The sequence below is a fragment of the Lissotriton vulgaris genome, chromosome 7 (genome assembly GCF_964263255.1).
Source record: "Lissotriton vulgaris chromosome 7, aLisVul1.2, whole genome shotgun sequence".
Classification (NCBI taxonomy): Eukaryota; Metazoa; Chordata; class Amphibia; order Caudata; family Salamandridae; genus Lissotriton; species Lissotriton vulgaris.
The window spans coordinates 458,084,027-458,156,115 of NC_141695.1; positions in this window are offsets into that span (position 1 = coordinate 458,084,027).

Sequence of the window (72,089 nt, forward strand, 5' to 3'; positions counted from 1 at the left end):
GTTGGTGGATCGTATAACATGTGCCTTGAATGTACAATATATGTGGCATTGTGCCAGAGTAGGAGAATCAGAACCTAATAGTAACTGTGTGTGAAGCAGGGGTGCGGGCGGACCGGAATAACAGGCGGGGAGGCCGGATATAGTGTGCTATGATCAGCAAATTTATTGAAAGTCCAGGACAAATGTCTTTCCGGATCGGAGTATGATGAGTGAATTGCGGGTGGATGTGCAGGGCTGGGTAACAGGGATGATGGCCTGGCTCGGCGGGGTCGTCTGGAGGGGCTCTTCTGCTTGGCCGATGTCGTCTGTTTCACAGTAGGGCACTGGTACTCCTCGGAGGTATAGAAGGGAGAGAAGAGTACAGGGCAGTTAGTCCTGGGCAAAAGGATCTCTGAGTACTTCCACCTACACCGGCGAGTGAGGGAATCGAAAACCGACCGTGAGGAGGGGACGGTGGAGTGGGTTGGGAATAGACAGGTAAGCAGGATTGGGAAGAGGGTGTTGCGTGTGTCGGGGCAACGGTGCTCGGGTCTTCTCTACAGTGCAGGTGATAGAATTCAATATACAGTGGTTTCGTGCTCGTGAGGCTATTTTTACAATATTTACAGTTAACTACAGGGGAACACGGAGAAAGGATAATGAGTACTCACGTGCCCCGCCGCAACTCTCATCCGAGTTGCGGCGGCTCTCCAGCCACCTCCTGAGGACGCCACCAGTCTTCAGTCCAGACATCCTCCTCTTCGTCCTCATCTCGGTTCTTCTGCTCCGCTCCGCTCGCCGTCAATGGTCCTTCGCTTGCCGCTGCCTCCTGCGACGAGCCGCTGCTTGGAATGGCTTTCCTTCCTTGCTGACGGCTTTTCTGTGTTCCGGGCAGGGTTCCGGAAGAGCACTTCCGGGGTCGGCGGCGGTCGAATCCGGTTCCTCAAGGGTCGCCTCACTTCCGGGATTATGGGAGTTTGCTTCCGGTCTTCCGTTTTCGGTTGATGCTGCCGGGTCCTGTAGGGGAAGAGAGAGAGGAGGAGCCTTGGGTGTTAGGGACGCTGCATGACCGGTCCCGGAGGTCCGGGGCCTCATGCTCAGACGCCGCCCCGGGGAGGTAAGGGCCGCTTCATCTTCACACTGTGCATAGGGCATGTGTTAATATCCAAAACTGTCAATCTTGATAATGCACGCCATGTGCTAGTATTCAACGGTGACATCTGGCTTACGCATGGTGCAACACCAACTGGCCCATCACCTCAACTTTACAAATCTAGGAGCAAGCCTGAGCTGGTTACCCCAGGTCCATGCCACGTACGCCTTAACCTAAGGAGCTCTACTAACGGAGAATTCGTCCCAACAGAACTGACTTACTGCATGCCTGATTTGGTGGTCCTCCCTAAAAACCAGACCATGCCACCTCACGGCATGGCAGACGGTCAGGGGCGCCGGTGGTGACAATGGTGACAGTGCTTCCCACCAGGAAACCACGTTAATACACCAACTAGTCAAATATATATCACAGGAGAACTCGCTGCTGAAAAATCAGTGGAGGGCCCTTGCTGCGCCTATGGAAGTCCAGACTTGACTTACTCACCTTGTGGGTATAAACAAGGTACAAAATGACAGCAGCGTTGCCCGTGACTACCTGGACAGTCCCTTTCCCCTGCTGTTTGCAACCCATTGTAAATAAATCGTAAATCATACGTTCTTATAAAGCGCCTTTCACCGTAAGGTCTCAAGGTGCTTGCTATGGGAACCCGTCCTGGCTTTTCCCTGCAAGATAACCCCTACTGGGCATCCCCAAGGTGAAAGCCAGGCATCCCATCGCGGTGGGGCCATAGTGGAGATTAAGCAAGCTATTGCCCAGAGTTGCAGAGTGTGAACCCATGATTCGAGTAGGCACCGTGGCGAGAATTATCAAGTCCGTGGACATTTTGAGCTCAAGATCCTGCCGCGTCAGGGATTGAACCCTGGTCCCGGGTCTGACCTCTGCCTCCGGGTCTGCCTCCTCTAACCGGTGAGCCATACTTATTTATTTATTTAAGGTGTTTGTAAAGAGCGTAGTAACCCGTGAGCATCCCAGCGCTAGAACCTTGAGAATCAGGAGGGAGCAGCAGCGGAAGAGAAGGGAAGTCAGGGAAAAAGGAGGGTTTTTAAGGCTTTTCTAAAATATAGGATGTTTCGTTCAGTTCTTAGTTTGCGAGGGAGACTGTTCCAGTGTTTTGCTGTGTTTACCGAGAAGCGGCGGCCACCCGACCTGGCTTTTTTTACTCTATGGACTGTGATGAAGTTCTCTTGGTTTGACCTGAGGGACCTGGTAGCTGTGTATGGAATGGTAACATTTTTGAGAATTGGTGGGCCTTTGTTATGAAGGAGTTTATGAGCCAGGCAGAGGGCCTTGAAAACCACCCTCTCTCTGACTGGAAGCCAGTGAAGTTGCTTCAAGGCTGGTTTTGCTGAGGATCTTGCTGGGGTGTTAGTTAGAAGCCGGGCGGCAGCCTTCTGGATTCTCTGTAAGGTGTTGAATGTGGATTCCGGGGCTCCCAGGTAGATTGCGTTGCTGTAATCCAGATTGAACAAAATAAGGCCCTGGATCAGCAGTTTCCGGGAGGTAGGGGGTAGCAAGGGGAGCACCTTCCTGCATGCCCTGAGAAGTCCAAAGCATATTCCTGCCGTTTTTTTTTGCCTGGACTCTGAAGGTCAGATCTTTCTCGAGCCATACACCCAGGCTCTTGACCTCGTCTTTGGGAGAGGGGGGATCGCCTAGGCAGGCGGGCCAGATGTTAGGTGGCAGGGAGGGTCCTTTTTGTCCAAGCAACAAGATTTCGGTCTTGGACCCATTGAGCTTGAGTGCGGAGGTGTTCATCCAGCCATGGATTTCCGTAAGACAGCTGTGAAGATTGGAGGGTTCTTGGTTGGGGTGGGAGAGGGTGACCACCAGCTGGGTGTCGTCAGCATAACTGATAATCGTCACTCCAAACGGGGTGACCAGCTCCTCCAACGGGGACATATAAACGTTGAATAACGTTGGGCTTAGTGATGAACCCTGCGGTACTCCACAGCGGAGGGGGACCGCAGGGGAGTGGCTGTCGTTCTCCCAGACTTGGAAGGAACGGCCATCAAGGAAAGAGGCAAGCCACTTCAAGGCCGTGCCCTTCACTCCCGTGTCTCTCAAACGTTGAATTAAGACCTGGTGATTGACAGTGTCGAAGGCCGCACTGAGGTCCAGGAGGATCACTGCCACTGACCCTCCTGAGTCTAAAATGCTTCTGGCCTTCTCCACTGCCTCCAGGAGGGCGGTGTCGGTGCCCTGGCCTGGACGGAAGCCTGTCTGGGAGTTCCGGAGCAGGTTGTTTGTTTCAAGGAATAGAGATAGCTTTTTATTCACAAGTTTCTCTGTGATTTTGCTATTTCCTGGGAGGAGGGAGATTGGCCTGTAGTTGGCTAAATCCTGAGGGTCCAATGAAGGTTTTTTCAGGAGACCTTTGACAACAGCTGCTTTCCAGCTAGGAGGGACCTCTCCCTGCAGTAGAGAGGCATTGATGAGGGCCGTGAGCGGAGGGATAATGGTGGGGGCCACTTTTTTGAGGAAGCGTAGGGGGGCCGGGTCGCAGGGAGAGCCACTTTTGATTGTGGCAAGCGTCACGGCTACCTCTTCTATGGTGACAGGACCGAAGGTGTCAAGAGAGGGTGCTGAGGGGTCGGAGGGCAGACCGTGACAAGGAAGGGGGCTGAGGCAGTCATTGCCTGTGCCACCACTTCTCCACACTTCTTGTGTGTCCCAAATACTGACCTTCAGGTAACTTGTAGAAAGTCCCCTATGCACCCCACAATGAGTACCAGACAAGTCTGCTGCCCATTTACTCATGTGGTTACTCCTCCTGACACCTATGAGCTGAGGCCAGTAGTTGCATAAGGATATTAAGCAACCACTGGGGCTGACGTGTAGGAATGTCACAAGCCGCCACTCTGTACTGATCCTACTGAGCCAAGGCAGTAGTACCTTCAATGGTATTTGCAAATCCGCTACACTTAACCATGCTTCTATTCTCCCCCACAAGAGGTCTAAACCGGGTTGTCTCCATGCCCCCCAATTTTAAACTCTACGTGGGTGGCATGGCCCCCAACACCTATAACAGACAGTGCCCCTCCAAACTCAGCGGATATTTCCTCTCCAAAATTATGAGGAAATCCAATCCAACTAGCGCGGCTTGATTTGGCTTTCTCAAACCTATTCGCTTAAATCTGTCTGGGCCCCGGTAAAACCTTACTACCTGTAAAAAGCCAAACAAAAGCCCCTTGTTGTGCTTCTGCCAACATCCAGAGCAGGCAAGAGCATGGCACACCCAGCTGTCCTGACTTTGCTCCTGCTGTGTTGGGAGTCAATAAATACAGAAGCACCACTGTGTAAAGACCGCATCAGCTAACCCCCCACAGGCAACTGTTAACATCAAAAGAATAGAACAGCGGCTCCCTAGAACATGGACTGCAAATGTACGCGTCCACGACGCAAGCCAACGATTCGCATGACGTAACCAATCTAGCGCTGCAACTGCCCCCATGCCTCCTTTCTTTGACTCGTATCACCAGTCGAAACTGAAGTAGTGATGTACTTGAGACTGACTCCAAGGACATGTCAAACCACTTTGATCTATCTGCTTGAAAACCATATAGTCGACCCTTGAATGATGTTAGTGAATAAGGACGTATCAGGAATAAAATCTAAATTACCACGAATATGAATAATAGGCGCTCCATGGCACCGAAAATGCCAGGCATAAAAACATTTCTAGGCATTTCCACAGGTGAATCGCCTATTGAGCTGTAGCCTGGCCTGCCCGCCTTTCCTCCACGGCCCGTGACCCGCAAACCCTCCGAGGTGGTGGAACCGCGACAGTGAAAATCTGGACACCTCCCCCATGCACAGGGGAGACTGTGAGAGAGAGAGACAGAGAGAGACTTTGTGTTAGAGAGAGAGACTGTGTGAGAGACTGAGAGAGAGACTGAGAGAGAGACTGTGAGAGAGACTGTGAGAGAGACCATGAGAGAGAGAGTGAGAGACTGAGAGCAAGAGAGGCTAAGAGACAGAGAGACTGTGTGAGTGTGAGACTGTGAGAGGGAGACAGGGGGAGACTGTGGGAGAGAGAGACTGTGTGAGACAAACTGTGAGAGAGACTGTGTGTGTGAGAGAGTGAGAGAGAGAGAGACTGTGTGAGAGAGAGACGGTGGGAGAGGGAGACTGAGACTCTGTGAGAGATAGCCTGTGTAAGTGAGACTGTGTGAGAGACTGTGTGAGAGAAACTGTGAGAAAGAGACTGTGGGAGAGAGACTGTGAGAGAGACTATGAGAGAGAGACTATGAGAGAGACATAGAGACTGTGTGAGAGAGATACTGTGTGAGAGAGAGACTGTGAGAGAGAGAGAGACTGTGAGAGAGAGAGAGACTGTGAGAGAGACTGTGTGAGAGAGAGACGGTGTTAGGAGAGACTGTGTGAGAGAGAGACTGTGAGAGAGACAGAGACTGTGAGAGAGACTGTGTGAGAGAGAGAGACTGTGTGAGAGAGACAGCGAGAGAGAGACTGAGAGGTAGACTGTGTGAGAGAGACTGTGAGGGAGACAGAGAGAGAGAGAGACAGAGAGAGACTGAGAGCGACTGTGTGAGAGAGACTGTGAAAGAGACAGAGACTAAGAGTGAGAGGCTGGGAGAGAGACTGTGAGAGAGAGGGAGCGGGTGTGAGAGAGAAAGAGAGTGAGCGAGAGAGAATGAGGGAGACTGTGAGAGTGAGAGAGACTGAGAGAGAGAGAGACAGAGAGAGACTGTGAGAGAGAGTGAGTGAGAGAAATTAAATGAAATGACTGTGACTGTGAGAGAGAATGAGAGAGTGAGAGAGAGCCTAGGAGAGAGAGAGAGAGAGAGAGAGAGAGAGAGAGACTGTGAGAGAAAGAGAGAGAGACTGTGAGAGAGAGACAGACTGACGCCAGTACTTTGTGGAGTCAGTACTTTGTGCCAGAGGGAGGAAACAACAAAAGATTACTGTCGGGGAGAAGCAAGGGAAAGAGCATGAGCTAGAAAAGGCCGAAGCTAAATAAAGAGAGAAATATAGAAAAGTTGTTTGCTGATATCAGCATTTCAAGGAAACAACTCATTCAATCAGGGTAAAGACAAATTCCTCTAGGAGTGGGACCAACACAAGCCCACTCTATGTACTATTGTATGCAATGCTTTGAAAGACTTCTGAAGCCGCCTATAGCAAGCCCACAAAACTGATCAGAACAGCCAGCTACTCTGATAGGCAGTGGCGGCTGGTGACATTTGAAAGTGGTAGGGCGTGAAAGTATTCCTATGCATTGTATATTCACCACACCATAGGAACACCTATTCAGATAAAACAGCAATTGTCTCCACTCTCACGTGCAGATTATCCATCAAACTTGCATTATTTCTTTCTAAAAGAACTAGTTACCACTCTTCTTTAGTCACTGGTGTCAGCGGGCACTGCTACCCCCATCTAAACTGCAAGCCCCGACACGGCCCTCAGGCATCTTCTTGGTCAGTAAAGGTGGCATGCCCCCTTAAACCACCCCCTTCCACTGACGCTGAGCGCCACAGGCAGTTTCCTGCCTGAAGGCCCGGCCCTGCCTCCTGAGTTAAAGATGTCATTTTCCGGAGTTTTATTGGCGCGCCATCTGCTCCTCAAGATGTTTTGGGTTGTAAATATGTAATGTCCCTGCGAGCTGCCTGGCTCCTATATCCGCTTCCTGGGCCGGCTCCCAGAAGCCCGGGTGGGTGCCATAGGAACACCTATTCAGATAAAACAGCAATTGCCTCCACTCTCACGTGCAGATTATCTATCAAACTTGCATTTATTTATTCCTAAAAGAACTCAATGTGTCTCTGTGGCTATCGACTCCCCTGGAGAAAGCTCCTCATTCCAGACCCAAAATGACCATCATTCTCTTTCATAAGATAATCCCTTCAGACCTAGCAATGCTGCTCCATCTCTTCTCTCTGCTCGTGCACCCCTTTCCGTCCAGGACACAGCAGCCTTCGCTGTTCCTCTGTGAGACACCTTATGTCCCCAACGTGCCATACACTGCATTACCCTGAGGCCAAAAGGAGAATAGGGGGGAGGGAACAAACACATGGAACACACTTTGGAAAGAAACAAGAGCTGAGCAGCCAATAATATTTGCATGCGAAGCTGCGAGGCTTCGGACAAAGCCCCACAGTGATTAACTATCAACTAAACCCCCCCATAATCAGAACAACAATCAGACTCGAGTCGATGCCCCCAAACTCATTACAAGGAGAACAACGTGGTCAATTCCGACTGCTGTGGTCTCCTATCAGAACATCACAGGTGCCACTCACCCCATAGTTCCCCGTCACCCCACTGTTCACTGTCACCTCACCCCATGTGCCAGAAGGACATACATTTTAGAAACAGGCCACAAATATATATAAAATAAAAATAAAAACTTACCGTCCGGAGACTCGTCCCGATTCCCGCCGTCCTCGTTTTTAACTGTCTTCAAGAAGTCTTCAACGTCCTGCAGCACGTCATCAGGAAGGCGGCGTGGCAGGCAGCCTCCCTCCCCTCCACTCCACCGCCACGTTTCTGATTGGTGCGGCCGGCTGCCCCAGGCTACGTCATTTTCTCTCTGTATGCCTGCACTGCAGCATACAGAGAGAACAGGGAGAGTGAATGGGTGCATTACTCGAGGGCGGGGGGGGGTGGCTTGGGGGAGTGGCTTTCCCACTGTTGTTAATACTGTCTGTTTGGGCGGCCTCAGGCTGCCCAAACAGCCAGTATTAACAACAGTGGGAAAGCCACTCCCCCAAGCCACTCCCCCTGCCCTCGAGTAACGCACCCACTCACTCTAAACCAGGAAGTGTTCTGCTTTCTCGCCGTGCGAGAAGGCAGAAACAAATCACAAAAGGTAGTTATATTACGGCAATAACTACCATTTGTTTCTGCCTTCTGGCACGACGAGAAATCAGGGGGGCCGGTGCCCAAACGCCCCCATGGAGAAACCGCCACTGCTGATAGGGCCTATGGGTAGTAGATCCAGGGTGTGTGATGGCAATGTGAAAGCGTGGCTATGAAGGTGTACGCTTTGTAGAATGCGACTGCACCGGAACTGCAGCCAACTAAAAAGTCACCGGTCATTTTGATAATTTCCCAAAACCTCAATGAATGCTAACAATTAGTTATTATGTATTTAAAGCTTTTCTTATATGATAGCATATCACAGATGAAGATGCAGTAAGTAACATTAATATTTCACATACAGCATTACTATTGACAAAAGGAAACCCTTACACATATTAGGGAGAAAGGAAGAAGTAAACAGTTAAAGAAGGGATGGTCTTCATCATCGTGGCATTTTGTCATATTTGTATTGCTTCAGCATGGCCAGATCGCCATCCCCCATTCTTCCAGCAATGGCAAGGGCATTTCTTAGAGTCTGCACTATAATAGCGTAAAAAGAGGAAGGCCAGGCAGAAGGGGAAGAACATCTGGGGGGCCCTCTCAGACTGGCCTCAGCAGTCTTAAGAGTTTTCTCCAGGAATAAAAAGTAAATTCTTGAAGTCCTCTTGACTTTCTTCAGTTTTTGGTCCTTGCCTTTCTGACATTCCGTTAGCAAGACATTGCAGGCTATTGCAGGGTTAAGGATGGGCCAAAACTATCCCTGTGATGGAATTGGAGTCAAAGTGTGTATGAAGCTGTGCAATGCCTCTTAGGATTGCTATTGTCTGCCAATAAAAATGTATTATCAAAATGTGCTTTTTGTAGTTACAGCTGCTTTTGAAATACACCATTGTCGCATTGTCTAATGTTTTGACATGGGTTTGATTTTTTTTACTCTAGCTCCGTCCCCCACTGACCCCACCCTTATGGGTGCGGCCCTCCGCCACAAACCACACTGGAATTTTGGCCCCGACAGAAAGTTTGTGGGTACCCCTGTTGTAGAACATTGTAGCTGCAGTGCAGTATGTTGAAAAGTTATAATAAAAAAGTGTTATAAGTATTTTTGTTACCTCATATATTACCAAGAAAACAACAGGAGAGTGGAGGTTGGGAAACAGTATTTGAATCACGAGCAGAGGACGGACACTAGAGGAGAAACAATAGATGCCAGATTCCAAGAGCAGACATTAAGGGTGTGTCTGAGAAGGTGGGAGGGGTGAAGCAGTCGGACAAAAGTCAGGCGCTGGCTGCATAGCATGCCACTGACACCGCCTCAGCCTGATTAGCTTTGGAGAGGCACTGGCTGTCGAGAATCCTCTCCTGTATAATATTTCAAGCGCAGCCTTGCACTTCGCACCATAACTGGTGCGAGTGAATCAAAATGAATGTCCTCAGTTTAATGTAAATTGTAAGGGTGAAAGGCTGTATTTCCAGTGCTGGTACACATGTTACCGAACTTTCTTAGTAGAACTGCACGGCCACGGCTCATGAAAGGACAGAATCCACCATGGTAGAATTTAACAAGAGATGTATTTTGTGGGTCTTAAACCAAATCGAATGTACGAACTGGACAGTATGATTGAGGGCTGTGGAATGTTGGCTTACAGTGTTGCTTATTTATCTTATGCAACTATGTAAGCTAGTAAATAGTTATAAGCTGCTTACATGTGCCGACCGCGCCTGGGTTTCAGGTATGGAGTCAAGGCAAGAAGCTCAGGAAATATTCCAGAGATAAATGGATGGATGAATGAATATGAAGACGTGTGGGCTGGTGGACGGAAGGACGTGTGGATGAATCGATTATGGATTGGTGGATGAATAGTTTAATGAGTAAGTGGACGGATGTCTGGTTAATCTGTGGGTGCTTAGATGACTGGTTGGATGCATGGCTGAATGAATAACTGAACATGTAAAGTTCTGCCCTGTAATATGAATAGTGGCAGAGCACCTGCTGGCTCAAGAGTGGATACACAAAAAACACATATAAAGGTGAGTTTTGACATTTTTCCCACCTGGGATTTAGCTGTGCATAACGTCACTTGTGTCACGACCAGTTCATGAGCCAGTCTATAGAATTCACTTCCAACAGCAGCATGGGCATTTGTGATGACAGGCGAAGGAGGGCACGCGGTTAAACAACTTCTATACCACTATAGGCTGTGCTCTCTATGTCATGTGATACCTTTTTTGCCAGATAACACTAGTGTACACAGTGGGTGAATTCCATTTGCATTTCTGCATCGAAGGCCCAGTGTAGTCAATTCAATCAGTACATATGTTCCCTCCGTTACGTTACATTTTAGGAGGGGGGTGAAGTAGGATGACCCTAAAAGCTCATACAATCCAATGCCTTTTCTAGGTGCCTATAGGGTACGTGTATTTAAAGCACGGCACACATCTACTTGCCGTATCAGTGTAAATGCTGAGGTGCTGAAAAGAGTTATAGATGGAGTCACACCCTCCTTGTGAATGAGAGTTGGCCCAAAGCGCATCACAATAGCCAAGGGCTCTGTATTTCTCCATAGCTGAAGTATCTAAGCGCCCTCCTCATCCCCACACAGTGGAAAATGTAAAATAATGATATCTTATTTTTTTAAAAGCTTCTCAATGGACATATTGTATTACTTCAGTAGGCGCAAGAAAACATTTGCAACAGGACCCAGTGGAAACTATTTGTAACTGGTCAACATGAGTTTCCATTGTGGAAGATAATTTGCCCAAGATCACAAAAAGCGTTAAGGCGGGGAAACCAGGATTAGAATTCTGGTCGCCTCGAGAAAACTCGGGTTGCATAGTGCGCTATAAAGGTGTCCTAACTTCGCACATCCAACACATGACCAGCTTGCTCAGTGGTAATCAAGAAGAAATTTGGGACTCACCATCCTGACCCGAGGTCTTCGAGTATTCCGCCAGGTCACAACGCCCGTTTCTTTTTTCTTGAACTTTAGCCCCTTGTTCTTCATGAGTAAATCCAGAAAGTGGCGCCCCCCAGATCCCCCCCCCCCCCAAAAAAAAACAGCAGGGCCCCGGGGGTCTATTGAGCTTGATTCGAGCCCTGCATACGGAAAATTGGGCCAAGATAATTTTGGATATAGAAAGGAGTTTATCGCAGAAAATCTAAATTGGTAATGGGCTACGGCAGGGGTGCCTACTGGCTCCCCTGCTCTTTTCCTTGTTTATCGCGGACTTGCCCCTAATCTTAGGAAACGCAAGAGGGGAAAGCCCGATACAAGGTGGGAAACATATTTCATGTTTACTTTACGGGGACAACCTGGTAATCATGGACCAGATGGAAATTGGTTGACAAAGAAAATTAAACATGTTTAAAGAATACTGTCTGGTCAAAAGACTAGTGGTTAACATGGAAAAGACTAAGATCTTATGTTTCGGTAGAAGGAAAACAGGGTTTTCTTGGTATTTGGGGACTGAAAAGTTGGAAAAAGTAACAGAATATAGATACTTGGGGATGTGGTTTGAGAGAAGCTTGCAATGGCATACCCATCTTGACGCCCTAAAACTGAGGAGAGAGAACTCAGTGAAGGGTTTAAAAAGATTTAATAGTGTGTATGGTGAAATGTCCGATAGACTGGTTCTAAAAGATTACTCTGCAATGATTCCACCCCAATTTTTGTATGGCGCAGAAGTTCTTTACTTGAGTGGCAAAAATAGGTGGGACTTGGAGGAGGGAAATAGCTTGAAAAATCTATTCTCTCTGCCAAAATCGTCAATGGTACAGGCAGCGAGGCTAGAACTTGGAATCAACTCATGGGGTATAACAGCTTGCATGGCACTTCTACGCTCTTGGCAACGTTTCAGTTCGGGTGATGAACACAAAATCTGACAATGGTGTGGGAATTAAACTGTAAACAGTTAACTAAGTTGGGCAAAAGAGACCAGAGACATTGACAAGAAAGTGTGTAGTATGTTAAAGTTTAAGCTGTGCCCCCAGTCCCTTTGACTCAAGATAGACAAGAGGGAACTTAGGATCCTGAGAAAATAAATATCTTGAGTACAGAACCAAGATAACCTCTTGAGGAAAAGCTCAGTTCTCCATATGGCCACAGCATGGCAAAAGGAACTACACTTCCCCTATATTGACAGGCTACCTAGCTGCCCATTAAGGCGAGAAGTGTTAAGGCTAAGAATTGGAATAAACCTATGTCACGTGAACCAAGTGGTAAAAAGTTCCATGATAAATAATAAAGGGAAATGCACTTGCACTTTAGGAACAACATGTGATATTATACATATTTTAATAGATTATCAGACGTTTTTAGAAATTCGAAGAGAGTTTTTATGTCCGATTTTTAAAAGTATGATATTCAAAATAGGATGCAAGCAGTAAACCTTTTACTGGAAATTATTAACTTAGACATTGCTTGTGCCATGGGAATATATATAAAAAAGTTAAAGAGTTCCTTAAATGCATTGAGAATTGAGATGATCAGGTGTTATATGTACGGGAACTTTGAACCACAAAAGGGTAGACGCTATGTGGATAGAAACACACTACTTTGAGAAGATTAAAATGAATTTTTGTGTTTTAGAAATGTGATTTTAAAATGTTATATATCTCTTTTATTGAATGCTATGTTAATAATTTGTATAGTTTTATGGTTGCAAAAGTCCAAATAAAGTTTCTATTGAACTGAACTGAACTGAACTGCCTCTCGAGCTGTGCCTTCCTTCGTTGACATGGATGTTGGATGCCAAGCAATGGCCTGGGCACAGGAACATGAAACCCTGAAGGGATGCCCTGCCGCTGTGGGAAGAAGCGAGCGCCCGCTGGGGCACTTTGAGTGGGGGACATGTATGTGCTATTTATATAGCACGTAAATCCCATGGTATCAAAGTGCTTGCTTCTTCCAGTTGACTGTGTGAACTAGACAAATGGTGTCACATCCGGGCGGAACAGGGCGGCTTCTAGTTGCTACAATTCTCAGAGATAATTGGGTGAGGTTGTGTCCATCTTCAATGCATAACACACCCCAGAAAGTGTGATAAACAAAATTGGCACAGGTTTTGAAGTTGAAATGCGGAATGTAAAAAAAATAAGCATTTGCAATGCAGTAGGACTAGCATTTACATGAGACCTATTGCGGGAAGGCACGGACTGCGGGTCAGGGGGAGGGATGCATGGGAAGAAAATAGTGCTCACAATCTAAATAAATCATACTGTGCAACACTCAAAGTAAAGGGGCCAGTAGCCATGGAAGGATACAAATGACAACATGGCCGTCATAAGGATGGACTAACAAGCCTAAAACCAATCGGAAGGCAGCATTTAGGAACAACAAAGACACAAGCCAATGAAAAAGATGGGCTGAGAGTGGGCGGAGCTTCAACAGGGCTTCCACTCCATACTGAATACTGCATGCCTCGCACAGCAAGCAGCGCATGCGTGCTGCGGCTGTAGGCTAAACCTAATGAGGTATAGAATTCTGAAGCAGAAGTACGAAACTAAACTTATTCGCAGCCCATCTGGAAGGTTTACAGAAAGAACCAAGATCATCAACCGGTGACACCCTGCAGGGTATAGAATTCAGAGAAGCTGATGAAAATTCACAGCAACAAGATGAAGAGGATCGCCTAGAGCCTTCATCTAGTGATGAAGATCTGTGCTGTCTTCTTAGCCATAGACTGTACAACTCAGAACAGTGTGAATCTGGATGTATGCATGCAAAAACATTCCTTGCATCTCTTGCAAAAATACCCTGATAGTGAGCTTTCCCTGAAATCTCAGCGGTGCTTCTCTCTAGTTGGGATAAATGTAAAGTCTGGTATAATTCTCTTTGTACAGATCCATTTAATAGAAAGTTGTGGAATGTTTTTCTTTTTTGTGCTGTCTTTGGCCCAGCAAGGGTTTGAGGTGAGCACTATTAAAGGGTATTTGACAGCCCTTTTGAATTTACAACACCCACCACCATTACTTTATTGTTGTGATTAGTTTTTTAAAGGCCTGGTCCATATGTTTTCATGTAAACCTTTTGCAATGCTACAGTGGGACCTTAATTTGGTTCTTACTTTTCTTTTGTGTACCCCTTTTGGGCGAATGCACAGCTGTCCTTTGCGTCTAAATTCTCTTAAAACAATTTTCCTTATAATACTGACCTCAGCTCGTAACATGAGTGAGCTACAAGCTCTCTCTGTTCATTGACCAAACAGTACCTGTTTCACGAATAAACAGATGTTACAGATAAGGGTGGCATTCTTGTCAAAGATTGCCATGCCTTTTCATGTTGGACAATCTGTCAACCTTCTAATATTCTTTGCTCCACCCCACCACTTAGAAGAGAAAGAGAGGCTCCATCCTTTGGACCTAGAGAGAGTTTTGTGTTTTTGCACTGATCTGAGCTTATTATTAGAAGGAAAACTGTTTTAAGAGTACGTAGATGCAAAAGACAGCTGTGCATCGACTCAAAAGGGGTACTGATAAGAAAAAAGCGAACCACTGTAACACGGATGAGACAGAAGAACAGGCTTTGGAATCTCTGAAGAAGACTGCGGAGTTGCCTGAACTGTCACAGGGTGGCACTGCCAACATCGGCACATTCCCCAGCCCTCCCACAGCAATTAACTGAATAACAGACAACACAATTTTGGTGAAGAAATTTGCTGCAGTTTTATTTGCATAACAATATGCCAACATGGTGGGTTAACTTACGGGGGCGATCCACGGGCAGGCAGCCCCTCACCACCTGCCCACCTGATGAGCCATAAAACCCCGGTGGTATTAACCGAGGGGTGTTGTCATTTTGGGGGAAGGGATAGCCCCTCCCTCAGGCGGACAGCCTGTCCACCCCTTACTCACGCCCCTACCCACTACGTGGGGCGGAGAGTTGCAGGCAACCCCCGGTTCCTCAGGTCCACAACCGCCCGTAGGACTAACGAGGCACCGCCGCTCCTCCAGGATCCAACGCGAGGACCTCCCTCTGGATAATTGGCTTTAACACCGTTAATGTGCTCCTGTAGAGGGTACCCTTATGTACCTTACAGCCTTTGGATCGCCCTGTAACTCCGCCACGGCCCTGGGTGTGGCACCCGCCACCCCAGGGCCCCCCCACCTTATACCTCTATTTCACTTACACCCTGCTGCTTCCAATGCCTCGCCCGAGTCCAGCAGGAATAAGTCCATACCCACTTTGGACTGGTGTAGTCCAACGTCCTCAAAGCACCCAGTGCATTTCGCATGTAGCCCCATGCCTGACAAAACCTTTAACCCCTTTGCTCTGTGAATTTACGCATTGCGCTATTCACCCGCCTGTGCGAGGTCTCCATGGCTTCCCCTGACCGTGCGTCCTGCCATTCTCGCCTTGGCGTGATTTCGGACCACCATAACTCGCAGGTCCGCAGCATGTTACTCAACTCGCACAAGGTACCCCTTATCTCATGAAGCAGGTCCCTTCACCCTAGGGGAACTAGATAAATCCCTCCTAGGTGTATTACCAATACATCTGGTGGCGAGCCCCCCCCCGCCCAGTCTCTGTAGAAATACAAATACACCGACTGCTTATGTCGCACAATATTTTACACTACTACTTTTATTTCCTGGACAAGAGTTTGCTCCATGTCCCTTACGATCGCCAGAGTTTGCTCCATGTCCCTTACGACGCCCCACCTATTTGATATGATCCACTGGCAAGCCCGCCTGGAAAGCCGTGGTTGCAGCCCCTATTCTGAAGGAGTGGCTGCAAAATCGCTTGCCCTGGACCTCATTACCTGATAGCTCTAACACACATCCATTATGCGCTGTACCTGATATTTGATCAAGGGTGTACTGTCTGCGTGCATAAGGAGGGGACCTTCATATGCGGGGCGCAGCGCCAGGTAAATCGAGACCAGGTGCACTGGACAATACCTGGCGATCTCCAGTTTGCTCTGCACGATCACCTTCCTCGCCCCCGCCTGGTCTATTTCAGATCTAATTAGGCTTATGGTGAGGGCCAATACGGAGGGATCCTATGAAATGCGGTCGGGACCACCACACCCCGCATGTGCTCCAGCCCAGGTTTAATTTGCCATGCCCCTAGCTAAGACCTTCAATATCACCATCAACTCCCTGAGGGGCCAGGCGACAGACAACCAGCGATACATACCAGTCCCATTTTACCCCAACCCCTTGCCGCCTTGCAGTGCTCCCTGCTGCGGGAGTCTAGTTGTGACCCCTACTTGCTCCTCTTGACCCATAATGAGTGCCCCACCGAAGATGTGAGATTACCTGTCATCGGGGTCGGTGGATCGTATAACATGTGCCTTGAATGTACAATATATGTGGCATTGTGCCAGAGTAGGCGAATCAGAACCTAATAGTAACTGTGTGTGGAGCAGGGGTGCGGGCGGACCGGAATAACAGGCGGGAAGGCCAGATATAGTGTGCTATGATCAGCGAATTTATTGAAAGTCCAGGACAAATGTCTTTCCGGATCGGAGTATGATGAGTGAATCGCGGGTGGATGTGCAGGGCTGGGTAACAGGGATTATGGCCTGGCGCGGCGGGGTCGTCTGGAGGGGCTCTTCTGCTGGGCCGATGTTGTCTGTTCCACAGTAGGGCACTGGTACTCCTCGGAGGTATAGAAGGGAGAGAAGAGTACAGGGCAGTTAGTCCTGGGCAAAAGGACCTCTGAGTACTTCCACCTACACCGGGGAGTGAGGGAATCAAAAACCGACCGTGAGGCGGGGACGCTGGGGTAGGTTGGGAAAAGGCAGGCAAGCGGGAATGGGAAGAGGGTGTTGCGTGTGTCGGGGCAACAGTGCTCGGGTCTTCTCTACAGTGCAGGTGATAGAATACAATATACAGTGGTTTCGTGCTCGTGAGGCTATTTTTACAATATTTACAGTTAACTACAGGGGAACACGGAGAAAGGATAAAGAGTACTCACGTGCCCCGCCGCAACTCTCATCCGAGTTGCGGCGGCTCTCCAGCCACCTCCTGAGGACGCCACTAGTCTTCAGTCCAGACATCCTCCTCTTCGTCCTCGTCTCGGTTCTTAGGCTCCGCTCCGCTCGCCGTCAATGGTCCTTCGCTTGCCGCTGCCTCCTGCGACGAGTCCGCTGCTTGGAACGGCTTTCCTTCCTTGCTGACGGCTTTTCTGTGTTCCGGGCAGGGTTCCGGAAGAGCACTTCCGGGGTCGGCGGCGGTCGATTCCGGTTCCTCAAGGGTCGCCTCACTTCCGGGGCTATGGGAGTTCGCTTCCGATCTTCCGTTTTCGGTTGATGCTGCCGGGTCCTTTAAGGGAAGAGAGAGAGGAGGAGCCTTGGGTGTTAGGGACGCTGCATGACCGGTCCCGGTGGTCCGGGGCCCCAAGCTCGGACGCCGCCCCGGGGGGAGGTAAGGGCCGCTTCGTCTTCACACTGTGCATAGGGCATGTGTTAATATCCAAAACTGTAAATCTTGATAATGCACGCCATGTGCTAGTATTCAACTGTGACATCTGACTTACGCATGGTGCAACACCAACTGGCCCATCACCTCAACTTTACAAATCTAGGAGCAAGCCTGAGCTGGTTACCCCAGGTCCATGCCATGTATGCCTTAACCTAAGGAACTCTACTAACGGAGCATTCGTCCCAACAGAACTGACTTACTGCATGCCTGATTTGGTGGTCCTCCCTAAAAACCAGACAGTGCCACCTCATGGTAGACGGTCAGGGGCGCAGGTGGTGACAATGGAGACAGTGCTTCCCACCAGGAAACCACGTTAATACACCAACTAGTCAAATATATAGCACAGGAGAACTCGCTGCTGAAAAATCAGTGGAGGGCCCTTGCCGCGCCTACGGAAGTCCAGACTTGACTTACTCACCTTGTGGGTATAAACAAGGTACAAAATGACAGTAGCGTTGCCCGTGACTACCTGGACAGTCCCTTTCCCCTGCTGTGTGCAACCCATTGTAAATAAATCGTAAATCATACGTTCTTATATAGCGCCTTTCACCGTAAGGTCTCAAGGCGCTTGCTTTGGGAACCCGTCCTGGCTTTTCCCTGCGAGATAACCCCTAGTGGGCATCCCCAAGGTGAAATCCAGGCATCCCATCGCGGTGGGGCCATAGTGGAGATTAAGCAAGCTATTGCCCAGAGTTGCAGAGTGTGAACCCATGATTCTAGTAGGCACCGAGGCGAGAATTATCAAGTCCGTGGACATTTTGAGCTCAAGACCCTGCCGCGTCAGGGATTGAACCCTGGTCCTGGATCTGACCTCTGCGTCCGGGTCTGCCTCCTCTAACATCAAAAGAATGGAACAGCGGCTCCCTAGTACATGGACTGCAAATGTACGCGTCCACGACGCAAGCCAACGATTCGCATGATGTAACCAATCTAGCGCTGCAACTGCCCCCATGCCTCCTTTCTTTGACTCGTATCACCAGTCGAAACTGAAGTAGTGATGTACTTGAGACTGACTCCAAGGACATGTCAAACCACTTTGATCTATCTGCTTGAATGATGTTAGTGAATAAGGACGTAGCAGGAATAAAATCTAAATTACCACCAATATGAATAGGCGCTCCATGGCACCGAAAATGCCAGGCATAAAAACATTTCTAGGCATTTCCACAGGTGAATCGCCTATTGAGCTGTGGCCTGGCCCGCCCGCCTTTCCTCCACGGCCCGTGTGAGGTTCCGTGGCAATTGTAAGTGGTGTTTTCGACTCGCACGAATATGGTCGAGTCTGGTATCTATGAACCGCAAATGACGAGTTTAGTAAGTGTGCGCAGTTTTGCTGTGCTAACTTAAACCGTTCATTTGTTATGTGGGTTTTTTTATCTGTACCCACGGGTTCCATCTTAGATACGGCATCCATTTTGTCTCTTGCCCTCAAGTAGCCAGCGAACGGACGTTGTCCGCTTCGCGACCCTGGGACTCCCAAGATATTTGCGGAAGACACATGTTCTTTGAAAGTGTCTTTATGATGAGGGGGTTGCTACTGTAAGGCAGATGGCGCCGCTCGAGGCTCATCTTGCCGCACGGACTTATTGTCTCAGCCGTGCATCTCATTAGGCACGTCTCTTTGATGCCTGTATCTCGTGTTTCCCGATACCTCCCCTTTTACACCCTTTCCGATCTCCCCACTGTCTCCGTCTTCCTCTGCACCTGTCTTCGTCCTATTTCGATCTATTTTACTGCTGATTGGAATTTGCTAATGGTGGGAAGATAGGTTTTTACAGTTGGGAACCGCCAAATGTTTCCGCACTTATGTTCCGGACCTTGTGTGTTTCAAAGTGACCAAAGCGACCCCTCTGGGGGATAATTGTGGGAACCGGGTTGTAAACTTTTGTGTATCATGTTATCGTATGGGTAAAAACTGTATAAAAGGAGCGATCCACAGAACCAATTTGAAGCAGTCTCCCCAAGTTGCACGCTGTGAACTTGTCGTGATCTCTGTGTTCCCTGCAGCAAATAAACCTTGAATCTTTGATGTCGAAGGAAGTGTCCCGTGTCTCTGTGACTTGTACGCCGGAGCAGGTTACCCACGAAGGTTTCAGGTGTTGTGCCCTGGTACCGCTGGGTCTTAAAGAACCCAGTCCTTCAGTTGGCGCCCAACGTGGGGCTGCATCAGTGGTACCGGTCCAAGCCCGACGATCGTGAGGAACTTCGTGTGAAATCTCCGAGGGAAGGTGCACTCCGCTTCATCGATCCTGTTGTCGAAATAAGTGGCCCGAAGACTTTTCCCGCGAAGATTCCCGCCTCCTGACGGCTGCGACGGACTGCTGCCCTGACTGTAGACCTGTTTTGGCGCCTGGCGTAGACCTTGGTATAGCGAGACGATTGACGGGCCTTCCTGGTGACGCCATCGATCTTTGAGTTAAGTATTTGTGGGTCGCTCCCAGAGTTCTTGGTTGTTGACACTTTAGCGAGTGTTTTTGTTGTTCACGCTGTGTGAGTGTTTTTGTCGGTGACACTTTGCTAGCGTACCTTGTTGTATTGTTTGACGACTGCAGCCGCCAAAGACCGAGGGTTTTGTTCTTTGCTGGGACTTGGTAAATCCCGTAACCCTTGAAGTTTGTGAAACTCGGCTAGTGTGCAAGATGCCTGGTCGCAGTACTTTGTTCAGTTGTTTCAGACCTTGTGGTGCGGATTCCCGACTGGAGGACTCGTGTCCGATACCTCCGGTTGGAACTCCTACTTATGACTTGTATAGCAAACATGGGCTAGGCCCGATTACCTTTAATGATTATTGGGTTAAATATACAAAGAAAGACGGCGACCTTCGTTGGCCACCTCACGGTAGCTTCGAGGCGTCGATCTTAGATAATCTAGAAATGAAGTTGTTCGAACGTAAATCAAGGCCGGCCATGTTTGATGCCTTTCGGTTGTGGCGCAAAGAAGCCCGACAGAAAGAGATCAGACAGAATAAACGTAGTCAGCGAGATAATGTTGCTACCATAGTGAAGAAAGCTGAGCAGTTCCAGCGTGATAAGGAGGATAAGGATAAGGAAGTGTTTGAGAGGTTACAACGTATGACCATAGATAAATGTTATCCTGCTTTGCCTACGGAGTCGGATAAGAAGGAAGAGGCAGTTGAGGATCCTTTAATGTCTTATCTTATGAAGTCGCCACCTCCGTACGTACAGGGTACCGCAGCTCCTGTGGTCCCTGCCGTACCTGTTCTTCCACCTATTGTTCCTCCGCCTGTTCCTCAACCTGCACCCGCTCTTCCGTCTGTTCCTGCACCTTTGTCTGTCTCTATTCCTACTGCTCCTCCGCTCCCACATACTCCTGCTCCCGCTACTGCTCCTGTTTTGTTAACTCCTGTTGTTGCTACTGTTTCTACTCCTTCTCTTGTTAGCCCTGTGTCTTATTCTTCTCCCTCTACTCGTAGTCGCAATTCTCCCCTTGCGGCTAGCTTCTTTCAGTCGCTCGGACCTGTTCATGGGTCTGCTGGTTCCGATGGTCCCCAGCGACGTAGTCAGCTTCCTGGAAACAGGGAACGCGTGGCGCTATATAATATGGCAATGGGTTGGATGGTAAACCCTCTTAGAAATCCACCCCGTGTTGTCCTCGAAACGTTTAGTCAATTCAACATACCAACTCAGAGATATGTGTTTGACGAAATGTGCAAGTTCCTACATGATCAGATAGCGGCCGATGCGCCTGACGAGGTGCTGACCGCCCTGTCTGAACTTCGGCTTCAGTTCGCAACTGGACTGATAGTAGATACTAATGTCCGACGTGCTATTGAGCGGTTGCTATCTCTTCGTCCCGCTCCCATTCCTCATGCACTGTTTGTTGAGGATATTGAAAAACAAGACGAGTCTGGCCAATATCCTATGCGTGAAGTTCCGCCGGTTTGGATACCAGCGAATCCAAATGCTCAACCTCCGACATTGGCGCACTTCCAGAGAATATGGATACATCTCCCATGGAAACGTTCGGAAGTACTACAGGTGAAACAATCCTTGCCCGATCCTCGGAAAAATCCTACTGGGTATTATAAGGAATTATCGCAGCTCGTAGATGCTACGGTAATGAATCTTGCCGATATCGACATGTTGTTTGGCAATGTCGTACCGCAACCGGTATGGGCTAAGATTCGTCACCAAGATCACGCAAATGAATTAGGTGGTGATTGGGCTGCCATTACAGCGGCAGATGCTGGACAAGTGGCTGCTGCTAAACCCGACCAATTGGTTACTGCTCTTCCTCAGCGAATAATAACGTTAATGAAAACTCTTATGCCAGCTATGAGGGTAAATTGGGACAAATTGTCCGCTTGTAAACAAAAGAAAGATGAGAGTGTTTCGGACTTCTTTACGAGGTTTGAAGAAGCATTCATTGATCACAGCGGACAGGATATGGGTACTGAGGGTGGACAGAGGTTGTTTGTGGATAAATTTGTGTCAAATTTGTTGCCCGATTTGAGCAATAAATTAAAGAATTCAGAGAGTGCATGGGCCGTTTCTACCTCAGCTCAGATATTGGCTACGGCACAATATTATGAGAATAGGGAGAAAGAGGAGAATGACCGTGCTGACAAAAAGACGAAAGAACTGAAAACTAAAGTGTTGTTGCAACAAGCGTATCCGCCGCGTTCTAATCAGAATGCGCCCCAACAGAATAGATCACAGTCGCAATCGAATCGATCGCAGCCACGTAATGATTCCTCCTTCCAAAGGTCCTCGTTGGGGTACAATCAATGTGCTTATTGTAGACAGGAAGGACACATTAAATTCAATTGTCCTGCTTTAAATGAACGTAATAGTGGTAACTCGTCTAAAGGAGGCCGTGGTGGTTCACAGCACGCATCACGTGGTAGAGGTCGTGGTGCTCAGAACGATCGCTTTGACAACTCGTCAAATTCTAATAACTGTTTTGATCAACGTGGATCGTCGCAAGGACGATCTGCGCAGTACAATGTAGACGATTATTACGTCGATCAGGGAACTGACGACAGTAATTACTAAGACAGCCAAAGACAAGGAGAGGGAGTGGTATCAGTTCCGGTTGATCAGAGAGGGCCTTACGTCGCAGTTGCTACATCGGGCGTCGTTGAGCCTTTTCTGTTGGACACTGGTGCAGCGAAAAGTTCTATCATGCATTCGAAACTCCCTGGCGCACCTTTGTCTGGCTTAACAAATGTTTCCGTTGGATTCTCTGGCGCCCCTGTTAGCAATCCAGTTTCACGCCCTTTGCCCCTTCAAATTGGGTCACGTGAGCTAGAAGCTCCGTTGATTTTAACCACGGGTTGTGGTGAGAATCTCTTGGGCCTGGATTTGCTTAAACGTTTGTATGCAACTTTGTACTGTTCTCCTGCGGGTGTAAAGCTTACGTTAGGAGAGAGGGTTGTCTCTCCCATGTATTTGTCTCTCGATAAGCTTCCACCGGAATTGAGTTCTCTTCCTGCGTCTTTGTGGGCGACGGGTCCAAATGATGTGGGCCTACTTGATATCTCCCCCTATGTTGTTCAGTTGAAATCGAATGTGCGATTGCCACGTATTCCCCAGTATCGTATCTCCCTCGATGGTGAACGAGCTTTGTTAGCGATCATCTATGATCTGATCGAGAAAGATGTTATTGAAGAAACTCGGGGGAACGTGTGCAATAGCCCTGTGCTGCCCATTCTTAAACGTACTGATCCTACAAAACCGCCTGTTTATCGCTTTGTTATCGATTTACGGGAGGTAAATAAAATTGTGGTTCCTCAATTTCCTGTTGTGCCTGACATCACGGCGCTACTGACTCTGATTCCAGCTACTGCATCATGGTTTTCGGTGATTGACTTGAAAAATGCGTTTTTCAGCATCCCGATTGCCGAGGAGAGCAGGGACCTTTTCGGTTTCTCTCTCGGTGGCCGTAGCTTCCGGTTCAAACGCGCTCCTCAGGGCTACTGTGAAAGTCCATCTATTTACAGTCAAGCCTTGAAGGGTCAACTGGATGCGTTTAGGTTGCCGGTTGGTGCGGCTTTAATCCAATACGTCGACGACTTATTGGTGGCTGCCGATACTCAGGACATTTGCAAAATTGCTACGGTGTCATTGCTGCAACATCTCTGTGAGTTAAATCACAAGGTGTCACCTTCTAAACTCCAATATTGTTGTCAAGAAGTAACCTATCTAGGTCACTTATTGTCAAAGGAGGGAAGAAGATTGACCCCAGAGAGAATTGCAGCGATTGCGCGAATGGCTGTGCCAAAAACCCAAAGAGATGTGCGTGCCTTTATAGGTATCACGTCGTACTGCAGGCAATGGATTCCTAATTTTTCATTGCTAGCGAAACCATTGGTGGCTCTTACGTGCAAGGATGTTTCAACTCCTTTACCATGGACGGAAGAATGTCAGAAAAGTTTTTCTGAACTACGTGATTCATTGTGTTCGGCTCCTGTGTTAGGTACCCCTGACTACGGTAAGCCGTTCACGTTATATGTTCACGAGAGGGAAGGTTGTGCTTTGAGTGTTCTGACGCAACCTTTTGGTGGTAAGCAGCGTCCATGTGCATATTTCTCCTCGACCTTAGACCCAGTAGCTAGAGCATTGCCGAGTTGTTTGAGAGCAACTGCGGCAGCTGCGGTCTCCATCCGACAATCAGCAGGATTGGTCATGGATAATATGCTTACGGTGATGGTTCCGCATGCAGTCGATACTCTTTTGAATCGAACGAAAACTCAGCACTTGACGAGTGCGAGGTTGTCTGGGTACGAATTGACGCTCTTGGCAAGCCATATTCAGATAAGACGTTGTAATGTCCTAAATCCGGCAACTTTGTTACCAATTAGTGCAGAGTCAGATGAAGTAGCAGAACATGACTGCTACTTGAGGACTGAAGAAGAAACGAAAGGTCGAGTAGACCTTAAAAACACCCCATTGGAAGATCCGGATGGCACTCTGTATGTGGATGGGTCATGTTTTAAGTTGCCGACTGGCGATGTGACTACTGCTTATGCTGTTGTAACACTGAACACTGTTGTTGAAACTGCAAGATTGAATCAGAATTCTGCCCAAGCTGCAGAGCTGATCGCTCTTACTAGAGCATGTGTGTTAGCAAAAGGGAAACGTGTGAATGTGTACACTGATAGTCAATACGCTTTTGGTGTAGCGCATAGTTTTGGACGATTGTGGCGAGAGCGTGGTTTCTTGACATCGCATGGTACGGAGATACAGCATGGCCAGCTTGTGAACGATCTTTTGGATGCATTGACTTTGCCTACACAAGTTGCGATTGTTAAGTGTAGTGCGCATCGTAAAGTGACGGATGATGTTGGTCGTGGTAATGCGTTTGCGGATGAGATTGCTAAGGAGACTGCCCGGAACCTTAGCACTCGGATGTATGTGACGAGTTCGGTTAGGTGGCCTACAGAATCGAGTATGTGTGAAGACACTATCGAAAGTGTGAAAGCAATTCAGAATGAGGCTACCGAGACTGAAAAGATGAAGTGGAAAGAAAGCACGGGAAAGTTGGATGCGAATGGTTGTTGGATTGATTTGTCGGATCAGAAAAGATGGATGTTGCCTGATGCGTATGTGCTGGCTGTTGTGACAATGGCACATGGGTTAGCACATATTAACGCGAAAGGTATTTGTAAGTTGTTGTCTCCTGTGTGGAAGAATGATGGTATTACGAAATGTGCTGAACGATTGGTGAAGAATTGTATGGTGTGCATAATGTACAATCCTGGCAAAGGAACCCCAACTCCCCCTGGCAGTTTTGCTCCTCCTTCGTATCCCTTTGAGGTGATTCAATTGGACTTCATCCATATGGAGCGATGCAATAACCTGAAATACGTTTTAGTAGTGGTTTGCGCATTCTCCCGATGGATCGAGGCCTATCCCCTCAAAGACAATACTGCTTTGTCTACTGCGAAAATCCTACTGAAGGAATATTTTCCTCGGTATGGAATGCCTAGAGTCGTGTGGTCAGATAACGGAAGTGAGTTTGTTGGAAGTGTGATGAAGAGTGTGTGTAAGGGCCTTGGAATAAATCAAAAATTCCACAGTGCCAATCATCCCCAGTCAGCTGGATTAGTTGAGGGGTATAACGGCACCCTTAAACTAAAGTTAGCAAAGATTCAGGCTACGACTGGTCTTTCGTGGCCTGACGCTTTACCCTTAGCATTACTGTCAACTAGGGCGACTGTACACTCCCGAGTAGGGCTTAGTCCCTATGAGATAGTGTTCGGCCGTCCTGCGAATGTGTGGGGGGTTCCTAGGCCAGGAATATTCTCTGACCTTGAGTATCCAATGCTGATTGACTATTTACATGACTTGACTGCTAAACTGAGGTTAATTCACCAACAGGTTTACGACTCATTGCCGACGCAGACGGAGGGTCCAGGCCACCAGCTCCAGCCCGGAGACTGGGTGGTAACTCGCAACTTTTCACGCAAGAATAATCTGGACCCAAGATTTATCGGACCTTACCAGGTGCTCCTGGCCACGAGGACTGCCGTTCGTCTTGAGGGGCGCAAAAATTGGGTGCACGCTACGCACACCAAGCGAGTCCCTATCCCTTTGCCGGCAGACCCGTGGGTAAGGAGAGGCATTGCATCATCTGAAACAGAAACATTGCCGGCGTTTGTGCCTTTCAGCGACGCACAGCCTGTTGGAGAATCCTCAGCGCAGCAGAAAGCCACTGTTGAAAAATTGTTAGCAAAAGACTCAAGACCAGAACAATCAACTGATCAGCAGGACGCTGTCTCTTCAACGGATCCGTTGTTCGACGAGCAGACACGTCCCCGGGAAACACCGATATTCCTTGCGATCTCGTACTAAGGACAAATAAAATATTTTTTTTCTTGCTTTGCTGGAATTGACAACTGCATTATCCCCGTTTCCCGTGATCAGTTTTGGACATTCGTATCACTGTGAATTGTGTACATATATATACATTGAGTTTCCTTCTTTGCATCTTTTTACTTCCACAGCTGAGAGACTTTGTGTTTGTATATACATATTGTGTATCGAAGGTCGTAGGGCCGCGCGCGTACTTCCTTCTGGACAGTAGGTCTTGACGCTAGGTTAAAGGCCGTCGGTTCCTAGGAACTCCTGGGGATTGACTATTGCTGCACAGAACGAAGTGCGTCAAGAAACGTTGCGGACGGTCATAGGGAATGGCATTCTCGAAGCTGAATGATTTGGAGGGGGCTCAAGTCTATAGATTCAAGCTGCAGCAACTTAGTCGTACTAAATGTTTCATATTTCAATTGTTTGTAATGTTTTTGACTGCTTCTGCATTATTGGCGGGTGGGGTGTATTATACGATGTCCTATTTCTTACCTGCTACACCTACTCCTACTCCTTACCCTAATCTTACCTCAACTGCTTCTCCCCATTCCTTTCACATGTTACCGGAACACGAGCAGGCTAGACGTGTAGAATTCCGCAACAATTCCTTTATTCAGCTCCTTCATCAGCATCAGTTAGTAGTTAACACTACTAATTGTTGGGTGTGTGGGTTGATGCCACATACTACGGATAAGGGAATTCCATATCTGGTGTTATCGTATAGTTCCCAAGGGTCAGCTCGAGCATTTCAAACAATGTTCCGAAGTGCACTGGGTTTCCACCCCATTCGAGAACCACGTTCCCCCTACTCTGGCCCTACCTCGTATCAGAAGCCTTTATCGATAGCCATAGAGGACTTAGATAGTGAGATCTATGATCCTTCGCTTATCCCTGAAGAAGAGGTACAAGCCTATAAGGTCCTAAGTAGAGGTGAATATAGTGTGTTCACTAGTGAAAAGCAGCTTAAAAGCTCGCCTCCAATATGGGTCGTACCCCACACTGGTAATTTTTGTCTTATGGGTCGTGGCCGAAGATCGCAAGCCCGACTTGGAGCAAGTGCTTGCACTGAAAATTACATTCTGCCAATGTTCTCGTCCCCTGTGTTTCTGGCTGCCAAGGGTACATACTTTATCTGTTATGATCGTGCATATACATGGTTGCCCGCTGACTTCATGGGCTCATGTTTTATTGCAAATCTGTTGCCTCCGACGTTCACTGTAGATGCTGATTATCATAAGACTAGAGTTGTGCGAGGCGTAATTAGCGAAGAGGATACTGCCGGTCAAGAGGCAGGAGACTTTTTCAAGGGTTTCCTCCCGTTTTGGGGACCTATGGTTAATAGTAGGAACCTGAGACAGTTGACTCGAGTGGTAGAATCGACAGCTAATATTACTGCCAGTGCCCTTGGTAATATCACCACAGAACTTCAGGCGGAGAGACTTATGACGTTACAAAACCGTATGGTTTTAGATGTCATCTTAGCAGATCGAGGTGGGGTATGTAAGGTGATCCATTCGAGCTGCTGCATTTTCATTCCAGATAATGCTCCCACTGTCTATCAAGCCATCTCGAGGTTGCATAAGATCTCCGAATCCATACACGTGGATGTAGGGGATTGGACGCTACTTGGATGGTTTTGGGGCCTGATGTCGACTTGGGGTTGGAAAATTCTGATGATCATCGGAGTTGTGGTAGTGTTCCTGTTCACGTGTTGCCTTTGTGTGCAGTGTGGTCCTGCCTTATGTGGCCTCTGCGCTACAACGTGTATGAGACAACCATCTGTTACCAAGGGGACTCGGTTGGACAGAGCTATGCTACAGCAACACCTCGATGGTCTGATGAATATCGAGTATGATTCCGACTAGTGCTTGCCTACATGAGGGCAAAAGGAGCGTCTGAGGTTCCGTGGCAATTGTAAGTGGTGTTTTCGAATCGCACGAATATGGTCGAGTCTGGTATCTATGAACCGCAAATGACGAGTTTAGTAAGTGTGCGCAGTTTTGCTGTGCTAACTTAAACCGTTCATTTGTTATGTGGGTTTTTTTATCTGTACCCACGGGTTCCATCTTAGATACGGCATCCATTTTGTCTCTTGCCCTCAAGTAGCCAGCGAACGGACGTTGTCAGCTTCGCGACCCTGGGACTCCCAAGATATTTGCGGAAGACACATGTTCTTTGAAAGTGTCTTTATGATGAGGGGGTTGCTACTGTAAGGCAGATGGCGCCGCTCGAGGCTCATCTTGCCGCACTGACTTATTGTCTCAGCCGTGCATCTCATTAGGCACGTCTCTTTGATGCCTGTATCTCGTGTTTCCCGATACCTCCCCTTTTACACCCTTTCCGATCTCCCCACTGTCTCCGTCTTCCTCTGCACCTGTCTTCGTCCTATTTCGATCTATTTTACTGCTGATTGGAATTTGCTAATGGTGGGAAGATAGGTTTTTACAGTTGGGAACCGCCAAATGTTTCCGCACTTATGTTCCGGACCTTGTGTGTTTCAAAGTGACCAAAGCGACCCCTCTGGGGGATAATTGTGGGAACCGGGTTGTAAACTTTTGTGTATCATGTTATCGTATGGGTAAAAACTGTATAAAAGGAGCGATCCACAGAACCAATTTGAAGCAGTCTCCCCAAGTTGCACGCTGTGAACTTGTCGTGATCTCTGTGTTCCCTGCAGCAAATAAACCTTGAATCTTTGATGTCGAAGGAAGTGTCCCGTGTCTCTGTGACTTGTACGCCGGAGCAGGTTACCCACGAAGGTTTCAGGTGTTGTGCCCTGGCACCGCTGGGTCTTAAAGAACCCAGTCCTTCACGTGACCCGCAAACCCTCCGAGGTGGTGGAACCGCGACAGTGAAAATCTGGACACCTCCCCCATGCACAGGGGAGACTGTGAGAGAGAGAGACTTTGTGTTAGAGAGAGAGACTGTGTGAGGGACTGAGAGAGAGACTGAGAGAGAGAGACTGTGAGAGAGACTGTGAGAGAGACCATGAGAGAGAGAGAGACTGTGAGAGAGAGAGTGAGAGACTGAGAGCAAGAGAGGCTAAGAGACAGAGAGACTGTGTGAGTGTGAGACTGTGAGAGGGAGACAGGGGGAGACTGTGGGAGAGAGAGACTGTGTGAGACAAACTGTGAGAGAGACTGTGTGTGTGAGAGAGTGAGAGAGAGAGATACTGTGTGAGAGAGTGGCTGTGGGAGAGAGAGACTGAGACAGAGAGAGACTGTGTGAGAGAGAGGCTGTGTAAGTGAGACTGTGTGAGAGACTGTGTGAGAGAGACTGTGAGAGAGAGACTGTGGGAGAGAGACTGTGAGAGAGAGACTATGAGAGAGACATAGAGACTGTGTGAGAGAGAGACTGTGTGAGAGAGAGACTGTGAGAGAGAGACTGTGAGAGAGACTGTGTGAGAGACTGTGTGAGAGACAGACGGTGTTAGGAGAGACTGTGTGAGAGAGAGACTGTGAGAGAGAGAGAGACTGTGAGAGAGACTGTGTGAGAGAGAGACTGTGTGAGAGAGACAGCGAGAGAGAGACTGAGAGGTAGACTGTGTGAGAGAGACTGTGAGAGAGACAGAGAGAGAGACAGAGAGAGACTGAGAGAGACTGTGTGGGAGAGACTGTGAGAGAGACAGAGAGACTGTGAGAGAGTGAGAGACTGTGAGAGAGAGAGACTGAGAGTGAGGGGCTGGGAGAGAGACTGTGAGAGAGAGGGAGAGGGTGTGAGAGAGAAAGAGAGTGAGTGCGAGAGAGTGAGGGAGACTGTGAGAGAGAGACAGACTGACGTCAGTACTTTGTGAAGTCAGTACTTTGTGCCAGAGGGAGGAAACAACAAAAGATTACTGTCGGGGAGAAGCAAGGGAAAGAGCATGAGCTAGAAAAGGCCAAAGCTAAATAGAGAAATATAGAAAAGTTGTTTGCTGATATCAGCATTTTAAGGAAACAACTCATTCAATCAGGATAAAGACAAATTCCTCTAGGAGTGGGACCAGCACAAGCCCACTCTATGTACTATTGTATGCAATGCTTTCAAAGAATTCTGAAGCTGCCTATAGCAAGCCCACAAAACTGATCAGAACAGCCAGCTACTCTGATAGGCAGTGGCGGCTGGGGACATTTGAAAGTGGTAGGGCGTGAAAGTATTCCTATGCATTGTATGTTCACCACACCATAGGAACACCTATTCAAATAAAACAGCAATTGTCTCCACTCTCACGTGCAGATTATCCATCAAACTTGCATTAATTTCTTTCTAAAAGAACTAGTTACCACTCTGCTTTAGTCACTGGTGTCCGGGGGCACTGTTACCCCCATCTAAACTACAAGCCCAGACACGGCCCTCAGGCATCTTGTTGGTCAGTAAAGGTGGCATGCCCCCTTAAACCACCCCCTTCCACTGACGCTGAGCGCCACAGGCAGCTTCCTGCCTGCAGGCCCGGCCCTGTCTCCCGAGTTAAAGATGTCATTTTCCGGAGTTTTATTGGCGCGCCATCTGCTCCTCAAGATGTTTTGGGTTGTAAATATGTAATGTCCCTGCGAGCTGCCTGGCTCCTATATCCGCTTCCTGGGCCGGCTCCCAGAAGCCCGGGTGGGTGCCATAGGAACACCAATTCAGATAAAACAGCAATTGTCTCCACTCTCACGTGCAGATTATCCATCAAACTTGCATTTATTTATTTCTAAAAGAACTCAATGTGTCTCTGAGGCTAATAACTCCCCTGGAGAAAGCTCCTCATTCCAGACCCAAAATGACCATCATTCTCTTTCATAAGATAATCCCTTCAGACCTAGCAATGCTGCTCCTTCTCTTCTCTCTGCTCGTGCATCCCTTTCCGTCCAGGCCACAGCAGCCTTCGCTGTTCCTTTGTGAGACACCATATGTCCCCAACGTGTCATACACTGCATTACCCTGAGGCCTAAAGGAGAATAGGGGGGAGGGAAGGAACACATGGAACACACTCTGCAAAGAAACAAGAGCTGAGCAGCCAATAATATTTGCATGCGAAGCTGCGAGGCTTCGGACAAAGCCCCACAGTGATTAACTATCAACTAAACCCACAGATAATCAGAACAACAATCAGGCTCGAGTCGATACCCCAAACTCATTACAAGGGGAACAACGTGGTCAATTCCGACTGCTGTGGTCTCCTATCAGAACATCACAGGTGCCACTCACCCCATAGTTCCCCGTCACCCCACTGTTCACTGTCACCTCTCCCCATGTGCCAGAAGGACATACATTTTAGAAACAGGCCACAAATATATATAAAATAAAAATAAAAAAACTTACCGTCCGGAGACTCGTCCCGATTCCCGCCGTCCTCGTTTTCAACTGTCTTCAAGAAGTCTTCAACGTCCTGCAGCACGTCATCAGGAAGGCGGCGCGGCATGCAGCCTCCCTCCCCTCCACTCCACCGCCGCGTTTCTGATTGGTGCGGCCGGCTGCCCCATGCTACGTCATTTTCTCTCTGTATGCCTGCACTGCAGCATACAGAGAGAACAGGGAGAGTGAGTGGGTGCGTTTTTCGAGGGCAGGGGGAGTGGCTTGGAGGAGTGGCTTTCCCACTGTTGTTAATACTGTCTGTTTGGGCGGCCTCAGGCCCTCGAGTAACGCACCCACTCACTCTAAACCAGGAAGTGTTCTGCTTTCTCGCCGTGCGAGAAGGCAGAAACAAATCACAAATGGTAGTTATATTACGGCAATAACTATCATTTGTTTCTGCCTTCTCGCACGGCGAGAAATCAGGGAGGGCGGTGCCCAAACGCCCCCATGGAGAAACCGCCACTGCTGATAGGGCCTATGGGTAGTAGATCCAGGGTGTGTGATGGTAGTGTGAAAGCGTGGATATGAAGGTGTACCCTTTGTAGAATGCGACTGCACTGGAACTGCAGCCAACAAAAAAGTCACCAGTCATTTTGCTAATTTCTAGAAACCTCAATGCATGCTAACAATTAGTTATTATGTATTTAAAGCTTTTCTTATATGATAGCATATCACAGATGAAGATGCAGTAAGTAACATTAATATTTCACATACAGCATTACTATTGACAAAAGGAAACCCTTACACATATTAGGGAGAAAGGAAGAAGTAAACAGTTAAAGAAGGGATGGTCTTCATCATCGTGGCATTTTGTCATATTTGTATTGCTTCAGCATGGCCAGATCGCCATCCCCCATTCTTCCAGCAATGGCAAGGGCATTTCTTAGAGTCTGCACTATAATAGCGTAAAAAGAGGAAGGCCAGGCAGAAGGGGAAGAACATCTGGGGGGCCCTCTCAGACTGGCCTCAGCAGTCTTAGAGTTTTCTCCAGGAATAAAAAGTAAACTCTTGGAGTCCTCTTGACTTTCTTCAGTGTTTGGTCCTTGCCTTTCTGACATTCCGTTAGCAAGACATTGCAGGCTATTGCAGGGTTAAGGATGGGCCAAAACTATCCCTGTGATGGAATTGGGGTCAACGTGTGTATGAAGCTGTGCAATGCCTCTTAGGATTGCTATTGTCTGCCAATAAAAATGTATTATCAAAATGTGCTTTTTGTAGTTACAGCTGCTTTTGAAATACACCATTGTCGCATTGTCTAATGTTTTGACATGGGTTTGATTTTTTTTACTCTAGCTCCGTCCCCCACTGACCCCACCCTTATGGGTGCGGCCCTCCGCCACAAACCACACTGGAATTTTGGCCCCGACAGAAAGTTTGTGGGTACCCATGTTGTAGAACATTGTAGCTGCAGTGCAGTATGTTGAAAAGTTATAATAAAAAAGTGTTATAAGTATTTTTGTTACCTCATATATTACCAAGAAAACAACAGGAGAGTGGAGGTTGGGAAACAGTATTTGAATCACGAGCAGAGGACGGACACTAGAGGAGAAACAATAGATGCCAGATTCCAAGAGCAGACATTAAGGGTGTGTCTGAGAAGGTGGGAGGGGTGAAGCAGTCGGACAAAAGTCAGGCGCTGGCTGCATAGCATGCCACTGACACCGCCTCAGCCTGATTAGCTTTGGAGAGGCACTGGCTGTCGAGAATCCTCTCCTGTATAATATTTCAAGCGCAGCCTTGCCACTTCGCACCATAACTGGTGTGAGTGAATCAAAATGAATGTCCTCAGTTTAATGTAAATTGTAAGGGTGAAAGGCTGTATTTCCAGTGCTGGTACACATGTTACCGAACTTTCTTAGTAGAACTGCACGGCCACGGCTCATGAAAGGACAGAATCCACCATGGTAGAATTTAACAAGAGATGTATTTTGTGGGTCTTAAACCAAATCGAATGTACGAACTGGACAGTATGATTGAGGCCTGTGGAATGTTGGGTTACAGTGTTGCTTATTTATCTTATGCAACTATGTAAGCTAGTAAATAGTTATAAGCTGCTTACATGTGCCGACCGCGCCTGGGTTTCAGGTATGGAGTCAAGGCAAGAAGCTCAGGAAATATTCCAGAGATAAATGGATGGATGAATGAATATGAAGACGTGTGGGCTGGTGGACGGAAGGACGTGTGGATGAATCGATTATGGATTGGTGGATGAATAGTTTAATGAGTAAGTGGACGGATGTCTGGTTAATCTGTGGGTGCTTAGATGACTGGTTGGATGCATGGCTGAATGAATAACTGAACATGTAAAGCTCTGCCCTGTAATATGAATAGTGGCAGAGCACCTGCTGGCTCAAGAGTGGATACACAAAAAACACATATAAAGGTGAGTTTTGACATTTTTCCCACCTGGGATTTAGCTGTGCATAACGTCACTTGTGTCACGACCAGTTCATGAGCCAGTCTATAGAATTCACTTCCAACAGCAGCATGGGCATTTGTGATGACAGGCGAAGGAGGGCACGCGGTTAAACAACTCCTATACCACTATAGGCTGTGCTCTCTATGTCATGTGATACCTTTTTTGCCAGATAACACTAGTGTACACAGTGGGTGAATTCCATTTGCATTTCTGCATCGAAGGCCCAGTGTAGTCAATTCAATCAGTACATATGTTCCCTCCGTTACGTTACATTTTAGGAGGGGGTGAAGTAGGATGACCCTAAAAGCTCATACAATCCAATGCCTTTTCTAGGTGCCTATAGGGTACGTGTATTTAAAGCACGGCACACATCTAGTTGCCGTATCAGTGTAAATGCTGAGGTGCTGAAAAGAGTTATAGATGGAGTCACACCCTCCTTGTGAATGAAAGTTGGCCCAAAGCGCATCACAATAGCCAAGGGCTCTGTATTTCTCCATAGCTGAAGTATCTAAGCGCCCTCCTCATCCCCACACAGTGGAAAATGTAAAATAATGATATCTTATTTTTTTAAAAGCTTCTCAATGGACATATTGTATTACTTCAGTAGGCGCAAGAAAACATTTGCAACAGAACCCAGTGGAAACTATTTGTAACTGGTCAACATGAGTTTTCATTGTGGAAGATAATTTGCCCAAGATCACAAAAAGCGTTAAGGCGGGGAAACCAGGATTAGAATTCTGGTCGCCTCGAGAAAACTCGGGTTGCATAGTGCGCTATAAAGGTGTCCTAACTTCGCACATCCAACACATGACCAGCTTGCTCAGTGGTAATCAAGAAGAAATTTGGGACTCACCATCCTGACCCGAGGTCTTCGAGTATTCCGCCAGGTCACAACGAAGGCGCCCGTTTCTTTTTTCTTGAACTTTAGCCCCTTGTTCTTCATGAGTAAATCCAGAAAGTGGCGCCCCCCAGATCCCCCCCCCCCAAAAAAAACAGCAGGGCCCCGGGGGTCTATTGAGCTTGATTCGAGCCCTTCATACGGAAAATTGGGCCAAGATAATTTTGGATATAGAAAGGAGTTTATCGCAGAAAATCTAAATTGGTAATGGGCTACGGCAGGGGTGCCTACTGGCTCCCCTGCTCTTTTCCTTGTTTATCGCGGACTTGCCCCTAATCTTAGGAAACGCAAGAGGGGCAAGCCCGAAACAAGGTGGGAAACATATTTCATGTTTACTTTACGGGGACAACCTGGTAATCATGGACCAGATGGAAATTGGTTGACAAAGAAAATTAAACATGTTTAAAGAATACTGTCAGGTCAAAAGACTAGTGGTTAACATGGAAAAGACTAAGATCTTATGTTTCGGTAGAAGGAAAACAGGGTTTTCTTGGTATTTGGGGACTGAAAAGTTGGAAAAAGTAACAGAATATAGATACTTGGGGATGTGGTTTGAGAGAAGCTTGCAATGGCATACCCATCTTGACGCCCTAAAACTGAGGAGAGAGAACTCAGTGAAGGGTTTAAAAAGATTTAATAGTGTGTATGGTGAAATGTCCGATAGACTGGTTCTAAAAGATTACTCTGCAATGATTCCACCCCAATTTTTGTATGGCGCAGAAGTTCTTTACTTGAGTGGAAAAAATAGGTGGGACTTGGAGGAGGGAAATAGCTTGAAAAATCTATTCTCTCTGCCAAAATCGTCAATGGTACAGGCAGCGAGGCTAGAACTTGGAATCAACTCATGGGGTATAACAGCTTGCATGGCACTTCTACACTCTTGGCAACGTTTCAGTTCGGGTGATGAACACAAAATCTGACAATGGTGTGGGAATTAAACTGTAAACAGTTAACTAAGTTGGGCAAAAGAGACCAGAGACATTGACAAGAAAGTGTGTAGTATGTTAAAGTTTAAGCTGTGCCCCTAGTCCCTTTGACTCAAGATAGACAAGAGGGAACTTAGGATCCTGAGAAAATAAATATCTTGAGTACAGAACCAAGATAACCTCTTGAGGAAAAGCTCAGTTCTCCATATGGCCACAGCATGGCAAAAGGAACTACACTTCCCCTATATTGACAGGCTACCTAGCTGCCCATTAAGGCGAGAAGTGTTAAGGCTAAGAATTGGAATAAACCTATGTCACGTGAACCAAGTGGTAAAAAGTTCCATGATAAATAATAAAGGGAAATGCACTTGCACTTTAGGAACAACATGTGATATTATACATATTTTAATAGATTATCAGACGTTTTTAGAAATTCGAAGAGAGTTTTTATGTCCGATTTTTAAAAGTATGATATTCAAAATAGGATGCAAGCAGTAAACCTTTTACTGGAAATTATTAACTTAGACATTGCATGTGCCATGGGAATATATATAAAAAAGTTAAAGAGTTCCTTAAATGCATTGAGAATTGAGATGATCAGGTGTTATATGTACGGGAACTTTGAACCACAAAAGGGTAGACGCTATGTGGATAGAAACACACTACTTTGAGAAGATTAAAATGAATTTTTGTGTTTTAGAAATGTGATTTTAAAATGTTATATATCTCTTTTATTGAATGCTATGTTAATAATTTGTATAGTTTTATGGTTGCAAAAGTCCAAATAAAGTTTCTATTGAACTGAACTGAACTGAACTGCCTCTCGAGCTGTGCCTTCCTTCGTTGACATGGATGTTGGATGCCAAGCAATGGCCTGGGCACAGGAACATGAAACCCTGAAGGGATGCCCTGCCGCTGTGGGAAGAAGCGAGCGCCCGCTGGGGCACTTTGAGTGGGGGACATGTATGTGCTATTTATATAGCACGTAAATCCCATGGTATCAAAGTGCTTGCTTCTTCCAGTTGACTGTGTGAACTAGACAAATGGTGTCACATCCGGGCGGAACAGGGCGGCTTCTAGTTGCTACAATTCTCAGAGATAATTGGGTGAGGTTGTGTCCATCTTCAATGCATAACACACCCCAGAAAGTGTGATAAACAAAATTGGCACAGGTTTTGAAGTTGAAATGCGGAATGTAAAAAAAATTAGCATTTGCAATGCAGTAGGACTAGCATTTACATGAGACCTATTGCGGGAAGGCACGGACTGCGGGTCAGGGGGAGGGATGCATGGGAAGAAAATAGTGCTCACAATCTAAATAAATCATACTGTGCAACACTCAAAGTAAAGGGGCCAGTAGCCATGGAAGGATACAAATGACAACATGGCCGTCATAAGGATGGACTAACAAGCCTAAAACCAATCAGAAGGCAGCATTTAGGAACAACAAAGACACAAGCCAATGAAAAAGATGGGCTGAGAGTGGGCGGAGCTTCAACAGGGCTTCCACTCCATACTGAATACTGCATGCCTCGCACAGCAAGCAGCGCATGCGTGCTGCGGCTGTAGGCTAAACCTAATGAGGTATAGAATTCTGAAGCAGAAGTACGAAACTAAACTTATTCGCAGCCCATCTGGAAGGTTTACAGAAAGAACCAAGATCATCAACCGGTGACACCCTGCAGGGTATAGAATTCAGAGAAGCTGATGAAAATTCACAGCAACAAGATGAAGAGGATCGCCTAGAGCCTTCATCTAGTGATGAAGATCTGTGCTGTCTTCTTAGCCATAGACTGTACAACTCAGAACAGTGTGAATCTGGATGTATGCATGCAAAAACATTCCTTGCATCTCTTGCAAAAATACCCTGATAGTGAGCTTTCCCTGAAATCTCAGCAGTGCTTCTCTCTAGTTGGGATAAATGTAAAGTCTGGTATAATACTCTTTGTACAGATCCATTTAATAGAAAGTTGTGGAATGTTTTTCTTTTTTGTGCTGTCTTTGGCCCAGCAAGGGTTTGAGGTGAGCACTATTAAAGGGTATTTGACAGCCCTTTTGAATTTACAACACCCACCACCATTACTTTATTGTTGTGATTAGTTTTTTAAAGGCCTGGTCCATATGTTTTCATGTAAACCTTTTGCAATGCTACAGTGGGACCTTAATTTGGTTCTTACTTTTCTTTTGTGTACCACTTTTGGGCGAATGCACAGCTGTCCTTTGCGTCTAAATTCTCTTAAAACAATTTTCCTTATAATACTGACCTCAGCTCATAACATGAGTGAGCTACAAGCTCCCTCTGTTCATTGACCAAACAGTACCTGTTTCACGAATAAACAGATGTTACAGATTAGGGTGGCATTCTTGTCAAAGATTGCCATGCCTTTTCATGTTGGACAATCTGTCAACCTTCTAATATTCTTTGCTCCACCCCACCACTTAGAAGAGAAAGAGAGGCTCCATCCTTTGGACCTAAAGAGAGTTTTGTGTTTTTGCACTGATCTGAGCTTATTATTAGAAGGAAAACTGTTTTAAGAGTACGTAGATGCAAAAGACAGCTGTGCATCGACTCAAAAGGGGTACTGATAAGAAAAAAGCGAACCACTGTAACACGGATGAGACAGAAGAACAGGCTTTGGAATCTCTGAAGAAGACTGCGGAGTTGCCTGAACTGTCACAGGGTGGCACTGCCAACATCGGCACATTCCCCAGCCCTCCCACAGCAATTAACTGAATAACAGACACAACACAATTTTGGTGAAGAAATTTGCTGCAGTTTTATTTGCATAACAATATGCCAACATGGTGGGTTAACTTACGGGGGCGATCCACGGGCAGGTGTGGTGCAACTTGAGCAATAAAATGAAATTAATGCTCTAACAAGAAGAAGTGGATATCATTCCTTAAAGACTGTTATATGTGATTTGTTAAATCACACAATTTTGTGTTTTAATTCAATTGGGTGTGTGCGTGGGATTTGGTTATTCATTTGATCCACGGGCAGGCAGCCCCTCACCACCTGCCCACCTGATGAGCCATAAAACCCCGGTGGTATTAACCGAGGGGTGTTGTCATTTTGGGGGAAGGGATAGCCCCTCCCTCAGGCGGACAGCCAGTCCACCCCTTACTCACGCCCCTACCCACTACGTGGGGCGGAGAGTTGCAGGCAACCCCCGGTTCCTCAGGTCCACAACCGCCCGTAGGACTAACGAGGCACCGCCGCTCCTCCAGGATCCAACGCGAGGACCTCCCTCTGGATAATTGGCTTTAACACCGTTAATGTGCTCCTGTAGAGGGTACCCTTATGTACCTTACAGCCTTTGGATCGCCCTGTAACTCCGCCACGGCCCTGGGTGTGGCACCTGCCACCCCAGGGCCCCCCCACCTTATACCTCTATTTCACTTACACCCTGCTGCTTCCAATGCCTCGCCCGAGTCCAGCAGGAATAAGTCCATACCCACTTTGGACTGGTGTAGTCCAACGTCCTCAAAGCACCCAGTGCATTTCGCATGTAGCCCAATGCCTGACAAAACCTTCCCCTGACCGTGCGTCCTGCCATTCTCGCCTTGGCGTGATTTCGGACCACCATAACTCGCAGGTCCGCAGCATGTTACTCAACTCGCACAAGGTACCCCTTATCTCATGAAGCAGGTCCCTTCACCCTAGGGGAACTAGATAAATCCCTCCTAGGTGTATTACCAATACATCTGGTGGCGAGCCCCCACCGCCCAGTCTCTGTAGAAATACAAATACACCGACTGCTTATGTCGCACAATATTTTACACTACTACTTTTATTTCCTGGACAAGAGTTTGCTCCATGTCCCTTACGATCGCCAGAGTTTGCTCCATGTCCCTTACGACGCCCCACCTATTTGATATGATCCACTGGCAAGCCCGCCTGGAAAGCCGTGGTTGCAGCCCCTATTCTGAAGGAGTGGCTGCAAAATCGCTTGCCCTGGACCTCATTACCTGATAGCTCTAACACACATCCATTATGCGCTGTACCTGATATTTGATCAAGGGTGTACTGTCTGCGTGCATAAGGAGGGGACCTTCATATGCGGGGCGCAGCGCCAGGTAAATCGAGACCAGGTGCACTGGACAATACCTGGCGATCTCCAGTTTGCTCTGCACGATCACCTTCCTCGCCCCCGCCTGGTCTATTTCAGATCTAATTAGGCTTATGGTGAGGGCCAATACGGAGGGATCCTATGAAATGCGGTCGGGACCACCACACCCCGCATGTGCTCCAGCCCAGGTTTAATTTGCCATGCCCCTAGCTAAGACCTTCAATATCACAATCAACTCCCTGAGGGGCCAGGCGACAGACAACCAGCGATACATACCAGTCCCATTTTACCCCAACCCCTTGCCGCCTTGCAGTGCTCCCTGCTGCGGGAGTCTAGTTGTGACCCCTACTTGCTCCTCTTGACCCATAATGAGTGCCCCACCGAAGATGTGAGATTACCTGTCATCGGGGTCGGTGGATCGTATAACATGTGCCTTGAATGTACAATATATGTGGCATTGTGCCAGAGTAGGCGAATCAGAACCTAATAGTAACTGTGTGTGGAGCAGGGGTGCGGGCGGACCGGAATAACAGGCGGGAAGGCCGGATATAGTGTGCTATGATCAGCGAATTTATTGAAAGTCCAGGACAAATGTCTTTCCGGATCGGAGTATGATGAGTGAATCGCGGGTGGATGTGCAGGGCTGGGTAACAGGGATTATGGCCTGGCGCGGCGGGGTCGTCTGGAGGGGCTCTTCTGCTGGGCCGATGTTGTCTGTTCCACAGTAGGGCACTGGTACTCCTCGGAGGTATAGAAGGGAGAGAAGAGTACAGGGCAGTTAGTCCTGGGCAAAAGGACCTCTGAGTACTTCCACCTACACCGGGGAGTGAGGGAATCAAAAACCGACCGTGAGGCGGGGACGCTGGGGTAGGTTGGGAAAAGGCAGGCAAGCGGGAATGGGAAGAGGGTGTTGCGTGTGTCGGGGCAACAGTGCTCGGGTCTTCTCTACAGTGCAGGTGATAGAATATAATATACAGTGGTTTCGTGCTCGTGAGGCTATTTTTACAATATTTACAGTTAACTACAGGGGAACATGGAGAAAGGATAAAGAGTACTCACGTGCCCCGCCGCAACTCTCATCCGAGTTGCGGCGGCTCTCCAGCCACCTCCTGAGGACGCCACTAGTCTTCAGTCCAGACATCCTCCTCTTCGTCCTCGTCTCGGTTCTTAGGCTCCGCTCCGCTCGCCGTCAATGGTCCTTCGCTTGCCGCTGCCTCCTGCGACGAGTCCGCTGCTTGGAACGGCTTTCCTTCCTTGCTGACGGCTTTTCTGTGTTCCGGGCAGGGTTCCGGAAGAGCACTTCCGGGGTCGGCGGCGGTCGATTCCGGTTCCTCAAGGGTCGCCTCACTTCCGGGGTTATGGGAGTTCGCTTCCGATCTTCCGTTTTCGGTTGATGCTGCCGGGTCCTTTAAGGGAAGAGAGAGAGGAGGAGCCTTGGGTGTTAGGGACGCTGCATGACCGGTCCCGGTGGTCCGGGGCCCCAAGCTCGGACGCCGCCCCGGGGGGAGGTAAGGGCCGCTTCGTCTTCACACTGTGCATAGGGCATGTGTTAATATCCAAAACTGTAAATCTTGATAATGCACGCCATGTGCTAGTATTCAACTGTGACATCTGACTTACGCATGGTGCAACACCAACTGGCCCATCACCTCAACTTTACAAATCTAGGAGCAAGCCTGAGCTGGTTACCCCAGGTCCATGCCATGTATGCCTTAACCTAAGGAGCTCTACTAACGGAGCATTCGTCCCAACAGAACTGACTTACTGCATGCCTGATTTGGTGGTCCTCCCTAAAAACCAGACAGTGCCACCTCATGGTAGACGGTCAGGGGCGCAGGTGGTGGCAGTGCTTCCCACCAGGAAACCACGTTAATACACCAACTAGTCAAATATATAGCACAGGAGAACTCGCTGCTGAAAAATCAGTGGAGGGCCCTTGCCGCGCCTACGGAAGTCCAGACTTGACTTACTCACCTTGTGGGTATAAACAAGGTACAAAATGACAGTAGCGTTGCCCGTGACTACCTGGACAGTCCCTTTCCCCTGCTGTGTGCAACCCATTGTAAATAAATCGTAAATCATACGTTCTTATATAGCGCCTTTCACCGTAAGGTCTCAAGGCGCTTGCTTTGGGAACCCGTCCTGGCTTTTCCCTGCGAGATAACCCCTAGTGGGCATCCCCAAGGTGAAATCCAGGCATCCCATCGCGGTGGGGCCATAGTGGAGATTAAGCAAGCTATTGCCCAGAGTTGCAGAGTGTGAACCCATGATTCTAGTAGGCACCGAGGCGAGAATTATCAAGTCCGTGGACATTTTGAGCTCAAGACCCTGCCGCGTCAGGGATTGAACCCTGGTCCTGGATCTGACCTCTGCGTCCGGGTCTGCCTCCTCTAACATCAAAAGAATGGAACAGCGGCTCCCTAGTACATGGACTGCAAATGTACGCGTCCACGACGCAAGCCAACGATTCGCATGATGTAACCAATCTAGCGCTGCAACTGCCCCCATGCCTCCTTTCTTTGACTCGTATCACCAGTCGAAACTGAAGTAGTGATGTACTTGAGACTGACTCCAAGGACATGTCAAACCACTTTGATCTATCTGCTTGAATGATGTTAGTGAATAAGGACGTAGCAGGAATAAAATCTAAATTACCACCAATATGAATAATAGGCGCTCCATGGCACCGAAAATGCCAGGCATAAAAACATTTCTAGGCATTTCCACAGGTGAATCGCCTATTGAGCTGTGGCCTGGCCCGCCCGCCTTTCCTCCACGGCCCGTGACCCGCAAACCCTCCGAGGTGGTGGAACCGCGACAGTGAAAATCTGGACACCTCCCCCATGCACAGGGGAGACTGTGAGAGAGAGAGACTTTGTGTTAGAGAGAGAGACTGTGTGAGGGACTGAGAGAGAGACTGAGAGAGAGAGACTGTGAGAGAGACTGTGAGAGAGACCATGAGAGAGAGAGAGACTGTGAGAGAGAGAGTGAGAGACTGAGAGCAAGAGAGGCTAAGGGACAGAGAGACTGTGTGAGTGTGAGACTGTGAGAGGGAGACAGGGGGAGACTGTGGGAGAGAGAGACTGTGTGAGACAAACTGTGAGAGAGACTGTGTGTGTGAGAGAGTGAGAGAGAGAGATACTGTGTGAGAGAGTGGCTGTGGGAGAGAGAGACTGAGACAGAGAGAGACTGTGTGAGAGAGAGGCTGTGTAAGTGAGACTGTGTGAGAGACTGTGTGAGAGAGACTGTGAGAGAGAGACTGTGGGAGAGAGACTGTGAGAGAGAGACTGTGGGAGAGAGACTGTGAGAGAGAGACTATGAGAGAGACATAGAGACTGTGTGAGAGAGAGACTGTGTGAGAGAGAGACTGTGAGAGAGAGACTGTGAGAGAGACTGTGTGAGAGACTGTGTGAGAGACAGACGGTGTTAGGAGAGACTGTGTGAGAGAGAGACTGTGAGAGAGAGAGAGACTGTGAGAGAGACTGTGTGAGAGAGAGACTGTGTGAGAGAGACAGCGAGAGAGAGACTGAGAGGTAGACTGTGTGAGAGAGACTGTGAGAGAGACAGAGAGAGAGAGAGAGACAGAGAGAGACTGAGAGAGACTGTGTGAGAGAGACTGTGAGAGAGACAGAGAGACTGTGAGAGAGTGAGAGACTGTGAGAGAGAGAGACTGAGAGTGAGGGGCTGGGAGAGAGACTGTGAGAGAGAGGGTGTGAGAGAGAAAGAGAGTGAGTGCGAGAGAGTGAGGGAGACTGTGAGAGAGAGACAGACTGACGTCAGTACTTTGTGAAGTCAGTACTTTGTGCCAGAGGGAGGAAACAACAAAAGATTACTGTCGGGGAGAAGCAAGGGAAAGAGCATGAGCTAGAAAAGGCCAAAGCTAAATAGAGAAATATAGAAAAGTTGTTTGCTGATATCAGCATTTCAAGGAAACAACTCATTCAATCAGGGTAAAGACAAATTCCTCTAGGAGTGGGACCAGCACAAGCCCACTCTATGTACTATTGTATGCAATGCTTTCAAAGAATTCTGAAGCTGCCTATAGCAAGCCCACAAAACTGATCAGAACAGCCAGCTACTCTGATAGGCAGTGGCGGCTGGGGACATTTGAAAGTGGTAGGGCGTGAAAGTATTCCTATGCATTGTATGTTCACCACACCATAGGAACACCTATTCAAATAAAACAGCAATTGTCTCCACTCTCACGTGCAGATTATCCATCAAACTTGCATTAATTTCTTTCTAAAAGAACTAGTTACCACTCTGCTTTAGTCACTGGTGTCCGGGGGCACTGCTACCCCCATCTAAACTACAAGCCCAGACACGGCCCTCAGGCATCTTGTTGGTCAGTAAAGGTGGCATGCCCCCTTAAACCACCCCCTTCCACTGACGCTGAGCGCCAAAGGCTGCTTCCTGCCTGCAGGCCCGGCCCTGTCTCCCGAGTTAAAGATGTCATTTTCCGGAGTTTTATTGGTGCGCCATCTGCTCCTCAAGATGTTTTGGGTTGTAAATATGTAATGTCCCTGCGAGCTGCCTGGCTCCTATATCCGCTTCCTGGGCCGGCTCCCAGAAGCCCGGGTGGGTGCCATAGGAACACCAATTCAGATAAAACAGCAATTGTCTCCACTCTCACGTGCAGATTATCCATCAAACTTGCATTTATTTATTTCTAAAAGAACTCAATGTGTCTCTGAGGCTATCAACTCCCCTGGAGAAAGCTCCTCGTTCCAGACCCAAAATGACCATCATTCTCTTTCATAAGATAATCCCTTCAGACCTAGCAATGCTGTTCCTTCTCTTCTCTCTGCTCGTGCATCCCTTTCCGCCCAGGCCACAGCAGCCTTCGCTGTTCCTCTGTGAGACACCATATGTCCCCAACGTGTCATACACTGCATTACCCTGAGGCCTAAAGGAGAATAGGGGGGAGGGAAGGAACACATGGAACACACTCTGCAAAGAAACAAGAGCTGAGCAGCCAATAATATTTGCATGCAAAGCTGCGAGGCTTCGGACAAAGCCCCACAGTGATTAACTATCAACTAAACCCACAGATAATCAGAACAACAATCAGGCTCGAGTCGATACCCCCAAACTCATTACAAGGGGAACAACGTGGTCAATTCCGACTGCTGTGGTCTCCTATCAGAACATCACAGGTGCCACTCACCCCAGAGTTCCCCGTCACCCCACTGTTCACTGTCACCTCTCCCCATGTGCCAGAAGGACATACATTTTAGAAACAGGCCACAAATATATATAAAATAAAAATAAAAAAACTTACCGTCCGGAGACTCGTCCCGATTCCCGCCGTCCTCGTTTTAAACTGTCTTCAAGAAGTCTTCAACGTCCTGCAGCACGTCATCAGGAAGGCGGCGCGGCAGGCAGCCTCCCTCCCCTCCACTCCACCGCCGCGTTTCTGATTGGTGCGGCCGGCTGCCCCATGCTACGTCATTTTCTCTCTGTATGCCTGCACTGCAGCATACAGAGAGAACAGGGAGAGTGAGTGGGTGCGTTTTTCGAGGGCAGGGGGAGTGGCTTGGAGGAGTGGCTTTCCCACTGTTGTTAATACTGTCTGTTTGGGCGGCCTCAGGCCCTCGAGTAACGCACCCACTCACTCTAAACTAGGAAGTGTTCTGCTTTCTCGCCGTGCGAGAAGGCAGAAACAAATCACAAATGGTAGTTATATTACGGCAATAACTACCATTTGTTTCTGCCTTCTCGCACGGCGAGAAATCAGGGGGGGCGGTGCCCAAACGCCCCCATGGAGAAACCGCCACTGCTGATAGGGCCTATGGGTAGTAGATCCAGGGTGTGTGATGGTAGTGTGAAAGCGTGGATATGAAGGTGTACCCTTTGTAGAATGCGACTGCACTGGAACTGCAGCCAACAAAAAAGTCACCAGTCATTTTGCTAATTTCTAGAAACCTCAATGCATGCTAACAATTAGTTGTTATGTATTTAAAGCTTTTCTTATATGATAGCATATCACAGATGAAGATGCAGTAAGTAACATTAATATTTCACATACAGCATTACTATTGACAAAAGGAAACCCTTACACATATTAGGGAGAAAGGAAGAAGTAAACAGTTAAAGAAGGGATGGTCTTCATCACCGTGGCATTTTGTCATATTTGTATTGCTTCAGCATGGCCAGATCGCCATCCCCCATTCTTCCAGCAATGGTAAGGGCATTTCTTAGAGTCTGCACTACAATAGTGTAAAAAGAGGAAGGCCAGGCAGAAGGGGAAGAACATCTGGGGGGCCCTCTCAGACTGGCCTCAGCAGTCTTAGAGTTTTCTCCAGGAATAAAAAGTAAACTCTTGGAGTCCTCTTGACTTTCTTCAGTTTTTGGTCCTTGCCTTTCTGACATTCCGTTAGCAAGACATTGCAGGCTATTGCAGGGTTAAGGATGGGCCAAAAGTATCCCTGTGATGGAATTGGGGTCAACGTGTGTATGAAGCTATGCAATGCCTCTTAGGATTGCTATTGTCTGCCAATAAAAATGTATTATCAAAATGTGCTTTTTGTAGTTACAGCTGCTTTTGAAATACACCATTGTCGCATTGTCTACTGTTTTGACATGGGTTTGATTTTTTTTACTCTAGCCCCGTCCACCACTGACCCCACCCTTATGGGTGCGGCCCTCCGCCACAAACCACACTGGAGTTTTGGCCCCGACAGAAAGTTTGTGGGTACCCATGTTGTAGAACATTGTAGCTGCAGTGCAGTATGTTGAAAAGTTATAATAAAAAAGTGTTATAAGTATTTTTGTTACCTCATATATTACCAAGAAAACAACAGGAGAGTGGAGGTTGGGAAACAGTATTTGAATCACGAGCAGAGGACGGACACTAGAGGAGAAACAATAGATGCCAGATTCCAAGAGCAGACATTAAGGGTGTGTCTGAGAAGGTGGGAGGGGTGAAGCAGTCGGACAAAAGTCAGGCGCTGGCTGCATAGCATGCCACTGACACCGCCTCAGCCTGATTAGCTTTGGAGAGGCACTGGCTGTCGAGAATCCTCTCCTTGTATAATACTAGCAGCCCGCCCCGGCTTTGCCCGGGGGCAGAAGGGGGCTGGGGGCTGTATTTTGAGCATTTGTTTAGTCCCGACCTGGCCCCACGCCCTCCCGCCTGCCCACCCCAACATTGCATATACCGCTGCCCGCCTGCCTGCCTCCCGCTCGCCTCACGCCTTCCTCCCGCCCGCCTCCCGCCTCTGCCTTACCTCAGCCGCGCTCTGGACTTAGCCCCCACTCCCGGGCCCCTGTCCGCCCCGACATTGCCCGGACCGCCTCGCCTTACCTGAGCCGCCGAGCCACTCCTCGCCGTACGTCACTCCATGTCGCCGCTCGTCACCGCTCTACCCCGCCTGTCGTCATCACGCAGGTGTAGGTCGCGGTCAGCGCTACGTCGCAGCCCGCGCTTGTTTTAGGGGACTACTTTGTTGTTAAACTTTAATTTTTTTATTTACGTTTATTTTTTATTTTATGCAGCCTATGTCCATCTACACACCCTGAGGATTACAACAATGTATTGGGTGTGTGGATTGGCGCTGTGGTTCCTGAGTTTACCTTGCCTAAAGGTTTCTGTTCTCTCTTTATAATAGTAGTATAGATTTCAAGCGCAGCCTTGCCACTTCGCACCATAACTGGTGCGAGTGAATCAAAATGAATGTCCTCAGAAGGGTGAAAGGCTGTATTTCCAGTGCTGGTACACATGTTACCGAACTTTCTTAGTAGAACTGCACGGCCACAGCTCATGAAAGGACAGAATCCACCATGGTAGACTTTAACAAGAGATGTATTTTGTGGGTCTTAAACCAAATCGAATGTACGAACTGGACAGTATGATTGGGGCTGTGGAATGTTGGGTTGCAGTGTTGCTTATTTATCCTATGTAAGCTAGTAAATAGTTATAAGCTGCTTACATGTGCCGGCCGCGCCTGGGTTTCAGGTATGGAGTCAAGGCAAGAAGCTCAGGAAATATTCCAGAGATAAATGGATGGATTTATGAATATGAAGACGTGTGGGCTGGTGGACGGAAGGACGTGTGGATGAATCGATTATGGATTGGTGGATGAATAGTTTAATGAGTAAGTGGACGGATGTCTGGTTAATCTGTGGGTGCTTAGATGACTGGTTGGATGCATGGCTGAATGAATAACAGAACATGTAAAGCTCTGCCCTGTAATATGAATAGTGGCAGAGGACCTGCTGGCTCAAGAGTGGATACACAAAAAACACATATAAAGGTGAGTTTTGACATTTTTCCCACCTGGGATTTAGCTGTGCATAACGTCACTTGTGTCACGACCAGTTCATGAGCCAGTCTATAGAATTCACTTCCAACAGCAGCATGGGCATTTGTGATGACAGGCGAAGGAGGGCACGCAGTTAAACAACTTCTATACCACTATAGGCTGTGCTCTCTATGTCATGTGATACCTTTTTTGCCAGATAACACTAGTGTACACAGTGGGTGAATTCCATTTGCATTTCTGCATCGAAGGCCCAGTGTAGTCAATTCAATCCGTACATATGTTCCCTCCGTTACGTTACATTTTAGGAGGGGGGTGAAGTAGGATGACCCTAAAAGCTCATACAATCCAATGCCTTTTCTAGGTGCCTATAGGGTACGTGTATTTAAAGCACGGCACACATCTAGTTGCCGTATCAGTGTAAATGCTGAGGTGCTGAAAAGAGTTATAGATGGAGTCACACCCTCCTTGTGAATGAAAGTTGGCCCAAAGCGCATCACAATAGCCAAGGGCTCTGTATTTCTCCATAGCTGAAGTATCTAAGCGCCCTCCTCATCCCCACACAGTGGAAAATGTAAAATAATGATATCTTATTTTTTTTAAAGCTTCTAAATGGACATATTGTATTACTTCAGTAGGCGCAAGAAAACTTTAGCAATAGGACCCAGTGGAAACTATTTGTAACTGGTCAACATGAGTTTCCATTGTGGAAGATAATTTGCCCAAGATCACAAAAAGCGTTAAGGCGGGGAAGCCAGGATTAGAATTCTGGTCGCCTCGAGAAAACTCGGGTTGCATAGTGCGCTATAAAGGTGTCCTAACTTCGCACATCCAACACATGACCAGCTTGCTCAGCCGTAATCAAGAAGAAATTTGGGACTCACCATCCTGACCCGAGGTCTTCGAGTATTCCGCCAGGTCACAACGAAGGCGCCCGTTTCTTTTTTCTTGAACTTTAGCCCCTTGTTCTTCATGAGTTAATCCAGAAAGTGGCGCCCCCCAGGTCCCCCCCCCCCCCAAAAAAACAGCAGGGGGTCTATTGAGCTTGATTCGAGCCCTGCATACGGAAAATTGGGCCAAGATAATTTTGGATATAGAAAGGAGTTTATCGCAGAAAATCCAAATTGGTAATGGGCTACGGCAGGGGTGCCTACTGGCTCCCCTGCTCTTTTCCTTGTTTATCGCGGACTTGCCCCTAATCTTAGGAAACGCAAGACGGGCAAGCCCGAAATAAGGTGGGAAACATATTTCATGTTTACTTTACGAGGACAACCTGGTAATCATGGACCAGATGGAAATTGGTTGACAAAGAAAATTAAACATGTTTAAAGAATACTGTCAGGTCAAAAGACTAGTGGTTAACATGGAAAAGACTAAGATCTTATGTTTTGGTAGAAGGAAAACAGGGTTTTCTTGGTATTTGGGGACTGAAAAGTTGGAAAAAGTAACAGAATATAGATACTTGGGGATGTGGTTTGAGAGAAGCTTGCAATGGCATACCCATCTTGACGCCCTAAAACTGAGGAGAGCGAACTCAGTGAAGGGTTTAAAAAGATTTAATAGTGTGTATGGTGAAATGTCCGATAGACTGGTTCTAAAAGATTACTCTGCAATGATCCCACCCCAATTTTTGTATGGTGCAGAAGTTCTTTACTTGAGTGGCAAAAATAGGTGGGACTTGGAGGAGGGAAATAGCTTGAAAAATCTATTCTCTCTGCCAAAGAGGCTAGAACTGGGAATCAACTCATGGGGTATAACAGCTTGCATGGCACTTCTACGCTCTTGGCAACGTTTCAGTTCGGATGATGAACACAAAATCTGACAATGGTGTGGGAATTAAATTGTAAACAGTGAACTAAGTTGGGCAAAAGAGACCAGAGACATTGACAAGAAAGTGTGTAGTATGTTAAAGTTTAAGCTGTGCCCCCAGTCCCTTTGACTCAAGATAGACAAGAGGGAACTTAGGATCCTGAGAAAATAAATATCTTGAGTACAGGACCAAGATAACCTCTTGAGGAAAAGCTCAGTTCTCCATATGGCCACAGCGTGGCAAAAGGAACTACACTTTCCCTATATTGACAGGCTACCTCTATATTGACAGGCTACGTAGCTGCCCATTAAGGCGAGAAGTGTTAAGGCTTAGAATTGGAATAAACCTATGTCATGTGAACCAAGTGGTAAAAAGTTCCATGATAAATAATAAAGGGGAATGCACTTGCACTTTAGGAACAACATGTGATAATATACATATTTTAATAGATTATCAGACGTTTTTAGAAATTCGAAGAGAGTTTTTATGTCCGATTTTTAAAAGTATGATATTCAAAATAGGATGCAAGCAGTAAACCTTTTACTGGAAAATATTAACTTAGACATAGCTTGTGCCATGGGAATATATATAAAAAAAGTTAAAGAGTTCCTTAAATGCATTGAGAATTGAGATGATCAGGTGTTATATGTACGGGAACTTTGAGCCACAAAAGGGTAGACGCTATGTGGATAGAAACACACTACTTTGAGAAGATTAAAATGAATTTTTGTGTTTTAGAAATGTGATTTTAAAATGTTATATATCTCTTTTATTGAATGCTATGTTAATAATTTGTATAGTTTTATGGTTGCAAAAGTCCAAATAAAGTTTCTATTTAACTGAACTGAACTGCCTCTCGTGCTGTGCCTTCCTTCGTTGACATGGATGTTGGATGCAAAGCAATGGCCTGGGCACAGGAACATGAAACCCTGAAGGGATGCCCTGTCGCTGTGGGAAGAAGCGAGCACCCGCTGGGGCACTTTGAGTTGGGGACATGTCAACCTAATGAGGTATTGAATTCTGAAGCAGAAGTACGAAACTAAACTTATTCGCAGCCCTAATGGAAGGTTTAAAGAAAGAACCAAGATCATCAACCAGTGACACCCTGCAGGGTATCGAATTCAGAGAAGCTGATGAAAATTCACAGCAACAAGATGAAGAGGATCGCCTAGAGCCTTCATCTAGTGATGAAGATCTGTGCTGTCTTCTTAGCCATAGACTGTACAACTCAGAACAGTGTGAATCTGGATGTATGCATGCAAAAACATTCCTTGCATCTCTTGCAAAAATACCCTAATAGTGAGCTTTCCCTGAAATCTCAGCGGTGCTTCTCTCTAGTTGGGATAAGTGTAAAGTCTGGTATAATTCTCTTTGTACAGATCCATTAAATAGAAAGTTGTGGAATGTTTTTCTTTTTTGTGCTGTCTTTGGCCCAGCAAGGGTTTGAGGTGAGCACTATTAAAGGGTATTTGACAGCCCTTTTGAATTTACAACACCCACCACCATTACTTTATTGTTGTGATTAGTTTTTTAAAGGCCTGGTCCATATGTTTTCATGTAAACCTTTTGCAATGCTACAGTGGGACCTTAATTTGGTTCTTACTTTTCTTTTGTGTACCCCTTTTGGGCGAATGCACAGCTGTCCTTTGCGTCTAAATTCTCTTAAAACAATTTTCCTCATAATACTGACCTCAGCTCATAACATGAGTGAGCTACAAGCTCTCTCTGTTCATTGACCATACAGTACCTGTTTCATGAATAAACAGATGTTACAGATTAGGGTGGAATTCTTGTCAAAGATTGCCATGCCTTTTCATGTTGGACAATCAGTCACCCTTCTAATATTCTTTGCTCCACCCCACCACTTAGAAGGGAAAGAGAGGCTCCATCCTTTGGACCTAAAGAGAGTTTTGTGTTTTTGCACTGATCTGAGCTTATTATTAGAAGGAAAACTGTTTTAAGAGTACGTAGATGCAAAAGACAGCTGTGCACCGACTCAAAAGGGGTACTGATAAGAAAAAAGCGAACCACTGTAGCACGGATGAGACAGAAGAACAGGCTTTGGAATCTCTGAAGAAGACTGCGGAGTTGTCTGAACTGTCACAGGGTGGCACTGCAGAAGGGTGAGGCTTTTCATCCTCAATGAGGCTGCAACAACTACGTCTGCCAGTTCTAGTGGAAATGCCAACAAAGGACCAATCCTTTTCTTGGACTTCTGAATGGACGACATCCTTGGTCTGGCCTTAAAGGGAGAGACAAAGAGTCCTGCAGTTTCAGAATATCTCTCGACGTCGGAAGATACCTTGATGTTGAGCTAGATATCTTTGAATACTCTCAATGTCAAACTAATGCTCCTCAATTGCTCAAGGCTGAGCAGGATGAGGAGTGCTGGTGACAACAAACTGCTGCCCACTCACCTTTAAAAGTGGCAGAGCACCCGGCAGAACAGTGTGGAATGGTGGCCTCTTCCCCTCTCTGCAGGAGACACAACAGATGAGATTATGTGGCCAATTTCCCCTTTATTAGCCCCAAGAGCCCTGTCCCCATTTCTCAGACTCCTGACAGACATTTTTGACAAATCTCACAGTTCTTGATAGAGTGAGAGTTTAGAAAGCTCGCCACACAAACATTCCTTAACATTTTTCCAAATCAGTCTGGATTTTTATCAAAAAGAGACTGCATAGCGATAAAAACAAGCATTTGCAATGCAATTGGTCTCGCCTTTGGGACCTTATATGTATTTAGCTATGCAGCACATTATCCTGGATGCTGAAACATCTACTGTTATAGCAGTATCGCCCTTCACTGCCCTTGATACAACTTCAAAGAGACTTGTTTTAGTTCTTTCAGAGTATCATCATGTCAGACCTACAGCATTTTCAATGTTATATACAAAAAAATCCCTTTATGGTACTTATTTATCATATGCAACTAACAAACATTGACAAAGCAAATAATCTAAACAACATAACAAGCTCACACATTTGTTCACCGTCTTCCTAGCCCTGCTCAGCTTTCTACTTGCTTTTTTTTTCCGAGCAAGCTTTCCCAGGTCAGGGTCCTCCCCTTTCTAGCCAGGGGGACTATAAACAGGGGCGTAGCTCCCATTGGTGCAGCAGGTGCAGTGGCACCTGGATCCAGTGCCCAAGAGGCCAGTTGAACCCTGATAATGGTTATATTTCACTACCCAAACAGCAGTCAGGGCCCTTTTCTTGCTCGCACCATGGCCCATGGTAAACTTGCTACGCTACTGACTTTAAATCCTCCCTGTGGTGAAAATCCCAGGCTCTTGTCTCTAAAATGTTAGATTGCTCTCAATAAGGAAAATCTTCGACAATCCGCCCCTTTTACATACAAGGCTGCCTCTTCCTCACAATCACTTCATAAAACTCATTCAACCGTTCCAATGTGATTACCGACTTCTGCCGTCCTCTCCTGCGTCTTGTAGCAGCGCCTTGATGTGTTATGTCAGCTGCACAGGCGATATAATAAAAAAAAAATGACACACCACGGTATTGCCTCATTCATCTCACTTAGCAACCCCTGGTTTCCCTCTGAGGTTTTTTTCCCTGTGGTTTGCTACTCTGTTTCTCGTAAAATACATTCTTTACACAGCATGTGCACAGGTCCTGGGCCCCCACGTGTCTTTTCCTCAAAATGTCCGCTCGTTATTGCAACCATGGGTCCCATATACTGTATTCAGCACAGTCTGAGGTCCAAAAGCTCTGCCCACTGGGCGAGGGAGTGCAGAGGAAGGGTGTGACTTAAGGGTGGGGATTTAGGGCACAGGACGGATGTGCAGCTTGCAAGGGCGGGGAATTTGAAGGAAAGAAGCACGTGGAAGGACGCTCAAAGCGAAGAGGCATTCAAAGGGAGGTGCGCGTGCCAAGGGTGCCACAGACGTTTACTTTTCGAAAGGGGTCAATTCAGAAAGACACCTAAGGAGGGAATTTTAAAGAGGTATTTCAGGAGTGGGGGCATCTCCAGAGACCTAAATGTCTCCGAGCACACCAAAGCAAAAACCCAGTTATTGTGGTGTAAGGGAGAAATTTTTAAAAAGTATTTGCAATGCAATATGCACACATAAGGAGCTGCATCTACCCCAACCGAGGATCGATACCTGGACCCTTCGATTCATACAGCTACCCTGTCATTCCCGTCAACAGGCGCAAGCTCAGCTCTCCGGTGTCTTTGCGGCGCTATAGTCTGTCCTCCATCTCTATGCCGCTCAGTGTATCTTTCTGTGGTCCTCAACTACCGGGATGCCCGGTGCTTCTGGCACTCTGGAGTCCTACCGGCCACGCCTACTTCCTGGAGATAAAAGCCATGAAGGCGGCCATCTTTGAAGGGCAGGGTTGGAACTTAATGGAAACCTAATGGCATTGTCAGGTACAGCCTCTTTTCCCCCGAGTCGGGAAAAGAGGAGGTGGCACCGCAATCATTTATAGGACTAACATCTCGCTACATATTATTGAGACCTTCTTGGACAACTGGGGCGAAATGTGTATCGTCTCCCTCGTGACAGGAATTAATGAACAATGGAAAGTTGCTCTTCTTTATAGCCCCCCCCCCCCGCACTAAAACCAATTTCGCCAACAAACTCATGGAGACATTATCCCCTTACACCCTAGCCTCTGGCAACTTTATCCTGATAGGGGATTTTAATTTTCACAGGGAATTAACTCTAGATCCCCACACCAGTGACCTCATTACCAGTATTAACTCAATAGGTCTAAACATTCTAGCAACTGGCCCCACTCATAAGGCAGGTCATACATTAGATCTCCTATTTACAAACTCATCCAAAGTGGTAGTCGATCAAACACTCCCCGTCCTATGGTCTGACCACTTTGTCATTAGGTTCTTCATTTCCACCAGTGCAACACAACCGGTTAAAAACCACGTGAAATTGAGCAGGCCTTGGAACAAGATCAACATTGAATCTTTCACCACCCACTTCTCTCCCCAGTCCATCACTAAGTGCACGGATCCTAATAAAGCAGCAACTGCCCTAGAACACGCTATCACCTCCACCTTAGACTTAATTGCCCCCAAAAAGGTATCCAAAGGCTCTTACAAACTCTCTCCATGGTTCACCCCTGACTTAGACAAAACCAAAAAGGCAGCAAGGGCAGCCGAACGTCAATGGCGACATACTAAGGATCCAACAGACATACAAAACTGCACACATACACTATATGAATGAGATAGCAGCAGCTAAAAGAACCTACTTGGGGAACAGGATAAATCTAGCAGCCAACTCACACAAAGAATTACACAAAATAGTTAAAGATTTTACAAACCCCCCGGCCTGCCAGCCCCCACCTGTTGAGTCCTAGGATTGGGTCAACACCCTCTCATCCTATTTTCAGGATAAAATCAATACTATCCATGAAACCTTCCCCAAGATAACCAGCGCAATGGCAACCAACTTACCCCCTAATCAGGCTGATATGTCCCCTCTTCCACGTGCCGCAGTCCTTAAAGAATTCCTAGCATTCTTAGAAACTGAAGTAGCTCACTCACTGAACAAAATCAAATATGGGTGCCCTACTGACCCTGCCTCTTCTCAAGTTCTTGCTAAAATTGCGCCTGCCCTAATCACCGATGTCACAAAAACCCTCAATCTCTCACTATCCCATTCCTCTGTTCCCTCTCTCTGGAAACAGGCCATCATAAGACCCATCCTAAAAAACCCTCTGCAGACCCCAAACTGCTTTCCAACTACCGCCCTATCTCCCTCTTACCAATATCTGGAAAAATCATGGAATCCCTAATCACCAAGCAACTGTGTAAACACCTAGAAGCCAACCAGCTCTTTGACCCATCTCAGTCTGGTTTCACGGCACACCACTGCACTGAAACAGCACTGCTTGAGATTTTGGATAATATCAGGCTGACACTCAATGCTGGACAATCCGCCATCCTGGTCTTGCTCGATCTGTCGGCGGCCTTCGACACCATCTCTCACAGCATTCTCTTAGAGCGTCTGCTGGAGATGGGTGTTGAAGGTCCAGCCCTACTCTGGATCAAAAGCTACCTAACTGAACGGCGCTCAAACGTGCACATTGGGTCCTTCAACTCTAATAGCCAAGATAACGACAAGGGGGTGTCCCAGGGATCAATTTTGAGCCCCACTCTGATTCATTTATATGTATCCCCCTTAGCACGAGTAATAAGGGCGCATAGCTTCGACAACGTGTCCTATGCGGACGACACACAGCTACTGATCACCCTAGGCCCTGACCCCAGCGATACCAAACTGAGATTCCAAAAGTGCAGGATCTCAATCAAGGATTGGATGATGAATAACTTCTTGATGCTCAATGCCGGTAAAACCGAGATCGTGCTTTTCGGAAACACCCACAAACACTGGACTGATGAATGGTGGCCTCCATCACTAGGACCTTGTCCCACTCCCAAGACCTCGGTTCGCAACCTGGGAGTGACAATTGATGACAAATTATCCATGGCCAGTCATGTCAACAAGATTGTGCACACAAGTTTCGGGCTGATGCGTAACCTCAAAAAAAAATTCAAATGGATACCCCTTTCCTCTCGTATGCCCCTAGTCCAAGGCCTAATTATCAGCTGGTTGGATTATGGTAACACTCTTCTTGCATCCATCAACGAGAGTCTCCTTGCTAAACTCCAGGTCCTACAAAACACCGCAGCCTGAATGGTTCTTGATCTCCCTCCCCGCTCCCCATCCTTGCCCAATATTAGAACCCTTCACTGGCTCCCCATCAGAAAGCACATACACTTCAAAGTTTGCTGCCTAGTCCACAAAACCATCAATGGACAAGGTCCCAAATATCTAGAGAAGAAACTTGTAAACCATTGTCCAGTCAGAACCCTTCGTTTCGCCAACAAATCTCTTCTCACCGTTCCCAAAGTTCGTACAGTCAGTAATGGTGAAAGGTCTTTTTCCAAATTAGCCCCAGCTGCCTGGAATGCCCTCCCCCTAAACATCAGGACTGAGGTACATGGATGTGCTTTCCTTCTTGGATTAAACTACCACTTAATTCTTCTTCTGATTGTCTTTCTTGAAAGAGAATACTACGCACCATGAGCTAACATAATAATACAATAATACAAGAGTGACTGAAAGTGGTTATGGTACACCACTTGACAAAATCAACATTAGAATGAAAATGGGAGGAAAAGCATTATTCCCCAGACAATCGGAACTAAAAACCTCAATGAAAATTGAGCAATAAAGGTTCAGTACCGTCAATCCTAAATAAACTCTGAACACCTCTAACAATATACAGCACCGAAGTGGTTAGGCATACATAAGCGCCAACAGAATTCAGTCAGTCAGTCAAAAGGTAACTTTATTTGTTTTTTCACAACCATAAAGCATAGAATAAAATTTGTAACAAACGCAATATAAAAACATCATATTTTCAGTAAAACTCTTAAATATTACCAATTGAAAAACAATCCCCGAGCAGGTCCCCCCCCTTGCATTTATTCATTATCGGCTTTCAATAAGAGGGTGTCCACTTGGGTCATGAATTTTACTCCACGACAAATTAAGATATTGGAAGAGCCTCCCATCCAGCTTGTTACCGCCTGCCTGCAGGTACGCATTTGTAAGTCCTTAAAAGGTGCCATTAGTAGCGTCCTTCATTCTACTTTTAAAGAGTCACATGTGCACATCAAATGACATAGTGATTCTTTATAAAATCCACACAGCCGGCAATTTTCAGCTTGTTGTTTCCTTTTCCAGGTAGGGACCAAATCCTTCGCATTATAATCGCCCAATCTGTATGCCGTGAACCTCTTTTTTAAAGATAGCCGTAAATGCGCCACTAAGTAGGGTTGCGGTTTTAGTGTAGTATACGAGTTTATTACCACCCATGCGTGGCGTCGTTTGGTCAATCTGCTTTTGTCTTCCAAAAACAACAGTTTCTTGCCCGTGGTGTTACACGCTTTAATAAATGTTGTTTTATCTAGCTTTCGGTTCCATGTTTCGTCCATATCTAGTTCAGCAAGGGAAGTTCCAGGAAAACGCCAAATGATTATTTTTTTTTTAATCGAATTGAGATTGTATTTCGGTCCAACATAAATTGTTCAGCGATCCAGGTTCTGATGCTCTAAATTTCCAGCACAATTTTACAAATGTTGCCTTTCTTTGGTGTTACTGGTTCTGAAGGCCAAATTCCAGGCGTACCTGTGCTGGGGATGCTCTTTTTGGGAGATTAAAAACAGCTTTATATGCTCTGGTCTGCAGTTCATTTTAAATGGTAATTTCTTGAGCGTGCCAAATTTCCAGGCCGAGGGACAGAGCTGGAAGCAATTGAGCTGCCATTATTTTCAACAGAATTGAGCCCTAGGCTCATCACCAGTAAAAATAAATAGAAACGAGAATTTCAATATGAATAGAACAACTCTAGCGAAGTAGAGCACCTAAGTGGTTCACAACATGTAAGCATAAATATAACTGAGCACCCCTATGGCTAATCATAAACACTGAGCCCTCTAAGGCCCATTACCAATAGGCATAACCAGAATGGAGCACCTCAATAGATATTGAGCAAATAAATGGCTCCAACAAGCATAACAGAATTAAAATCCCCACAAGTAATCACCAGAATAAATATAATTGAGCACCTCAATGAAAATTGAGCATTAAAATGGCTCCGCACAAGTACGCATAAACAAAATCAAATACCTCAAAACACATCACCAGAAAATAGAAAAGGAAATGAACACCTCAAATAAATTGAGCATCTAAAGTGGTTCAGTACATCACAAGTAAACGTAAATAGAATAAAGCATCTCAAAACTCATTACGAGGAATCATAAATATAATTGAACACCTCAAATATTTTGAGCACAAAAGTGGTTCACGACTAGCATATACAAAAGAATAGAGTACTTCTATACCTCAACACACCATTAAGATAAGCGAAATTGAATAACCTTAACTTAACATCAGCAAGATAAATGGATCAAATGGCAAACCCCACATGCAACACACATGTAGCATGTACTAAAGTTTAAACTGTTGGGTAAACAGCACACTGCAACAGATATGCAACAATTCACAAAAGTTTAAAACATAACAAGTTAAAACAATAAAAGTAGTCACTCTCATTGTTGTTAGAAAGTTGAAATGCCACAGTAACAGTCGTTGAAGATCAAACATACAGGCTGAGATCCGGTTCAAACTGATCCAAAAGTAAGCATTACCATTATCCTCAGAATCATCAGTATTGCGATTCCTAGAATTTATTGGGGACTGCGGAGTGCAAATTGAAGTACTCCCACCAGCCTTGTTGAATGAAATACAAAGAGTCAGTTACAGTTAGTTCACAATCAGGAATAAATGTGGTTGGCAAGGCAGGAAACAGTAAAAGGCTGCAATTCAACATGGTGGCAAGCAGAAGGACGTGCTTCCAGGATGGCTTTCGGTGCGCTTATGCGCCAATACGTCCAGAACAGCCAACAACATAGAGGAAGAGCAGACGTCACAGAGGATCCATGACAGACTCGTGGAAACAGGTAAGACAACTTGTGTCCAGTGAACACGCGCTGCGGGCAGCTCGAGCTGTATTTTTTTAATTTTGAAGAGCGGTTAAACAGGCACAAGTTGAGCGATAGTACAGACCCAAACCAAAATGAAAATAGCTCACCTGCACACAAAGTACACATTTCTGTCGAAACTCTCCAAAGGCAACAAGACACTAGTGTTCAAAGGTTGCAGAGAGCTCACAATGTAAAGTCCCAGTACTTGTAGAACAGGGAAATAATATTGAAACGCTCAAGTGTCCCCGAGTACCATAAAAGATTATTTGCACTTGATGAAGTGAACTTTTAAAATTAATTTAGTTACCGTTCGCAGATCAGGGGTGTGGAATTTAATATAATATCTACTTGTCCATGGGGCAGGTTGCTTCATAAATCTACTTGTCCTGTAACAAAATCCACATGTCCCTTTGGTTCCATGTAGTGCAGCGACAAATTATGGCATTATATAAGAGCTCTGATATAGTCTCTCTTGATTATGCCAGGGCTCCTACCATAGTAGTGTTTGAATACTTGCAGTCCCCTTATATTGCCACGTTTCCACAGATCTACATATTGGGGCTGAAGGTAGTGGGTAAGCAATAGTTCCAGGGTTAGAATACCATTTTGAGTCTGTGCAAACCTAGTAACGTGCCTGTTTTAAGGGTTTTCAACAACTCCTCTCTAATCTTTTCCCATATTGACAAATGTTGGAAATTTACTCCTGACAATGACAGACGTAAACCTTCTTACAGAGTTGGAAAAAAGTGGTTGGAGGGAAAGTGAACTTCAAACACTTAGATTTTCACATCAGCAAATCTACACATACATATTTGCTCATGCTAAAATGCAGTTCACAAATATTTTCTAGGAGTACTATTTCTTGATCTACTTCTGTAAATTTTTGGTAATTCATGAAAGCCATATAGCTGCACTTAATGAAAGGACATATACCATGGGTGCCCTTTTGAGACTTTCTTTAATAATTGGGCCCCTAATTTGGTCTGGTGTTAACCAGGACCTTTTGCTTTTATTAAAAGTCTGTCTCTCTCTCTCTGTATTGTCTGGCTTCTCTGTGAGTGATAGCATTCTGCTTTTTCAGATGGAGCATATAGGCACACAAAGTAAGTTTGTTCAGTGCGAGTAACTACTGTGGCAGTGTTTGCTTTTTGAGACCAAAAACAATTTTTGCTTTTGCCAATGTTTGTTATAATGGTGAGGGCTGGGCAGCTCCCACACCAATAAAGGTTTACAAAAACCATGCCAAAACAAGTCACACATTGACAAAACTAAAAAGCTGCCCACCAATTTCAGACCCAGTGGCTTTGCCAATGCTTGTTTATTTGTGTTTCCCATAATCTTATTGGAAGTGGTTACACCGATTCTCCATTATGAATATTTTTGGGAAATACTAGCATGCATCAAAAACATGTTACTAAATGATGCTGCAAAGAAATGGAACATTTTACAGTAGTTTAGCAAAATGTTTTTTTCCTGCTTTCATTTTTTTAACAGAACATTTTATTTTGAAATCAAAGTTTCATAAATCTTGCTTTCAAGCTTCTTCAAAAATGTACATCAAATCAGAGACCATCCTGGGAGGATTATACATAGTCTAATATTGCTAAACCTTAAAAACGTGTCTGCACGTTTTTATACTGGAAGCACTGTCAGTAGTGCAGTTAATACTTACAAGATTTACTTTGAAAGCTCACCCTAATAATAAAAGGTTTTCAACTAATGAACCATAAATACAAGTTTGAACAGCATTAACATATGAACACAAAGATTACCTTACCTGCAGACTGTGCCCTTCCCTGATCCATAATATGGTACTGCAAACTGGCAGCTAAAGGGTTTGCGCTGCAGGGCTGGGCCTACTTGTCCCAAGGACAAAATACTCATGAAAACTTGTTGCCCTTGACCCCAAACAATATGCCCTGGGCGTCGGGCTATAGGAATTCTACATCCCTGCAGATTTAAACTCCCATAATTAAGAATATATTAACGAGTGTTGCATGTTTTAGTATTAATTCAACCTAGAATAATGTGCACCTTCATGAACACGCGGGACTAATACTATGTGCTCTTGTCGCATTTGTCACTATGTTTAAATAATATATTAACTTTGTCTATCTGTTTTGTCAACATTAATTGCGGCTGTTTTAAATAATAGCATGTGCGTTTTTTTAAATGTGCTCTTGTTTATGTCGTGTCTTTTACGTGACAGTGTTTTGTTTGTTGCTTGTGCATAAAGCTAGGTAATATAGACTAATGGGTTAACATTAGTGAAGGGGGTGGGTAACAGAATAATTATCATTACTCTAATGAATTGATGTCTTATGTTTCCTTGCATACTAGAGTCTCGGTAAAAGAGGCCTGTGGCCTATTTCTAAAATGGATGTCCGAAGTCCTGTCGAGATGGGCCATGCACAGCAAAGAATGAAAGAAAACGTTTTGTTCATAAATCTGTGAAAAACAAATACGTGGAAGCAGAGATGTGCAGGATGATGAGATTAGTAATGTATAACTTTGATTGCCAAGGACATGACATTGCAGCGGAAAAGCTTGAGCTGAGGAAGTAACAAACTGTTTCTTAAATGTTGCGAGCCTCGGAAGAGCTTGTGACACACGTAGACAAAGGACAATGCCGCTTTTTAAGAATATGGTTTTTCAATGTAGAAGGCGATGACTTCATGGACTGACATTTGTCGACCAATCATACTCCGAGTTGGTTTACTATTTGTATTCTTTTAGTTAGTCTTAGATAGAGAAAAGGTATGAAACTTGGTTCCATGGGAGGAACTTTGCTGGCTCCTTCCTGTGCTCGTGAGATGCTGTCAGACTTTTGACTCACGTAAGACCATTACGAACTTTACATTTTTCTCTTTAGGTTTCTTTAGTTAAGACAGGGAAATAGGGTTTTAGGGATTGAGACTCTAAATTATTTAACTTTTCATGTGCCGATTTTGATTTGAACTGACAGTCTAATGTGCCTTTCTAAATAAAATGATGCTTATTAAATGAGCAAATAAAAGAATTTAATATCTTGAAAAAACTCTTTGCTCGATAATAAAGTTCTTAAAATAGATTTTGAAATGACAAGCTGGACTTGATTATTTCGTATTAAGTTACCATCAGTTAATCCTTTGCCTAGATCTTGACTTAATTAAATGTTATTTCCAAGAGATTTGATTAATTAGGTCAAATGATTCAGTTGGTCAATTCATGTCTCATTCATTTATGGGCCTAGTGATATAATAGTGAATAATGGTGAGTATCGTGGTGTAGTGATGTACTTATGAGACTGAATTTCTTTTGGCCCGCTGGATCGCACTGCATCACCACGAAGTTTCACATTTGAGCAAAATAATCTTATGAACATGCAAATCCAAATCTGTAAGCAATAAAGGCCTCAGAATTAGATAACTGCAGCAGGTTGTAACCCTTCAAATTCATTAAAGGTTGTCTGTAGTTGAGTCAAACTAAACACGTATAAGATTTTCAACTCAGTAGTGTTGGTAGAGAAATACGTTTCAAATCATCCAATCCATGCAATGTCCATCGCTCAAAATATGAAATGAGTAAACAGTTAGTAAGGTAGCAGGTTCAAGCCATATTCCAACGCCCAGAACCCACTTCAGTAGGCTGTCTGTTGTTGTAGACACCAGTGGGGCATCCAAGGCGTTGGGCATCAGGCTAAGATAGTTTCTCTTAGTTTATTTTGCAGTTTCTTCTCTTAAATTTTGTCATGCATAGTTTCTTTTCACCAATCGTCGCCAGTGTAAAATCCAATAAAGAAGATATCTCCTTAATTGCTGTGTCCAAGTGGTAGATTTATTGATTAAATTAAGTTACAAGGTGGACAGGTACAGCTTATAATATAGATGGTAATTTCCAATAAAAGCTTCAGTAAAGGCCCCACCGGGAGCAGCTGCCCTGCTGCTCAGCCTCCATTTTAACTGAAAGTACACTTAAACATACACAGATAAAACTAAGGATGACATCATAGAGACATGCTGAGCAGCAGAGTACAAGAGGCCATGAAAAGACAAGAAAGAGAGAAGAGCAGGGAGAAGCAGGATCTAACAAATGTTTCAAAATATTTACAAAGACATTGCATTATAAGCAATTACATATTACCCAAAAAGTTTTTCGAGCGAGTTTAGGATTATTTTTAGCACTCTGTACTTTAGGTACAACGGGTGTCGGACTGCTCCGATTACAGTGAGATACCAGTTTAGCAAGTCCAAAACTAGGGTGACCAACTGGCATGGGTGCAAATTCAGGACGGTGAGTATAAAAATTCAGGACAGAGGGTCAAAATTCAGGACAAAAATTCAGGACAGGAGGTCAAAATTCAGGACAAAACTTCGGGACAAAAGGTAAGTTTTACAGGCAAGTCAGAGGAGGTCACGCTATAGTATAAAAGCAAGTAAATAGACAACCACTTAAGTACAAGTCAAAAGAAGTTTATATTAGGTTGAGACAATTGTGCACTTCACGGTTTTTCAGTATGTCCGCAGGTTGCTACATTAGACGAATCAAAACTTGCATCTCACTCCAGCAGGTATTAGTTACCAGACAATGGTGAACTACACCTGAATACAAGTGGGGCTGCTTTTATTGTTGATTGAAAACTACTGGATATACAAGGAACTTTGCAGTGCCAGCCCCCAGTCATACCCCCCCCCCTTTCCAACCTCCCAGGAAAACACCTGATGCCCAGTCTGCCAGTCCAGTCTCCAATGGTGCCCCTCATCTTCACATAGACCGTGTCTCATGTCAATTTAGTTTCTTTTATAGTGCTACTCATCCCAAGTATGTAGGGCAGGGTTTCAGAGTGTGTTACATCACACACACATCATATAGAGACAATGACTCATATAAACGTGAAAGTCAATGTATAGGAAATGTTACTTAAGATAATGGGTGCTTTTATCTATCATTCAGTCTTCTACCATTCATTCTGTCCTTCCATCTGTGTGCCCATCTATATCCAAACATATTCAACCATTTGCAAACCTATCCACCATGTATCCTTCCATCCACCCTTTCACTCATCCACTCATCCTTGAAAAGTGGCTCCCCCAACGACCCTGCTCCCATCCGTATCCTTAAACAAGTTGGACCTACCATCTCTCACCTGGCCTCCAACCTTATTAACGCCTCCCTGAGCCAAGGAGTGGTCCCCCCCAACTGGAAACATGCAATGGTCAAGGCATTACAAAAAAAACCAGGCCATGACCCCTCAGATCTGTCCAACCTTCGCCCAATCTCTCTCTTACCAGGCTTGAGCAAGATCGCAGAGAAGGCGGTCAACCAGCAATTGTCAGCCTTCCTTGAATCCAACAATCTCCTTCGTCCCTCACAGACAGGCTTCCGTCCAGGTCAGGGGACTGAGACAGCCCTCCTGAAAGTGGTAGAGGAGGCCAGATGCATCTTGGATTCGGGGGGATCAGTTTTACTGATCCTCCTGGATCTAAGCGCTGCATTTGACACGGTGGACCATAAGATCCTGATCCAGCGACTACTTGGGCTGGGAGTGAGGGGCACGGCACTTTGTTGGCTTTCATCCTTCCTAGAAAACCGAACCTTTCAGGTCTGTGAAGGGAACATGCGATCAGATATCCTCCCCTTCCAGTGTGGGGTTCCCCAGGGCTCTTCATTGAGCCCTACACTATTTAACACATACATGGCCCCCCTGGAGGATGTGGTCACCCCCTTTGGGATAAAAGCCGTCACATACGCTGATGACACCCAAATGATTGTATCATTCTCGCTAGAAGAGGACAAACTTAAAAACCTCCATGACTGCTTAGAAGGAATTCACGCTTGGATGTCCAACTCAAGGCTTAAACTTAACGGCTCAAAGACCGAGCTCATGCTTCTGGGACACCAATTGCCATCCCTCCCCACTGCTATGTGGCCTTCATGCCTAGGACCCCTCCCACAACCCAAGACTGAACTTAAAAGTCTGGGTTTCTGGCTAGAACAGAACCTTTCCATGATAACACAGGCGAAAAAAACAGCCGGTACCTGTGTGGGCTTACTCCGTTCAACTAGGAAGATTCTCCCACTACTCCCTGCAATATCACAAAAAATGCTCATCCAAGGTCTAATATTATCAAGATTAGACTACAGCAACGCTCTCTTCCTGGCTGCCCCAGAAGCTACGCTCAATGTTCTGCAGAGAACACAGAATGCCGCTGCTAGGATCCTCACGGGAACCTCCCGCAGAGCTTCAGCCAAACCTGCCCTAAAGGCACTACACTGGTTGCCGATCCGTGAAAGGGTCAAATTTAAAGCCCTATGTACCACTCACAGAGCCATGCAAAATCAAGGACCCCCAATGCTGAAAACCATGCTTTTCCCATATAAACCCAATAGGCCCCTACGATCAGCCCAAGGCAACCTGGCTACGGTACACCGAATCAAAGGAGCTCGGACCGGAGGACGTCGTTTCTCGGTAATAGCCGCAACCCTCTGGAATACTCTGCCAACCCAACTTCGCTCCGAGCCGAACCACATGAAATTCCGAAAACTTCTCAAGACCCACCTTTTCCCGCAATAACCTCTCTCCCTTACTCCTCTGCTTCCTTCCTCAGATGTTTTTGCAATCTCAGCGCTGGGACGCTCCCGGGCAGCCATGCGCTATAGAAATCCCAAATTCATTCATTCATTCATTCATTCATTATTCATCCAGCCACTCTTCCACCCATCCATCTATTCACTGATCCATCCAGCCATTTACCCTATCACCCATCCATCTTTCACTTACTCATCCATCCACTCAGTCACTTATCCTTTCACCCATTCACCCTTTCAGTCATTCATCCCCCCTTTCTCTCTCTCCATTCCCTTTCACGTATCCATCCATCCATCCTTCCACCCACCAATCTACTCATCCATTCATGAATCCATCCATTGACACCATTACTCATCCATCCTTTCACTCATCCATCCATCCTTTCACTCATCCATCCGTTCTCTCATCCACCCACCGTTTCACTTCTTCACGCATCTATCCATCCTTTTGTCCATCTAACCCCCTTTCACTCACTCATCAATCTTTACATCCACCCTTTCACTCATCCATCCATTCACCCTTTCACTTATCAATTCATCAATGCATCCATCCTTTCACTCATCCATCCACCAATTTACTTGCGCATCATCTACCCTTTCACTCATCGATCCACCCTTTTACCTATCCATATACCCCTCCACCCATACATCCATCCATTTACCTTTTCTCTCATCATCCTTCCACTCACTCATTCATCTATCCTTTCTTTCATTATCTATCCATTCACCCTTTCATTCATCCTTTCACTAATCCATCCTGTCATTCACACATTCCTTCACCTATTTACTCACCCACCTTTTCACATTGTGAGCTGAGCCTTTGTCTGCAGAGTTGCAGATAGGAGAGGCCCATCAAGAACTTCACCTCACTGTAGTTCCTAAAGCAAGAGGAGGGGTAGGGTTCACTATGCCCCTGCACATAGGCAATCTGAAAATTTAGAAGTCATGCATGATGCACAGTGCCAGGACGTGAGGTGATGGTGACATGGTGTTGTTTCCAGGACCTTAAGAGGGGTAAAAAAAACTGGGAGGTCTCTTCAAAGGGTGTCGTCGATGTAATGAAGGGCGTGGCTTAAAACACCTAGGCTAAACATATGTGCTTAGCATAGTGTTCCGCCAGACTTGTATTATGTTGTTTCTGTAATTGCGTCCAGATATATATTACAGCAAGTATCATTACACCAACAACAAGCCAGGACTATTGGCTTTGTCAATGGTTGTTAGTTGCTTAAAATAAAAAAGCAGCAACCATGGCTTTGTTGAATATAATATTGAAAATGCATCAGTGAAAGAAATATAAACCATTCTTTTTAACTTGTTTCACAGTCTTCTTTCTATAAACAGTTGCAGCATGGGCGTTTTACCTTTCATCCATCTAACAGAATGTCCTTCTGTACACTGAACAAGAGGGATAACTAGCTGACCATTTAGATATGCTGTCATCAGTTAAACAGACTCGGACCAAAATCCTTAATAATTTGATCCAATCATTTAATCATTGAATTTTTTCATTTGTTTTCGATTAGCTTCAATAATATTTAATACAAAATAAGGACAACACTTAACAAGTTACACAACGTCCTTCACAAATTACATACATTTAAATTACCAAATTCACATTAGACGCAATAATACAATACAAAGTTCACAAAGAGAGACAACTTGTTAAATTATAAACATTCAGACTTAAACACATATGTACAAATTCAAATTGCTACCAGTCAACAACAGTACATCGCACAGGAAACCCTGTAGCGCAAACTCAGGGTACCATTCAATGGGGATTTTTAGGTTTTGCCTGCAAATGCTCACGTAGTGAGCATTCGCTAAAAAACCTATTGAGTTCTATATATGATCGATGACCCGCCTCTGCCTCTCATTGGCTAGCTCCATAAATGGAGGCTAGCCATTGGGAGACAGAGGCTGTCAATCGCGCTTTCTCCCGAAAACGCGATTCGGGGGCGTTTCTGGTGCTTTTTTTAAGCCCCGCCCCTTTGTCCCGGGCCGCGCTGCGATTGGCTGCCGGCCCGGGACACCCCCGTGACGTCATTCCCGGGCCGCGCTGTGATTGGCTGGCCGGCCCGGGACCTGACTTGTTGTTCTTGTTTTCCTGCCTGCTGGCTGTTCTCTGGGCCCGGTGCGGCCATCGGCTCCTCTGTAGTGTGATCTGCATCGGTGCCGGAGCAGTCTAGCAGGTATTTGGTGTGCCCGAAAGAACTCCTGGTAACAGGCCCGTAATACCCATATCTTCTCTCCCCCCTCCCTCGTCACCCTCCCCTATTCCTTCCTTCTTGTCTCTCGTCCTTGCACGTTGTCTTTCAACCCCTTCCCCTCCGTTATTTTCGCAATTTGCGGCCGCCATTTTTATTCCTGTTTTCCTGCCTGCCGGCTGTTCTCTGGGCCCGGTGCGGCCATCCGCTCCTCTGTAGTGTGATCTGCCTCGATGCCGCCGCAGTCTAGCAGGTATTTGGTGTGCCCGAAAGAACTCCCGGTAACAGGCCCGTAATACCCATATCTTCTCTCCCCCCTCCCTCGTCACCCTCCCCTATTCCTTCCTTCTTGTCTCTCGTCCTTGCACGTTGTCTTTCAACCCCTTCCCCTCCGTTATTTTCGCAATTTGCGGCCGCCATTTTTATTCCTGTTTTCCTGCCTGCCGGCTGTTCTCTGGGCCCGGTGCGGCCATCCGCTCCTCTGTAGTGTGATCTGCCTCGATGCCGGAGCAGTCTAGCAGGTATTTGGTGTGCCCGTAATACCCATATCTTCTCTCCCCCTCCCTCGTCACCGTTACCCTCCCCTATTCCTCCCTTCTTGCCTCTCGTCCTTGCACGTTGTCCTTCAACCCCTTCCACGTTATTTTCGCAATGTCATACTACTTGACTGTCTACCCGCTCTTCCCTCGTCTCCAGTGCCACTGCATTCGAGCTTCTCTCCTCCCCCCTCCTGTCTTCCTCCTTTTATCTGCTCCTCTACCTTATACCCCCCCAACAGCTCTCCCCCGTGATTGTGCTCCAGTACACTCCTTTGCTTGGGGCGCACCGCTCTTCCGCAGCCTAAACGGCAGAGGCAAGCACTTCTGCCAGCGTCACCTCTGCTTCTCTCTCACGGCACTTTCGTCCTTCTCTCGGACTCCTCCAGGGCCCACGCGCCCGCCCTGTTCATTCTCGCCCCTTCCCTCTCCATTCTCGCCCCTTCCCTCTCAATTCTCGCCCCTTCCCTCTCCATTCTCGCCCCTTCCCTCTCCTTGCCTCGTCCCGGCCTTCTCCCCTCTCTCAGGATGATCTACTGATAGGCCGCGATGTTGTCATCAATGCGCTTCCCATGGCATTTAAAACGTTACAGCTCCAAGGAGCATGAACAACCGAGCAGATTATGGGCGTTTGACGCAATTTCTGATTGCCTATTAATATATTTATACCAACTTGTTGAACCTTGTCACTTAGTTTGCCTCTCATTATTCAAAGGCCCTATGATGATGCCCCGCATGGGACCACCTCTAATTAACGTAAGCATAACCGAGGGCTCATTGCTCAATCCACTTTATTTCTAAAGTGTTGCTTTCCCTCCCCAGCAAGTTATTGATCACTTTCCTCCAGTCCCCTTCACTGCTACCTGGTTTAGGCCTCGGGGCACAGCACGGATCTTGAATAGCCCCCTTGACTAGAAGCGCTTTACAAGACACACCGATTCCCAACAATCAATAGCCTTGGCAGGGTGGCTGTTTAGGGTTTCCACCGAGCTCCACGTCGCTGTCTTGTAGCTTTTGTGTGTTATGTCTGTGTGTGTGTTTGTGCCTGGAGGCTGGCGCTCCCGCTGCCATTGATGCAGCAACAGATGCTTGTGCAGCTGCTGTCCTCACTGTGCACCTTTCGATGTCAGACAAGCCCATCGGGCTGCTTCTTGTGTGTCAGTGAAATGTGCAATGCTGGCGCCTGCCCACAATCAGCTGGCCGACAATGAGTGCGATATTTATCACACCTCAAATCTCCCACACATCAAGGATCGAGTTTTATTGGGTGCAACAAATAGAACGCTATAACGATTAGTGTCTGAAAAATGGGTCACAACTTGGATTTTGATGCTTACCACACTGACATCCCCAGGGCCCGTTACTTACTATGCATTTCGCAGGTTAACTTCAGCGGGTTTGACCTGAGGGAACCTGTGGGGGCAGCGGTGCTTACCGTACAACTCACACCTGTGAAATGTACTGTACAGTACCAAGAGTTATCACACATCACCCACTGGGCACAGCATTGATCGGGCCCACCAGAATCAGAGCTCCTGTGTTCTCTCTAGCATAGAGGAATACACTGTGTGAGTCCGTGCTGTGTGCATGTTGACTATGAGGCACTGTTGCTTCCTATGTTGCATTTGTCTTCAGAGTTTGAGAGAGCTTACACTGCCATACATGTCCTCGTATGTGGATGAAGCGGGCACTCCTGCCATGTTTTACAGGCCTGTTTGTTTAGTGAGGGGCAGTGTGCTGTCACTGTCTGCTTTGCGAGAAACATTTGTAGTACTTCTGTGGGTACTTTAACTGATTTCAATGTATGTGTGTGCCTCCATGTATTTAAAACGAGGCTTGCACTACTGCCTGTGTTTAACTTATTCTGTATGTTCACATGTGGGTGAGTGTGTGAGGTAAAGTTGCACTCTGCTGTCCGTGCTGTACCTTTTTTAAGTGTGAGGACGCTTGCACTGCAGCCTGTGCACTAACTGTTCTGTATGCAGGTGCATCCTTGTGTGTGAGACAGTTTGCATTGCTGCCTGTGCTGCACCTGCTGGGTGAGTGAAGGAAGCTTGACCTATTGCTAGCTGTGATATATTTGTTATCCCTGTACAGAATCACCGAAAGAGAGCGAGCCCCGGAGCTGTGCTGCATAGAAAGGGGAAACCACACCACAGAAGTGACTTCACTGAAGGGTTTAGGCATCACTCCCCAGATGTAACCACTTCAGACCATCCAACGATAAGGATAGTGCTGGACGGAAGCTGTGTCCAGCCTGGCAGGGGATGCTGCGTCCAAGCTGCTGCCTGCCCAAAGTGTCGCCCTGGGCACGAGGCAGGCAGACACATTTCCTTTCCTGCTGTGGTTTACAGTAAAGCTTCTGTGAGAGGGAAGCTTTCGCCAGAGCAGCAGCCTATGTTGCGCAGATATGACGTGAAGTCAAATCTTGCAATCCTCTTGCCCATTGCCTCTCATTACATTTTTAGAGTATATGCTCCCCTGCACCAAGCCTTGGTGGACCGTCCACGGGCTTCCCTGAGGGTCCGGCGCCCTGATTCTGCCCCATCACGGGCTGTTTCCTCTTACTTGCCTCATATCCCAGGTAAAGTCTCTTCTATTGCATGCCTGCGTTACCCTTTCGTATGGTTGCTTTGCTATTCCTTGCATCCCGAACCCGGGTTACTTGAACCCTTTCTTTTCTTTCTTTTTTTTCTCCGTGTAGCATCTGGTAATCCCCTGAATTGCACTTTTATCTTAAGGATCCCCCTAACCTGAAAACCTCTATGCCCTCCGTCCTTTTGGCACTTATCTCATTGTGCCGCTCCTAGGAAATCCATCTCTTTCCTGTCGGCTGGTAAGAGGCTCTATACATTTTAGATTATCTTCCCCATGGCTTGCGCTGATGTGAATCTTACCGATTTTGTTTTTTTTTTTTTTTTTTTTTGTATCACTTTGTCTCCACAGACATTTTGTTTTATCTGCTTAAGCCTACCGCCTTTTGAATCCCTTCCCATATCCATCCGTACCCTACAGGTATGCGTCCATACTCCTGACCGTTCGCCTCACTACCCCTTCTAGTATTCACTTTGTTATCCCCCATTGCTTATGGTTTGCCTCATCTTGTAGATTCTTGCTTGTTCTCACTGGTCATTCTCCACGGGATATAAGTCTTTCTTTTTCCCCATCTACATGAGAGCACCCTCCTCATTTTCCATATGTTTCTACTGGGTTGAATACGTACTCTTATATCTTTTCGTGCACGTCTGTATCTTGCATTGAATCTATTTTGTCTTTCTATTGCTTCTCTTTACCACTTCATTACCTGCGCGCATCCTGCTTCCTGCCCGGACATATTTTCTCGCTGGGTCGGATTGTAAACAAACAGCA